This window comes from Theropithecus gelada, chromosome 8, assembly GCF_003255815.1.
Source record: "Theropithecus gelada isolate Dixy chromosome 8, Tgel_1.0, whole genome shotgun sequence".
NCBI classification, from domain to species: domain Eukaryota; kingdom Metazoa; phylum Chordata; class Mammalia; order Primates; family Cercopithecidae; genus Theropithecus; species Theropithecus gelada.
The window spans coordinates 68,554,085-68,626,173 of NC_037676.1; positions in this window are offsets into that span (position 1 = coordinate 68,554,085).

The following is a 72,089-nucleotide window of genomic DNA, read 5'->3' on the forward strand; positions in this document are numbered from 1 at the left end:
GCCCTCTTAGGCACTTGGTAAATTGTGAATGTATATTAATAGTCATAAAGCTTTTCCCTTTATCCTTCCAAGCTTCTTCTAAGGGGGAATCCAGTTCTTCCTTCTCACTGTGCATGGTGGGCTTCCAGGTCTTGAAAAGAGCATAAAGGAATTAGCCTGGTGATGACAGGAAAGTGAGGCATCCTTCCTCAATGCAGCCAGCAGCTGCTGGGAGAGACTCCAGGAGACCAGCTCGGGCTCAGAGGAAAGTGAGTGTGTTCTTCAATCAAACCATATCAAGTGCTGCAAGAGTCACTTGAAAAGGAGGTGACAGAAAAACACCAAGGGAAAACTGGTCCTAAAGTAATGTGGGCCTGAAATCGAGTCTTAAAAGAGAGCCAGTTTGGGAAAAGGTGAGGTATGAATGGAGAGAAATCAAACACTGAGCATGACCTCCCAGCAGAGAGTTGAAAACAATACAGCAGGCTTTCCAGCAGGGAAGAGTTTATTAATAACACTAACAATATAATGAAATGTACAGCTGTGAGGCACTTCTCCTTCAGAGAGGTCAAAGCATTTTCCCTTGTGGCCAAATCCCTCTGCAATCTGATTCGATGGTTACTGTGGCTGGGACGGAAGGAAGGAAACTGAGGCATGGGGAGACAGGGTGAAATTAAGCTGCCTGTACCATTCACAGCAGATCAGACCCATGTGACCGATCTGCATTCGAAGCCCAGGAGTCTTTCCACCAACACCTGCTGACATCTCATAATCACAGTGATAACACGCGAAGATCAGTAAAATCAGAAAAATAGAAAACTTGGATTAGGAGCCACTCAGACTGGCAAAGCAGCTCAGATCTCCAGGGTGGACTCCCCAAATGCCGCCCCATGAACAAACACGTCTATCTCTCAGCTCAGCCCAGGGTCAGTGGGACTGGGCAGCCAGGGGTGGTCCATCTGGTGTGACCCCTGGATCCCTATCAGGGCCTCAGCCATGGGAAGGTGGCGACACAGCCAGGTCTCTCTCAGCCCTGTCTTTGCTCCACACTTCACACAGGTGACTCTGTCCACACCAGCGAGGAGTCTGAGTAAGTCCCCTAAGTCCTTCTCATGGATCCAGGTCCCTGCAGGATATCTCTATGGAGAGGTTTCATCAGTTCCTCAAATGCATCAGGTTCCAAACACCACACGTCCTTCTCTAACTCCCCTTCCTGCCTTCCCTTTTGCAGTGAACACTGCCAGGATTCAGCTATTACAGTTCCCCAGGCCATTCAGCTCCCCTGCCCACCCTCATCACCTTCTCCTCAACAGTGCCTCCTCCTGGCCTGTCTCCCTATTCCTCAGCCACAGCCCTGATTCTGGGGCTCCTTGAGCCCAGACTGAGTAGGGTGGTAGCCTGTGCAGAACATCGGTGCCTCCCTCCCTGAGCTTCTCCCCTTGCAGCAGTCTCTGCTAGGCTGCCAAGGGGGCAAGTGGGCTGTACTGATGTTCCTTTGTACTGGCATTGCTCTTAGAATAAAACCTACACTCCTTAGTATGGCATCAGGCCGAGGTCTTCATGATTAAGCAACACCCTCCTCTCCAACCTTTGTTATAGCAGCAACTAGGAAACTAATACCTGACTCAGGGGTCATCCAGGGGTAGAGAAAGAGTGTCCTAGTCATTTCCTGCAGCAATAACAAAATACCTGAGATTGGGTAACTTATAAAGAACATAAACTTTTTACTTCTCACAGTTCTGGAGGCTGGAAAGCCCAGGACCTGGGCACTGGCAGATTCCATGTGTGTCTGGGGAGGGCTGCTCTCTGCTTCCAAGTTGGTGTCTTGTTGCTGCATCCTCCAGAGGGGAGGCGTGCTGTGTCCTCACATAGCAGATGGGACAGGAAGGATGAAGTTGCCCCTTCAAGCCCTTTTATAAGGCACTAATCCATTCATGAGGGCCAAGCCCCCATGGCCTACTCACCTCCTAAAGGCCTCACCTCACAACACAATTGCATTGGGAATTAAGTTTCAACAGGAATTTTGGAGAGGACACAAACATTTAAACCATAGCAGAAGGAAAGGGGCTCCCTTCTCTCCAGCCCCTTCAGCCTCAACTACTACCGTGGCCCCCCCTGCCTGTTCCCGTTTTTCAGTTATACCAACAAGTGCACCAGGGTCCCCGTCTCCACACCAGGGTTGGGAGTGTCTGGCCCTCTTTCTCCACCTGGATAGACCCTGAGTCCTTGTATTCATTTCCTAGTTACTTTCTAACAATATACCTCAAATTGGGTGTATTAAAGCAACAGAAATGTATGGTCTCAGTTCTGGAGACCAGAAGTCTGAAATCAAGATGCTCGCCAGGGCTATGCTCCCTCCCAAGGTGTGAGAGCCTCTCTCCTAGCCTCTGGTGGGTCCCTGGTTTGTGGTGGCATAACTCCAATTATCACCTGGCATTCCCCTTGTGTGCAGTTGTTCCTGTGCCCAAACCTTCCCCTTTTTATAAGGACACCAGTCATATTGGGTCGGAGCCCATTCTAATGACTTCATTTTAACTTGATCATCCCTGTAAAGAACCTAACTCCAAATAATGGCACATTCTGAGTTACTGGGGCTCAGGATTCCCACATATCTTTCTTGGAGGGAACACTGTTCCACTCATAATGGTCCTAAAAGCCATAATTTGAGCATCATCCCTAGGCCGGGCTGGGCTGAGTGCCCTTCCCCTGCACTTCTCTGGTGTCCTGCCTGGTCCTCATCACACCATACTATGAAGCCCACTTGTCTGTGCTACCCACTTGCCTGTGACTCTGAGAGAAGAAATGGAGGCTTCTCTCAGATCCTACTCAGGTGGGTACATTGTGGGCATCAAACATGTTCCAGTGAATGAACAAAGATGGTGATGCATCTTGCCAATAGTGGTGCTGGCTCCAATACCCGCCATCACCACAGGAGTACAGGTGGACACGTGGTCAGCAGGCTTGAATGACCTCTGTCCCGACTGCGGCCTCAAGGACAACGAGGTGACCTGGTAAATTTAGTCCATTTGTCTCATGCCAGCCTGGTCCCGAAAGCTGGAGACTTCAGCAAAGACGGGAACCCACAGGATGGCATTTCAGGAGCTCCAAACCATTGTCCTGAATGTCATCTTTCAAGCTGTGGTCATGAATGGTTGCCAAGATGAAGAGAATTTTTTTTTTCCTAGTTGTTTTTCTCCTTGATCTTTCTCAGCACCCCATGGACCCATTCTTCTAGATGGGAGCCCTTGAAGGGGAACAATAGCAGAAACTCAAAGCTACTGCTAAAATGTGCAGCTTGCTTCTGTCCCAACATGCAGAGCAGTTGCAGGGCCGCTATGCACCCATTACTTTCTCATATTCACACTGCTGCAAGTCTAAGGCCCACTCGGGGCTGGCTCAGGTCCCTGTTGTGGCTGGACCAGTCAGGACACTGCTCAGTGCTGGGTTTCTGACTGTAGCATCTGGCCTGTTCAAAGCAAGTTTTGAAATTAAAACCACTATCTTTCTATCCAGCTGCGGTAAAAATGCTGAAGATTAATTTGGAAGCATAAGTCACAGCTGTTCTTCAATAACTGGCACGTCTGTGTGGACCCTCTCATTTCTGTCTTAGTTCTTTCCTACTGCTCTAACAACATACCTTAGACTGGGTAATGTATAAATCACAGAAATTTATTGCTCACAGATCTGGGCATTGGGAAGTTCAAGATCAAGGAGCTGGCAGGTTTGGTGTCCGGTGATGGCCCATTTCTCACGATAGTGCCTTCTAGCTGTGTCCTCACATGGTGGAAGGAGTATGCAAGCTTTCTCAAGCCTCTCTTATGCGAATACTAATGCTATCTACTGGGCCTTTACCCTCATGACTTAATCACATCCTAAAGGCCCTGGCTCTTAACACTATTATATTGGAGATTAGGCTTCAACATATGAATTTGGGGAGGACACAAACATTCAAACCACAGCAAACTCCAGTTCAATGAGCTATAAGATAAAGCTGTTTTCTCCAAGCTGGGCTGCTCACTCGGCGGTAGAACATCCATGAGCGTCGCATTTTGTTTCCAGCGTGCTCTGGTGGGTTTGTGGTGGCATAACTCCAAGCTGTCTTATCTATGTCTTTTTGCTGTGCTAAGATCCTTCCCAGGGAATACAAAATACGTGAGCAGGGTGTGGCTGGAAGTGCCAGCACAGGTGGGAAGGATCCAGCCACTTCCTTTCTCCAGCAGTTCCTTCATGTTCTCAGGGATATGAGTTTCCCATCCTTAGAGTACAGCCTTTGCTTTCCATCGCTGGTTGTTACACTAATAATTAACAATAATAGCAATCATTTACTGAGCAACTTCACAGCACCCTCCGAACTAGGCCCCCTTGTCCACACTCTATTAGAGAAGAAGCCAAGGGGTTATTTGCCAAACACCGACATGGTCAGTAAGTGGCAGATCTAGGAGTCTGGCCCCAGGTGGTTCAATTGAGGGCCTATATTGTTGGCTGAGTCACCATCAATTCCTACAGGTCTTGAGAAATCAGAGTCAGAAACCAAACTTTGAATTGAATGAGATGTAACCCTGTCCTCTGCACATCCGGCACAAAGCACATGAGCTGATCTTACTGACATAACTGGACTGAATCTTCCTCAATTGTTTTTCCCATTCCTGTCCTCCAATCATTGACGCAGATGGTGGGATGAGGCAAGAAATCCACCTGAGTGGAAGCACAGACTGAAGCAGCACCAAAGAGAAGAAAATAACCTCCTTGTACCTAAGTAAGCCTCCAGCAGATTGGGCCCTGTGGGGATCCTTGCACAGCCTCATTGTAACAGCTGTGCCCTGGGTTCTTGTTTCTGCACTATCTATAGACTGTGCACAAATGACACTGGTTCCTGTATGCCTCACAGGGAAAGTAACTCAGCTCCTACCAGGCGAGCAGAGACGAAAATATGTCATAGGCTTCTATAGAAGTCATTCCTGTGCCAAGGCCAGAGGACAGGCTAGATAGAAGACCAGGCTTTGTAGGAACTCTATATATGGAGAGAGGAAGTGAGAAATGGCCTCAACTGACTCCAGAGACCAGACATGTGAATGTTCTTCATTTTAATCGACTTCTAATTCACACACATGGACCCAGGAATGTTTATAAAACCCCAATTCTGACGTGGACTTAAAGCCTCAGTGACCCTGCCGGAGGAGCTGGAAGTGCTAAGGAAGGGTGAACCCCCTCCACTGCCTAAAGCCTTCCAGTGGTTCCCATTGCCTTTGGGAGGAACTTCAAGCTCTTTGGCCAGTCATGAGGTCTGCACAGTGTGGCTTCTGCACCAGTCCAGGTCACTGCCACACCTGTGCTCTTGGGCTTCTGTAGATTCTCTAACACGTCTTTCCTCTCTCCAAAGTAGCCATTCCCTATACCAAGCACCCTCCTTGCCTGCTGACACCTGCTTATCCTTTGCATTTCTCCTGCTGAGGTTGTCTGAGCTCCCCAGAAACCCAGGTCAGTACATTTCCTAGGTTCCCTCCTAGCCCCTCTGCTCCCCTATTGAAGCACTCATCAGGATGCTGGAAACTGCTTGTTCCTCAACAGAAACCTCCCTGGAGGCAGGGTCCAGATCACTGTACCATTACTGTACACAGAGTGGACAATAGCATAGAGAAAACATTAACTGAAAAATGGATGGAGTAAATGAGCACGGGGGTAAAGCTTCTGTCCCTGAGAGGCCTCTTCCACTCACTGTTTTCTTGTTGACAGGGTCCATCCAAGAAGGGAACGCCAAGGATCCACCCAGGTTCTCTGGGTTTTGACTGTATCATATCAAAAAATATAATCTGGCTACTATAAAAAAGACAAAAGAGAACAATTTTTAGTGAGGGTGTGGAGAAAAGGGTACATTCTTGGTGGGAATGTAGATTGGTAGAGCAATTATGGAAAATAGCATGGAGGTTTCTAAAGAAACTAAAAATAGAACTACCATATGGCCTAGCAATTCCTCTTCTGAGTATATACCCAATGGAGATGAAATCTACCTTGTAAAGATATCTGCACTACCGTGTTCATTTTAACTTTATTTACAATAGCCAAGACATGGAGTCAACCTATATGTCTGTCGATGGATGAATGGATAAAGAAAATGTGGGTCTGGGGCCGGTGACTCATGCCTGTAACTCCAGCACTTTGGAAGGCCAAGGCAGGAGGATTGCCTGAGCCCAGGAATTCAAGATCAGCCTGGGCAACATAGTGAGACCTCATCTCTACTAAAAATACCAAAAAAATTGGCTGAGTGTGATGGTGCATGCCAGTAGTCCCAGCAACTCAGGAGAGGCTGCAGTGATTGCACCACTGCACTCCAGCTGGGCAACAGAGCAAGACCATGTCTCAAAAAAGAAAAGAAAAAAAAGTGACATATATACACATATATATGTGTGTGTGGGTATATATATATATATATATATATTTTACTGAGCAACTTCACAGCACAGCATTCAATGATAGACTATCATTCAGCCTTAAAACAAAAAGAGATTTTGTCATTTGCCACAACATAGATGGACCTGGTGGACATTATCCTAAGTGAAACAAATCAAACACAGAAAGAAAAATATGATCTCACTTAAAAGAGCTCAAAAACACAGAGATAGAGAATGAAACAGTGGTTACCACAGTCGGTGGAGAATAAATGGTGGAGATATAGGTCAAAGTGTACGAAATAGCAGACGTGTAGGATGAACAAGTCTAGAGATCTAATGTACAACATCCTCATGTTAATAAAATTGTAGTGCATTAGGGCTGTTTGTTAAATAAATAGATCTAAGCTACTCTTGTCACAAAAGAGTAACTATGTGAGATGACAGATCCCTTCATTTGTTTCACTACAGAAACCCATATGTCTATATGTATCCCACAACATCAAGTTGTAAACCTCAAATATACACAATAAGGTTTACTTTAAAAACAAAACATTGTTAGCAAATTAAAAAAAAGGAAAAAGAAAATACAATCCATAAATCTGGGCCCAGGCTCCATCCATCAGACACCAAAGGCCACACCTGCCATCATCAATCATGGGGCTAATCCTGCCATCAGCACCAGGAAGTGAGGACAGGGATGCAGGCCCAGCAACTCAGGGACACAAGCTTTGGCAGCTTGCCTTTGGATCCTCAAATAGAGTGTCTAAGAAACAAAGAGGGCTGGGTGTGGTGGCTCATGCCTGTAATCGCAGCACTTTAGGAGTCCGAGGCCAGAGGATTAGTTGAGCCCGGGAGTTTGAGACCAGCCTGTGCAACACAGGGAGACCTCATCTTTACAAAAATGAAAGTAAAATAGCTGGGGGTGGTGGTGTGCACCTGTAGTCCCAGCTACTCAGAGGCTAAGGGGAGAGGATCACTTGAGCCTGGGAGGTCGAAGCTGCAGTAAACTATGATTCTGCCACTGCACTCCAGACTGAGCAACAGAGCAAGACCTCCTCTCAAAAAAAAAAAGGAAAGAAAAGAAACAAAGCCGACTTCTGTATATAGTGGATGGAGAGATGATAACAAATGTTACTTTGTCATTTAGACATATATGAATTTTTCATCTGGTTTAAAGATATACTAAATTTTCTTTATGAATAAAAACATGCTGCCAATTAACATTGACCTGCTGAGAAGAAGGAAAGCCAACTCTGATTCTTTTTAACATCTGAGTAAGGTGGCAAATCGGTCTCTTTATTATTATGGCTAATGCGATCAGGCCAGAGGCTATTTCAGCATTTTCTTGCCTTTGGAGTTGTCTGATTAGGACTTTGGGGGAATAGCAGCAACATGCCTGTGAGTCCTAACTGCAGCGTCCGCCCTCATAATAACTACACTGGAGGACTCACACCCTTGACATCCTCCAGAAGACAGGCCCAGGGAAGACACCTTTGAGGCTGTCCACCCATTTCTCAACAATCTCTCTTCTCGGAAAGCTAAGTGTCCCAGACATGTTCACACTCTGTGACCACCCCTCCTGGTACTGGGCAACTAGATTGGGCTAGAGCTGGAAATTTGGAATCAGGTCTATGAGCATCCAGTCTCAATCTGGGCTGGTCCTGTGAACACAAGAGATTTAAAAATACACACACACACACACACGCATGCACAGAAGAAGAAGAACAGGGGTTCTGAGGACAGCCAGCTTCTACTGAGTGGACCAAGCAGCAGAGAAAGTCCATGTGGAGAAATGGAGCAGGAGGCAGCTGTGAAGGAAGCAACAAGGAAGGAGAGAGGGGAGGACTTCCTGGGTTCCCTCACTGCTCCCTCCCTGACAACGCTTTCCCCTCTAACCCCTGAAGCCCTATCCATGGCAAACCAATCACTCCACACCCTCAAACTCTATAGACTTCTGCCTCCTCCTGACTGACATCCCTTGACGTGATTGACAGCGGCTCATAAAGTCACTGACCTTGGTACTGCACCATGTTTATCTCCCAGATCATAACTGCACGGAAACATTGCTTTCCCAGCACCCAGCTCAGGATTTAGTGCAGCAGATGTGCTCAATAAATATTTATTGAGTGAGTATCAAAATAACTTTCCTTGAAGGCCTCTCGAGTGGAGGTTGTTCATTCACTCCCCTCCCACACACCATGAAGACAGATGGACATTCTTCCTGCTTCTAGATATCACTCCTCCCCTCTTATTAAAAAAAAAAAAGTATCAACAAAAAACCAACAACTACTCCTCTCTGAAGTTTCTGACATCACAGTCATCCACCCATCTCAACTTTATTCCCCAAATCAAGTTCTCCCCATCCTGCCAGGCACCTCACAGCCTGTGGTTTGATTCCTTCCCCAACAATTCCTCCTCAAGGTTTCACAGAACCCATTTCAGAACAACACTTGGGAATGGCCTGGTGAGAAACGATGTGCCAAGTCTCAGGGTTACTCCGCGACTGGGACTAGGTATGCCAAAGAAGAGGAGAGGTGAGTCCATTGTGTGAGTGTGGCTCATGCAAGCAGCTAAAGCGGAAAATCAGCTTTGAAAAAAGGCTCTTTCTTTTAATAATAAGTAGAGTTCTTAGTTCTCTATTAAAATTGAACTGGGTAAACATTACAGCTGTTAGCACTTCTCTAAGACAAGTACTCATTCAGCACCGTGGACCGTGGATAATACTGTGGACCGTGGATAATACCCTGGACTTTTTTTTTTTTTTAAGACAGAGTCTTGCTCTGTTGCCAGGTTGGAGTGTAGTGGCATGATCTTGGCTCACTGCAACCTCCCCCTCCCGGGTTCAAGAGATTCTCGTGCCTCAGCCACTGGAGTAACTAAATATCCTGAATTTTTATATTCCATCAAGTACCGAGACAGAACAACAGCATCTATTTATCTCCCTTTTCACACTGTACAAAACAAAGATAGGGGAGATGCCTCTGGAATGACGATAGGTGTGCTGGTTCATTGATCTAGTCTCCTTTTATAAGGCTCTGATTAGTTCTGTGTGGCTCAGTTAGTGCAGTTACATCCAAAGAGAGAAGTCCTACAAAGAAAACTACAATTAAACACAGTAGAGCTACCTTTGCCTCTCTTTGAACCTCTTGCATTTTTTGGTTTCTGCATAACTGACAGCTGTGCATATGGAGAACTTAGCACAGAGAGCAATGTTAGCAATTGCTAACTAACATTGCTAAGGAGGACTTAGCAGTGTAAGTGCCAGAGAGCTTCTTCTTGTAGAATCAGAGAGCAGGTCAGCTGTACGATCCCCTGCTTGCAGCAGAGGCTGTGAAGGAAGAAGCCTCACATGCCCAGCCTGGCAAGCAGGGTGCAACTGCACCCTCTCCCAACAAAAGACACCTGGCTATCACCAAATCACAACATCCCTGATTCCAACCAACTTGATAATTCAGACCTAAGCTATTTCTAGGAAGCTTGAGGTAAATTTATCAGACTGTTGCCAAAGTCTATGCTTTACTTATAGGCAGGAACATATGGGCTGATTGAACCATTTCCAGAAAGACAGTCTGGTCATTGGGAAATCTGACTGATAGGGCTGGATGGGAGAAGTGACATCGTTGACAGGAAAAAGGAGAAACTTAAAGGAGCAGCAAGACTCTCCTCCTCATGGAGGAGAGTGATGGATCAGAGAGAGGCATCCCAAGAGTGACTGGAAACTTTCGGGAATGTCAGTGCCTTTAGAGTCATGGGTTTGTTCTTTAATTTTTAAATGCAAATTACAATTGCGATATATTTATGGGGTACAAGGTGATGTTTTAATATATGTGTACAATGTGGAATGACTAAATCAAGCTAATTAGTATCTCCATCACATCACATCCTTATTTTTAATGGTGAGAACGTTTGAAATTTACTGTCTTAGCAATTTTGAAATATGCAATACATTATTAACTTTAGCACCACGCTGTGCAATAGATCTCAAAAACTTATTCCTCCTGTCTACCTAAAACTTTGTACTCTTTGACCATCTCCCCATGGATATAGATGCAAAAATTCTCCACAAAATACTAGCAAACCAAATTCAACAGCCATTAAAAGAATCACCCACCACAATCAAGTGGAATTTATTCTTAGGATGCAAGGATGGTGTTTTAAAGCCCTAGGCCTTGCTGAAGAGCACTTGAACTTGTTTTGATAGAAACGGTATCTTCTTAGTTTTAGATTAAAATAATCTGCACAGTGATATTCATCTTATCCTGTTTGTAACAGTGAAAAGTTGGCATTCTACATATGAGATAACATAATTAAATAAAATAAGGTAACTTCACTCAATGGAATATTATGATGTAATCAAGCCAAGGATTGGAAAAGGAACATTATACAATGGAAAATGCTTAAGATGCAATGCTAAGTCAAAACGCGGAGGGTATCAAAGTGTGCATAATGTTTATTATGATTTCACATTTTTAAATAAAATTTAAGCCAAAAAGATATGGCCTGGGACAGTTTATGGCCTGGCAGTTCACCAAAGTACCAAATGGTAGATATGTTTAGATGGTAGGATTATAGACTTTTTTCTTCCTTCTGCCTATCTGCATGTTTCAAATTTAATGAGCATGCACAGTTTTTAATGGATATATTCTATAAAAAATAATTACTTGAAAATATTAGTAAACTATCTCAATGGCCACACTATAAAAATCACAGGGAATCAAAATATGAAGGTAAGGAAACCACTCTATGAAACTAAACTATTCACCTGTTGGAAGGTGAAGGAAAGCAGAAAAGACTTACAAGTTAGCAGGGCAATTGCTCTCTGGAAGAAAAGAAAAACATGAGACTGATGCTTCAGACAGTACTCCTCTTCTGCTTTGCCATAAGGAAAAGAAGGAGCAAACAATGCTTCTCTTCTGAGAACTAGAATCAGGTGAAAAGACTGTCCTTCGCCTGGTGCATTTTTTATTTTGATTCCCCTGGACTTACAAAAGTTTTCATACCCTTCCTGTTCTGAAACTCCCAGGAACTAGAGTCGGAACCCAGGCACCATATATATCCTGAAACAACTGCAATTTCAAAAGAGGTTTGCAGTTCATTGGGAGAATGTGTTACTGCAGATGTGAGCTCTCTGAGGTCAACTTTGTCTTATTCACTATAGCAAACCCAATGCCTAGCATGATGCTTGATTCCAAAGGATGTCTCAAAGCACTTTTGTTGAATGAATGTTTTTTTTTTTTTCCAATATTTTCTCAGAATCAGGATTTGCCTAAGCAGAGACCGAAGTTCAAGGTTAGTGGAAAATTGTATTTTATCCTACTTAGGTATTTGGTTTTTTTGTTTTTGTTTTTGTTTTTTTAATATGCTATGGCAACATGTTATTTAGACAGATAATTTTACTATTTTAGTTAGTTTAAAAATTGCTCCAATTAACATGTGGTGTTACCTTCAACATAGTTATTCACCCGTAGGAGAAAGAAGTTGAAGCCCGTCAGCGCCATCCACCTAGTGCAATTTATCTGGATTATAGACAGGCTGCAAAGAAGGACATCAACAGCCTCTGGGATACTACACTTGTAAACCCCAGCCTACCTCGTGATAACAATCGTTCCATTAACCCTAACCATTTCCGGGAAAGATGCCTGTGGGACTGCTGTTTGGCACAAGGGCTGAGAGGAAAACGGGAGCCGCCATGTTTAAACCTCAGAGCCGGTAGGTGGACCAGGAGAACTGGTGCCAGACAGCATCTCCCATGATGCCCTGCTCTGGGACTCTTCCCACAGGCACCACTGGAAGCCCAATTCAGTCAAAATTGCTTTTGTGTTAAACTGCTTTTGCTATCACCAGTTTACAACACGTCACTGGTTCTTGTGCTACACAAATTCAAAGATTTCACTGGCTTTTTCCTGTCCTGTCAGCTATCCAACTGTCTACCATCTCCACAGTGAAGGGCTCTGCAGCTCCTCGGAATGACTATAATAGTAAAAATGCTTTAAGTAAGTAAGGTCCTGGCAGGGTTCAAGGGCTTCCTCATTCAGTATCAGACCTTCACGTTAACCTTCACAGGGTCAGAATTGAGAAATGAAACAGAAAAACTTCTAAGGAAATGGATTGTTGAGTTTAGCAAGAAGAGCCACGTTAACAAAGTCAAGTGTGGCTTTTACACTGTGAAGAACTAATTCTTATCTCCTCTAAACCAAGAACAAGAAGAGCCTTGTTCAAGAGCAGTGCATCATGGGAGACACTGGCTGGCACCAGTTCTCCTAGTCCAGCCACCAGCCCTGAGATTTAAACAACTGAAACAAGAAGAGTTTCAGTTGAAACTTGAGGGATTTCATGTAGATTTCACTAGCCTTTGGTTCTGTGACGTTCTTTCCCTAGGATTCTCATCTTTATGAGAAGTTTTTAAACAATTCAGTCTGAATGCAGAAGATGGAGCAGATGGCCTTTAAGGACCTTCATCTTTAATATGATGGACAATTAAAGAGCTTCAAGAGGAAACTGTATTCTGTCTTTTGATGGTCATTTCAATTCTAACAAACATTTCTAAAACACCAGGCACATATTCTCATACAGATGATGGCCTGGCAGCATTCTCAACCATTTCAACCTACTGATTGATTTCTTCTCTTCCTTATTGATTACTGTCCACTTTTCCTCCAACTGGGGCTCTGGCCCTTTCATCCTATTCAGGTGCCTGTGCACTCACACTATTTCCTCTGCAATAAAGGAGGGTCTATTCTCGTTAAATTATACAGTTCCCTTAAAAAGGAAGATTATTAACCACTATGTCTTGGTCAACTTCTAACATGGGAAATTATTTTGTCTCCCTACAATTTCCCCTGTCTTTCTAATTAGAAATTCTATTTAATATCCCACTCAAAATAAAACCTGTTACAGAGGGGGCTGCCTCAGAGGGACCTGCCTTTTCCAGCACAGGGGAGGCAACATTTCCGAGATGCACGACTAATACTCCTGGGGCAGAGGCTGAGTACATTGGGATCCTTTGGGAGCAAAGGTACCTCCAAAAGATCAAATTAGTTTTCATTTTATGCCTGAGGGAGGCAATCCCACAAGACAGACTTTTTTTCCCCTCCAGCATTTTGCAGCATCTTCTCAGATTAAGAATCAAGACAAGAACTGCTTGGTAATATTGTGTGGATGACGCATTACACGGGGCTGACTCTGTGACATCACGTCATCTTGTTCTGTTAGAGCAACTCGATGTGCCTTCCCTGTGCACCCCAGCTCTGTGAGTCATCGCGTGATATATGTCCAGGAAATGCAAAACGGTGCTGAAGACTAAAACGGTGCTAAAAACTCAGGATTAAAAAATTGAGGCTTCCGGCCTGGAAATGGAGAGTGAAAAAAGTAAACTCTGAGGCGGGGAGCAGGTCTTCATTTCCGTTTTTCTTTTCATTTGCCTCCCTCCTTATTTTTGGTGTTATTTAAGTATAGGATCCTCAAGGGATCATAGTTTATTAATAAGCACTGTAGATAGTAACTGTTTTTGAAGTTTTATTTGCCTCAAAAATGAAGTTTATTTTCACCCCACATCCTAAGAAGATTTCGTTATCATAAAATGACTGAATATCTATGTGTAGATTATAGGATGAATGCTAAATACCATTGGCTAAATAAGCTCCATTCATGCCTGGAGAGTCCTGTAATACAAAACAATCTCCATATATACAAATTTACAGCATATTTGAATGATGATAGAATGAACAAACTATCAAAAATAATCTAACAAAGACCTAATATAAATTTAGTCTTATCCGAATACTTTTAATAGAAAAAAATTGGCCGGGCGCGGTGGCTCAAGCCTGTAATCCCAGCTCTTTGGGAGGCTGAGACGGGCAGATCACAAGGTCAGGAGATCGAGACCATCCTGGCTAACCCGGTGAAACCCCGTCTCTACTAAAAAATACAAAAAACTAGCTGGGCGAGGTGGCGGGCGCCTGTAGTCCCAGCTACTCGGGAGGCTGAGGCAGGAGAATGGCGTGAGCCCGGGAGGCGGAGCTTGCAGTGAGCTGAGGTCCGGCCACTGTACTCCAGCCTGGGCGACAGAGCAAGACTCTGACTCAAAAAAAAAAAAAGAAAAAAATTATGTGCTGAACCCCAAACAGTGAAAATTCAAAGTTTAAAATCTTAGACCAAGCCAGGAGGATGACCTGAGCTCAGGAGTTTGAGACCAGCGTGGGCAACATCGTGAGACCTTGTCTCTATTTAAAAAAAAAAAAAAAAAGAGTTTACAATATTTTCTTCTTCTGCCTCTGTCTTCTAAATTTCAGTAAATAAAAGAATTGGTGAACCTAAGATCCGGTGAGCCAAACTTGCAGAAAAAGACAGAAACAGCAGAGATTAATCAAGCCAAGATGTTAACAAGGATAGAATCTCTTTCTGTCACAGTTGACCTTTCCAACCTAGTGCATAATACTTCTCACTCCAGGATCTTAAGGCACTAGGACAGCCACACAAATTAGCAGGAGCCCAGACCTGTAGGGTTGAAAAGCAATCAGACAGAGTACATGATAAATACCACCCACTCCTCAAAACCACCATCCTTCTCCTGTTCGAAATATACTTTAATGGGCAGGGCAGCATCCTTCTGGGCTTTGAATGCTACAGGCCTGATTTAGACCAAAGTCTAAATCCAAAGAGATTTGGATTTAGATTTGGATTTTGGTTAAATCCAAAGAGGTCTGCCCATTAAGCTGCCACTGTGTTCCATGGAGAGTGAATTACTCAGGGTAGTCACTTCAGCAGGCAAAATACACTGGAACCATTATCGGGTTTGCAAGTCAGCAGACCGGGCAGAACCTGAAGGATCCTCTGTACCCAAACACTCTAATACACCCCAGAGGAACTTCCATTCTCTCTGCCCCACACTCCACTAGTCTGACAACATGGAGCAATGACCGTCACTCAGGTACCCTGTACTGGGCTGGGGCTGAGGACCCAGTGGGGTTGCCAAAGAAATGTCATGTTATGAATGCACATGTGCCTTTACAACGCATTTTCTTTGGCTTGGCAGCTGAAGTGTAGTATGCACAGGTGGCAGGTGGTGGATGGCAGGTGGGAAACTAAGAACCAAATTTGCTTTTTCCCAATTTTCAGGGCCAGCCATGGGAAACATCACTAGTAGTCCCAAATGAGTTCAAAGTGAGTGCCCTGGAGGAAATAGTAACTATTACAACTATAAAATAGGTTCTCAACATTTGGGAGTTATAATGATGTTCATCCAAGAGCTTAGACATCATGGCAATGGCATGGCCTAAAATCAATGTACAAGACTAAATGATATGCGAAAAAGTCTGAGACAAGATGACTCCCAGGCCTGCAGGTTTAATTATAGCTTGATTGAAAGTAATTATTGTCTTAAAAAGCCATGTCAATCACAAAGATTGGTCAGTCATGGAAGGTATTGATGGTATTGATATTTATAAAAGGTAATTTAATCATTGCATAGATAGACATCACAGATACCTGGAAATGGAATGCCATAAACCCATGTTTTCTAAAGGACCCTTGGCTAGAAAAGGTAACTGAAACCAGAAGCAATGATTCTTCCTTAGCTATTTTTTTCTTAATTTTGAGATAACTATAGATTCACATGAAGCAGTGAGAAACAATAGAGAATAATCCCACATACCCTCTACCCAGTGTCCCCCAATAGTAACATCATGCAAAACCATGGTGCAATATCATAACCAGAATATTGACACTGACAGGGTCAAGATAATATCTTCACTACAAGGATCTCTCATGTTGCCCTCTTACAATCACATCCACTTCCTTCTCCCTTGTCCCCTCCCGTAGCCCCTCCCACCTCTGCCTCATTTACCCCTGGCAACCACACATCAGTTCTCCAGTTCTATAATTCTCTCATTTCAAAAATGTATATAAATAGAATCACACAGTATGTAATCCTTTGGATTTTTTTTCACTCACAATAATTCACTGGACATTTATCCAAGTTGCTGCCTGTACCAGTAATTTGTTCTTTTTTACTGTGTAATAGTATGGATATACCACAGTTTGTTTAACTCTCACCCATTGAAAGACATTTTTTATTATTTCCAATTTGGGGATATTATGAGTAACGCTGCTATGCACAAACATTAAGAAGTTTTCATTTCTCTGGGGTAAATGCCCAAGTGTACAATTGCTGGGTCATAGGTAATTGCATGTTTAAGAAACTGCCAAACTTTTCCATAGGTTCTGTACCAGCTTACATTTTCACCAGCAATAGAATCCAGTTCTTTTCATCTTCTCCAGCATCTGGTATTGTCACTATTTTTTATTTTAGCCATTGTGATAGGTGTGTAGCAGTATCTCATTTTGGCTTTAATTTGCATTTCCCTAATACCTAATGACGTTGAACACATTTTTATGCATTTATTTTCCATCTGTATATCACTTCAGAGAAATGTCTTTTCATGTCTTTTCTAGTAAGATTATTTGTTCTTTTATTATGCTATTGAGTTTTGACAGTTGTTTATTTATTCTAATACTAGTGTTTTGTTGGATATATGGCTTGCAAATATATTCTCTCAGTCTGTAGTTTTTCTGTTATTGGCTTAACAGGGTCTTTCACAGAACAAAAGTTTCACATTTTAATCAAGCGCAATATATCAATTTTCATTTTATGGACCATGCTTTGGTGTCCAGCCTAAGAACACTTGGCCTACCCCTAGATTCTGAAAATCTTATCCTGTGTTTTTTCTATAAAAATCCTTTCCTGTGTTTTTTTCTATAAGTTTTCTAGTTTTGCATTTTACATTTAAGTTCACAATCCATTTTGAGTTAAATTTTGTATAAGCTATGAGGTTTAGATGGGGTTAATTTTACCTTTTGTCATAAAGTGTATTCTCCCTGCATTGAATTGCTGTGGTACCTTGGTCAAAACCAGTTGGGCATATTTGAATGCGTCTTTTTCTGGGTCTTCTATTCTGTTCCATTGACCTATGGGTCTACTCCTCCCCTTCTGTTCCTCCATGAATACCAAGCAATCTTGATTACTGTTGTTACATAATTAGCCTTGAAGTTGGATAGCGATTTCTTTCACCTTATTCTTCTTTTTCAAAATTGTTTCAGCTATTCTAGTTCCTTTGTCTTTCCATATAAAGTTTAGAATAATCTTGTCTATATATTTTATGAAAAGTCTTGTAAGGATTTTGATAGGAACTGCATTAAACATGCACAGCAAATTGGAGAAGATTGACATGCTTTCCATGCTGAATTTTCTAATTCATGAACATGATATGTCCATTTATTTTGAGCTTTGATTTATCAGTGTTTTGTTTGTAGTTTGTGGAATAAAGTCCTGTTTATGTTTTGTTATATTTATGCTATTTTTTATTTGAGCAGTTGTAAATGACATTTTTCTTTTAATTTCAGCATACTTTTAGTGTTCATTACTAATATATAGAAAAATAATTAACTTTTCTATGTTGATCTTGTATCCTGTGACCTTGCTGAATTCAATTAATTGTTCTGTTCTATGAGTTGAGGCCTCCTCCTCCTCTTCTTCCTCCTCCTCCTCCTCCTTCTTCTTCTTCTCCTTCTCCTCCTCCTCCTGCTTCTTATGTAGGTTCATTGGGATTTTCCACATAAACTTTCATGTCATCTGCAAATAGGGACAGACATATTTCCTCATTTCCAGTATGTGTGTCTATTATTTCTTTTTCTTGCTTTGTTGCACCAGCTAGAACTTCCAACACTATGCTAAATAAGTGGTTAGAGCAAACATCTTTGCCTTGTTCCCATTTTTAAAGGGAGGCTTGTAGTCTTTTACCATTAAGCATGATATTAACTTTAGGATTTTGGTCAATTTACTTTATCAAGTTGAAGTTCTTTATTCTTATTTTTCTGAGAGATTTTTTGAACAAAAAATGGGTGCTGAATTTTTTCAAAAAACCTTTTGCATTGATTGATATGATTATGTGATTTTTCTTCTTTAGCCTGATTCTATGGTGGATTACATTGTTTGACTTTCAAATGTTGAACCAGGTACGCATTCTTGAAATAGACCTTATTTGGTCATAGAGTATGATAATTCTTTTTACAGAATTCCAAATTATATTTGCCAATACTTTGTTAAGATTTTTGTGTCTATATCCACAAGGGATGTTGTATTCATCTGCAGTTTTTTCTTTTTTGTACTGTCTTTATCTGGTTTTGGTATCAAAGCAATATTGGTTTTTCATAAAATGTTAGAAGTGTTCCCTTCTCTTCTATTTTCTTGAAAAGATTGTGTAAAATGGTGTTAGTTCTTCTTTAAACACTTGTTAGTAGTCTCTGATGAAAATTTCTAAGTCTAGAGATTTACTTCGGACTTTTTAAATGAATTTGAATTCCTGAATAATTACAGGGATACTCAAATTGTCTATTTAATTTGGGTGAGTTATGGTAGTTTGTGTTTTTCAAGGAATCGATCCATTTAATCTAAATTGTCAAATCATGCAGAGTTGCTCATAATATTCCCTTATTACCTATTTGATACCTGCAGGGTCTTTAGTGATATCCCCTGTTTCATTCCTTATGTTGGTAATTTGCATATTATCTGTTTTTTTCTTCATCACAGTTGCTAGAAATTTGTCAATTTTGTTGAGCTTTTCAAAGAACTTTCTTTTTGTTCAATTGGTTTTCTCTATTTTTATTTTTAATTTCATTGATTTCTGCTCTTTATTATTTATTCTATTTTGTTTGTTTTGGATTTATTTTGCTCTTCATTTTCTAGACCCTTGAGGTGATAGCTTAGATTACTGATTTCAGACTTTTTCTCTTTTCTAATGAAAGCATTTAGTGCTATAAATTTCCCTCTCAACACTAATTTTTATGTCCCACAAATTTTTATACATTGTACATTAATTTTCATGCAGTTCAATTGTTTTACTTCAATATAATCTTTGACCCATGGATTATTTAGAAGTGTGTTATTTAGTTTCCAAGTGTTTAGAGATTTTGCTGTTGTCTTTCTTTTGGTGATTTCTGGTTTAATTTTATTGTGGTCAGAGAACACATACTATAGAAGTTCTATTCTTTTGAATTTGTAAGTTCGTTTTATGGCCTAGCATATGGTCTATCTTGGTATATGTTTCAGATGCATTTAAAAAAATGTGTGTACTCCTGTGGTTGGGTGGAGATTTCTGTAAATACCAATTAGATTCTGTTGGCCAATGATACTGTTGAGTTCTTCTATGTCCTTGCTAATTTTTTGTCTAGTTGTTCTATCAATGTTAATAGAGAAATATTGAAATCTTCAACTATAACTATGAATTTATCTATTTCTCTTTTCAGTTCTATCAGTTTTCACTTCACATATTTTGCAGTTCTGCTGCTTGGTGTCTACACCTTCAGGATTACTATCTTTTCTTGGTAGATTGACCTTTTGTTATTATGTAATGTTCCTTCTCTGTAATTTTCTTTGCTCTGAAATCTACTTTATATGCTCTTAATATAGCCACTCCTGATTTATGTTGGTTAACATTTGCATGACATTATCTTTTTCCATCTTTTTACTTTCAACCTTTCTATATTATATGTGAGGTGTATTTCTTATAGACAGCATATAGTTGGGTTGTTTCTTAATATACTCTGCCAATCTCTGTCTTTTAGTTGGTATATTTAAATGATTTACATTTAATGCAATTATTGATATGTTATGGTTTAAGTCTGCCATTCTATTTTTTGTTTTCATTTCAGTTTTTCATTTCTCTTTCTTTTTCCCATTTTCCTGTGGGTTACTTGAACATTTTTTAGAATTCCATTTAGATGTATCTATATATATATTATCTCTCTGTGTGTGTGTGTGTGTGTGTGTGTATAGTTAAATGTATCTTTTTGTATAGTTTTTTTTAGTGGTTGATTAGGTTTTACATTATATATTCATAATATATACCTCTACTGACACCATGGGGTTCAGAGATGTGGTCTCATCACCACTGAGGGTGATGAAAGTCCTGACTGTCTTCTAGGTTTCTCCTGACACCTGCCCAGGTGAAGTGCTCCTTGTTACAATCTGGTGAGGATGAGAGTCTTTGTCATTGTTTCTCTGTGGTGTTTAACTGGAATAGAGTAGTTTCCTAAAAGTTTTTTGTCTTGCTAAGATGCCCTGTTCCTGGTCCTTTGGCTACAGAAAGCAGTTTTGTGTGTTGGGGCGTGTGTGTGTGTGTGTGTGTGTGTCAGAGAGAGAGAGAGAGAGTGCACGCATGTGCACATGGTGTTTCCAGGTTGCCAGCTTGTTAAAGTCTGAGACTTAGACCAAAAAAAAAAAAAAAAAAATCCAAAGAACCCACCACTATGTTGTTTCTTGGGTTCTGAGGTCTCTAACTGATCTACCTTCTTCTTCCATATTTCAGAATCTTCTTATGTTAATTTTATGAACACTGTCTAGGGTTTTTCAGTTGTATTTAGCAGAAAGAATAGGGAAAAGTATGTCAACTCCATCTTCCCAGAAGAAGAAATGCTTCTCCTTTAGCTACTTCATGAAGAATATTTAAAGAAATAGAAAGACGATTGGCACAGGTGTTTTAAAAAGACAAAGCACCACTTAGTCATTATATTGGCAGGTGAATAATATACTAATTATCATAAAATTCAAGTTTAATCTGTATTTATTCTGATATGTAGCATCAGGAAATTGGGTTTCTTTTTAAGGCAAAGACAAGCTTTCTTGTTGAATAGTTTGTTTCAATATTTAAAAACTTGTTGAATTCTAATCCTGACATCATAAATATTGTTATATGAAAGTCCATTTGCACTAGCTTGCTAGTAAATGCTTATATTTGTGGCAAGTTACAGATAATACAAGTCTCAGATTAAATTTTGCCACAAATATAAGCATTTATTAGCAGCTAGCACAAAGCGATTGTTTTTTAGCTGGAAGAAGTCCTAGGCTCCGTCTTTTTAAGTGTTCCGACTATACCTTGCAATTTTTAAAATGTCAATAAAAACATGAATTCCAGAAGCAAAATTTGGTTAACCTCTCAGTCAGTATCAAGTGACCAGAATCTTCTAAATGTGGGAATTTAAGAGTATGTCATATTCAAATCTCAAGCACCAACGCCATATGTAAAGGGAGATGGGCTTCCTAGCTTCTTACTCTCTTTTGTGCAGAGTGGGAAAGCATCTTTAAAATATTTTGGTCAGTCCATATATCTTAAACACCAATAATTTTAGGGAAAGATAAACAATTTCTAAAAGCCATTGTACAAAATAGCAAACCACTAATTATTACCCCATTTACAATGTTAACAAAATGTCTGGTCCCAGAAGTAAGTTCAAGAGATCTGTTGTACACGATGATGACTACAGTTAACAACATGAATATTGTTTACGTGGCAATTTCTGAAAGTAGATTTTAAGTGTTCTGACTACATAAAGTGTTATGTAAGGCAATACATATGTTAATTAGCATAATTTAGCCATTCTACAATATCTACATATGTCAAAATATCATGTTATACATAGTAAACATATACCATTTTTCTTTTCAATGAAAAAAATTAAAAATAATAAGATAAAATAAAAATGTCTGTAGAGTATGTTGTCTGGTTAAATATAAACTAACCATCCCTGGAAACACACATTTTACTTGGGGCGAATGACTGCCCAAATTTGAGTGGAGTCCAAACGATTCAAATGCATGTACATATATAACATGTATATGTTGAGGTATTTAAAGCATAATTATTGACCCCCTAATTCAACATTGTTTTAAATAACTTATTATTCTTGTTTTCAACAACCCACTTGGAAGAAGCAACATATTCACATGAGGAATGATCCATACGACTCCTCCACACCAAAAATTGTGAAGCACATTACTATCATATTTGTATGCTATTGAAAATCTTTCTGCCCTCTCTCTCTCTCTCTCCCCTACACACCCCATTTTTGTTTTGTTTTGTTTTAAGACACGGTCTCGCTCTGTTGCCCAGGCTGGTAACAATCATAGTTGCCCAGGTGGCACAATCATAGCTCAAGGTAATTTCAAACTCCTGAGCTCAAGTGATGAGCCTGCCTCAGTAGCTGGGACTACAAGTAGTGAGGACTACAGGTGCATGCCATCATACATGGCTAATTTTTGCATATTTTGCAGTGACGGGGTTTCACCATGTTGCCCAGGCTGGTCTCGAACTCCTGGTCTCCAGCAATCCTCCTGTCTCAGTCTCCCAAAGTACTGGGATTACAGGCGTGAGCCACTGCACCCTGCACTCAGTCCCTTTTCTCATTTTTTCATAAAAACATCCAGTAGCGTCACTCTAAGCGCTAAACTGACTCATAGACTGCAGAGTCAATCTCAGAGGTGGGCAAGGACAAGAGGAAGGTAGTAGTGGACAAAGCATTTTACCCTTTCCAGCAACGCAGTAGCTGGTGGCCACCTTGTGTTATAGAGTCACCTCTTATAAGCCCCTGGTTCTCTGTAAGCTTCTGAAAGTCAGTGCTTTTCTGAAGCTTATGTTAGGGTGGAATACACAGAGCATTCTTTAGAATGGCTATTTTCAGACTTAAAAAAAATTCTATTCTAATAGAATAGAGAAAGGGGTTGTTAAAGCCCACCCATAAGCCTACCACTACCCAGGCCCCTCCCCATGTGCTATAGGCTAAACAGTTGTATTTCCCCCAAATTCATAAGTTGAAACCTAATCACACAATGTGACGCTATTTGGAGGTGGGGCTTTCGGGGGTTGAGTAGGGCATGATGGTAGAGCCCTTGTCAATGGGATTAGTGCCCTTATGATAAAGAGATCCCAGAGAGCTCTCTCACCTCTTCCACCACATGAAGTTAAAGCGAGATGACAGCCATCTATGAACCAGAGCAGGCCCTCCCCAGACACTGAAAATGCACCTTGATCATAGATATCCCAGCCTTCAGAACTGTGAAAAATAAATTTCTGCTATTTATAAGCCACTCAGTTTATGGTATTCTGTTATAGGAGCCCAAATGCACTAAGACACCAGGAAAGTGGTCCTTAAAATGTGGGTGCTGTCACACATTTATCAAGTTAAAATCTCTAGATTTAGGATCTAGAGCCAGCATATTTGTCAAGTTTCCAGGTCACTTGAGAAACCTCACCCTTCAGGTCTGTGGATCATGGTTTGAAAATCACTGTTACAAAATTAGTTTAATAATTAATACAACACAGAGAAAAAAATCAAATCTTTATGGGAAATATTAAATAGAAGCAGAACAACCAAAAGTTCCAGTCACAGTGAACAATTAAAGGGCAGCCACCACAGACAGCATCCTTGGAGCCCAGAGCAGCCCCAAGCCCAGCCCCAGGTGCCTTCCTGACACTTGCTTCGCTGAGTTAAGAAGTGAATAGTAATACAGGAAATGGTAGGAGTATTTGTCCTTTCAAACTCCTTTCTTTACGAAATAACCTTTTTTTAAAAAAAAAGTAACTAACAAAGTCTTATTGAAATATTTTATTATGGATACTTGGCATTTAAAGGGAAATCTATTAGTCAAGCAATGGCATTAATAAAAGGCATTCCTTCTGAAGTTGACAACAATTATTCAATGGATCAGCACCATCAGCTAACATCGATCACTGCCAGGACATGGATAGCATTCCAATCAGAGCACAGAAAGGGGGGTGTTTGGAGGAGTGTACTGTGTAAACCAAATACAAGTAAACAATTGCCTATGTTCTCGCACCTGTAATCCCTGCACTTTGGGAGGCTGAGGTGGGCAGATCATGAAGTCAGGAGATCGAGACCATCCTGGCCAAGATGCTGAAACCCTGTCCCTACTAAAAATACAAAAATTAGCTGGGTATGGTGGTGCACACTGTAATCTCAGCTACTCGGGAGGCAGGAGAATGGCTTGAACTTAGGAGGCGGAGGTTGCAGTGAGCCGAGATGGGGCCACTGCACTCCAACCTGACGAAAGAGCGAGACTCCATCTAAAACAAACAAAAACAAAGCAGTGTGTCACCTCCATTTTACAGATGAGTAAAGCACCGTACAGGGAAGTTAATGCTAAAGTATTGTCAACAGGTAATGTTAACGTTAAGTCGATTTTACATAAACTAGCCATGTCTTCAATAAGTTTTCCTCCTTTTTGCATCACTTTGCTTGTATGCAGGGATTTCACAATTTGACATATAAAAACATAGGAATATTTAATCATACACTTGATTCTAAAAATAAACCAGAATGTCCAGGAAAGGAATAAATTTTAAAATATACATTTTCAAAGAATATTTAGTGGAATGAGGAAATTTCTTGACACAAGCATAAGTAACAAAAAAGCAAAGATTATAAAACTATATTTTCAATTTCAGCATAATTCATTTGATCCCAATTTTGTAAAAATGAGCACATGTTTATGTAGCAACATGTTGAAAAAAGACTGGTAGGAAATATACCAAAACTGTTAACAGTACTTGATTTGGGGTATTGAGAGTAGGGTTTTTTCTTCACACATTTTTTGTTTCAAAATTATCTATAATAAATGGATATTCATTGTATAATTAGAAAAAATGTAATGTGTTTTAAATGACCAAACTTCTATTCGTTGAAATAATTCTAGTATCCTTTCCACTTATTTATACATGATTCATGTCCCATGCCGCAATAAAACTACCCCCAACCCATTTCAAAATTTCCTCCAAGCACAAGGACATTAACCCCAAAATTAAACAAATTGAAGCTTCAAAATTCTATAATCCTTGGCCTCTATATGTATTGCCACATTTACTTCATACATAGTGAAGATACAGAAAAATATGGAGTTTTACCACAGACTGGTGTATCTGCCATGTTGTCATTCACATTCTGTTGTATTAACTTTAGGCTTTATAAAGGAATATTTCAAATATTGACTATTGAGATTTCACCTGTTAGAGAGGCATTACTTGGGGATATAAATCATACATACATCCTGTTCCTAATTAAGGAGGAAGACTGTCACATGTCATTGGAGACAACAGAATGAACAGCTGCTTCTGCAATGTCAGCTCTTGTATCAGTCAAAACGTTGCTTAGAAACGCTTGTGAGGATTAAGATGAAGTTATATATACTGTTATATATACCTCAGTCTCTGGGGCTGAGGACAGCCACCAGACATACCTGTACAAGACAAGGAAGTTTGTGACATTAACTCTTTATTTCAATGGCACACTGTCCATGGAGGATAGATATATGCAAACCTACCCCCAAAGTCCAAGAAAACTGAGAGGCTGAAGAAAGAAGCTGATAAGTCCAGTTTCTCCAAAAGAAACTTTTAATAAGGACTTACAAACAGAAGCCCTGTCTGTGTCTTCAGCAGTCGCAAGACAAGAGGGTGGTTTGTTTTTTGTTGTTTTTGTTTTTTGTTTTTGTTTTTGTTTTTGTTTTTTTTGAGACTGAGTTTCACACCTGTTGCCCAGGCTGGAGTGCAATGGCATGATCTCAGCTCACTGCAACCTCCACCTCCCAGGTTCAAGCGATTCTGTTGCCTCAGCCTCCCAAGTAGCTGGGATTACAGGCATGTGCCACTACGCCCAGCTAATTTTGTATTTTTAGTAGAGATGGGGTTTCACCATATTGGTCAGTCTGATCTCGAACTCCTGACCTCAGGTGATCCCCCTGCCTCAGCCTCCCAAAGTGCTAGGATTACAGGTGTGAGCCACTGCGCCCGGCAAGAGGATGGATTCCAGTGCCATTACCTCCCAGACACAGAGCTTATATACCACAGGGAAAGGGTGCATATGATTCAGAAGGGATGTGTCGGACAACTGAAGTATGATAATCTCAAGGTTGTTTAGACTTAAGGACAGGATTCGTGGCAAGTACGTGCTCTTACACAAGGGACAATAGATAAACCGGAAATCTTAGAGGGCTTCCTAGAACAGGGTTAATCAGGGTTAATCAGGTGGGTTAGCAACCAAGATGGAATTGTTATAGCTTCCACAAATATATAGCAAAGAGAGGGCTTGGACTTCGTGAAGGGAAATGAAAAAGTAATTCAAGTTCCAGAATTGCTGTATAGGAGAGGTTTGTGGGTGGGAATCTCATCAGGACCAAAAGCACCTTGTCCTGAAGCTACGGTCAAACAGTCCTGGTTTAAGTTCCAATTATCGCACTACTTACCTCTGTAACTATTGATGAACCATGTAACTTCTTTGATCCTTGTTTTCTTCATTTGTGGAAGGAGAATTGAAATATCCAAATAAATAGGATGAGTATGGATTTATGTCATTATTGCAGGAGTGGGTTTGTTTAAAAAGTGAGTTTGGCCCCTTTTTGTCCTCTCACACATTCTCTCACCATGTAATGTCTTCTGCCATGTTACGACACAGTACAAAGGCCAGATGTAGCCCCTCGATCTTGGACTTCCCAGCCTCCAGAACCATAAATCATGTACTTTTTTTTTTTCCTGTGGAATATCACAACATACCAGTCTGTGATATTCTGTTACAACAGCACAAAATGGATCAAGACAACTGATTAGTGGGATGCATATCAATTTAGTGTGTTGTGATTAGCATTTTTAAAGTGAAAAGTATTGGACTAATTGGAGTTCATCAAATGCAGTAAAGGTAAATTTCATGAAATTCTTGTTTCAATGTTATACATAGGCATACATTGGTATATGTATACTGGATTGTGATGTAAAATGTGTTTCTTCCTGAGTCAAGGTCAAAAAACTATGAAAACTTCTTTAGAGAAAACTAGATTTCAAAGTCCCCATCCAAAGGCTCACATCACAATGATTCAGAGTTTGAAGGGAATAGAATAAGAACTCATTAGAAATAGTAAGGACAGGATCTCAAGTGATTGCTGGGCCAGCCTTGAGTGTGTCCACACTCCGCTGGACCTGCTGATAATTTGTAGTGAGCCAGGTTGGCTTATCACTGGCAAAACAAGCCCTCAGATTGAAGATATTTGGTTTCCAGGAATCTGGGTGATAGTGGCTTCCTTCATATTTTCCAGGAAAACCACTAGCCCCCTCAACTGGGGTGCCCCACATTTTGTTCACCTCTTGCTCTGTGGCACTCTTCACCTGGGACCTGATTTCTTACCTCCCTCCTGCCATAACACACCCGGTGTTGGGCCTTGTTCTCACTCTTCCCTGCCTGAGCTCACTCAGTTCTGTGGACTTGGCTGCTCTGCCTCCAGCTTCCCCATAATTTCTACTCTGTGCCTCCAAGTCCCCAACCCCATTACATTCTCTGGCCCAGGCCCAACACTTTGCCACCCCCTCACATCCCATAATCTGCCCCAAAATGAAATTGATTTTCCCAGCTCAACTCACGGAATGAGAAAAGATGAAACTCCTCTCCAACATGAAAACCTTTCAATAGTTTCCTCATGTTTACATTTAACTTACCTTGTGTGTCTTCACTTATCACCAGAACAGACCAACAAGATGGAGCATTACCAGAAACCCCCTTCTTGTGGCACTGGCCTTCTAATATTGCCACCAGCAGCAGACCAGGAGTTCCACTCTTTGTAGTACCTCCCAGCTTATCTGCGCCCACCAGAATCTTAGGCATGATTGGGCAGGGCCTTGCTGAGGTCCCAACAGCCTGTGTCTACCACTGTCATGTGGGAAATTATCTGGATGTATTATAGGCTCCAAATATACTACCAGGATATCATGGGATTGTTTATGAAAATTAATTTATAACACACAGTGAGAAAGAAGGCGAAAGAGACCACAATAAGTTAACACACTCAGGGATGGGTATTAGAGAGGATAGGATGACCTTACTGCTTGAATCCTGGAGGTTAGCAGTGTTCATTTGTTGTCTCTCTCTCTGTCTCTCCTCTCTCTCTCACACACACACACACACACACACACACACACACACACCCCACATATACATCATTAGCCTTTCCTACTGATGGCATGGTTACAAGGACTAGAATGGAGATTTGAGCAGGAGGACTCATGGATAGAAGTTTCCCTGGGCCAATGACACACAATTGGCTGCATTAAAGAGATTCAGCTGCTGCTCACCATTTAGCTGATGAACCAACCTAGGTTTATTTGTGTTTCTCGGGCAAATGGCACATGGGCAGACTGGGTGCTAAGAATTAGGACGTCATGAATATTATGTGTTCATCAACTGTAACCTGAATACATGTGCTTTTTTATATTTAGAATCTCATATGTCACACATATGTAGTGTATAATGAATATTTAGTCTGTAGCCTCATGAATATTAGGGATCTTTTGGTCTTTTTAGCCCTTCTTATCTCTGTTTAGCCCACACATGCTCTACCGACTGACTGCTAATCTATGTCTAACATCCCGTAAAATGTGTCACCTATGGTTTATAAACATATTCTTTTACAATAGAATTGAATATTCTCAAAAGCAAACACACATTGTAACCACATTGCCCCTAATTGCCACCTAGTAATTCTGATCAAAGAAAGAAATGAGTTTAAGCCAACAGAATTTATCTGCATAGACACAGTGAACTGGCCTGGCATCCAGGGCAAGTCAGCTGGGTTTAAACCTCTATGAGCTATGTGACATAAGTCAAGTCACTTAACCTCCATATGTTTCAGTTTTCTCACTCATAAAATGAAGATAAGAATGCTATCTACCACCTAGGGCTGTTATGAAAATTAAATGAAATAATCTTGGTGAAGTACTTAAAATAGTGCCCACAACATAGTAAATGTCATTTAAGGGATACTATTATTGTTTTCCATAGATCCCTCACATAGTCACCTGAGAATATCCCTTCACCTAAGCCATCATCTCGACTTGATGTCATCTCTAGGTCTGGAATCTACTTCCATCCCCTTTAAGAAAGTTAGGATGGTGCTTGTCTTATCTCGGGTTGTGTTTATAAGGCAAGATAAATGTAAATACGACACAATTGTAGTACAATGAGGTCAGCCAATGAAAGGACAATGCAGTGTTATAATTTCCAGATTCCTCCCCTATTGTTTCTCCTGTGACACACTACAAATTTCCACAACTTTACCCTTCTCTATAGAACTCACAATTTCCATTTTCTATAGAACTGATTTCACTGATTTCTCTGTAGTTTTCTGTTCTTTTCCTTTCCCTATTCAGTTTAAAGCTGTTAGCTAGCTTCTGAGCAAATGAAATTCACCCCTCCATCCACTCTCTACTCTCAGGCAAAAATGCATCATCCTGGTGTCTTAAACTAGGGTTCACACATCCAAACCCCACTTGTCAACACTACCTGCATAGCCAGTCACTTCCCTCTGAGATCTTCCTCTATCATCCAAGTCTCTTCCAAAGGTAAAAAGGATGACTAATTATAGTAGTCACTATCTTAGTCCATTTTGTGCTGCTATAACAGAATACCACAGACTGGGTAATTTACAAGCAGTAGAAATGTATTTCTTATTATTCTAGAGGCTGGGAAGTCCAATAACATGGTGCTGACATCTGGCGAGGTCTTCTTGCTGCATCATAACATGGCAGGAGGCATCACACAGTGGAAGGGCAAAGAGGGCAAGAGGGAGCAAGAGATAGAATTTGCAGCCTCATGCCCCTTTATAATTGCTATTAATCCACTAATCAGGATGGAGCCATCATGACCTAATTGCCTGTTAATGGTCTCACCTCTTAATACTGTTACAATGACAATTAAATTTCAACATGAGTTTTGGAGGGGACATTTAAACCATAGCAGTAACTATTTGCTGAATGCTTGCTATGTGACAGAGAATATGTTCAGGACTTTCCACTCTTGATCTCTGATCCTGGCACCACAGGCATTATTGTTAGCCCCTATGGGCTTTCTCAATAAGTGTCCCTCATAAACTCAGAGACAGGAAAAATTAAAATATATTCAGAATTGAACTGTAAAATCAATACATAATAAATCAGAGATATGCTGTCACCTTCAAAACCCAGAAAGTGAGGAGTCTTGCATTAATTGATTAAAATCATATAAAATATGCAAAGTTATCTAATGAAAGAATGTGGCACAAAAGTTGTAGTAAAAAGAAGTCAGCCTCTGTTGATTGTCTCAACTCCCTACTCCCTTGTCACTTTTCACTATATGGGATAGAAACGCCAAACACTTGCCTTCCCAGCCTTCCTTGCAGCTGGTGGAGGGGATATAAGGAGCCATATAAGAGGGTCGCTAAGGGGTCCTCGTAATACAATTCTGGTCAGTGGGAAACAAGCGGAAGTCTGCCGGGGTTGTCCAAGGTAGTTTTTTCTTTTCTCATAAAGGGGACAGATAAGTATGGTGCTACTCCCATCTTTTACTGCCTTGAATGAGGGATGTAAAGGCTGCAGCCAAAAGAATATGACATTCAGATTCAAACTAATCTTAGTTCAAATCTCAGTTCCCCCAGTTACTGGATATATGATATTGGGCAAATTCCCTAATATGCTTCATGTGTCAAACGGGTTTAAAAATACCTATAGGTGTCCCAATGAGTAGGGAATAGTACATCACATGTTCATATGCTTGAGTCCTCAGCTGACACAGTAACTTCAAGTGGCACTTCCTTTCCCTTTATGTCTGTTGATGACCTATAAATTACCAAGAAAGTGCCCTAGTCTCCCTCTGGAACATCATCTGTCTGCCTCAGGGACAGGTAGTCCCACCTGTCCCACCCCCATCCATCCCAACCTAAAAAAGAAAAGGAAGGAGCATCCAGGCAGGGTTGATAGCTGCATTAAACTGTCAAAGGAGTAAGGAAAGAGCAGAAAAAGCCTGAAACAAGTTAAATTCCATCTAATATCATGTTATAGGCCTAAAGCCTAGGATAGTGCAGTCACTGGGCTCAATAAACATTTGTTCAATAAATCAATCAATCATACATGGAAAGGACTTCTTCTGTACACATTTTCACACCAGCCCAGGAGAAGAGGAAAATCAGAAGTGAAGAAGAAAGTTCTCCCTTAAAACTGTGCTGGAGAGAAGAAGGATGGGCCAATAATTATTAAGTAATCCTAATATTCTGGAATAATCTTCTGTTACATGTCAGCATGCATGCCCTTCACTAATTTTTATCAGTTTACCAAAATCTTGATTTTCCTTATTTCCATTTGATATTACTCCCCTTATTTTATCTTGTATTTCTTCAGAATTCTGACACACTGAGCTACTAAGAAGCAACTTTCCTCAAGGTTGGTGGCATCCATTCAACTTTTAACAAGAAGATTAATGCAGCAGAGTCCCAGTGTCTGCTGGAATCATGCTCTCTGTTTCCCTACCTCTTAGTGGCCTTGGGTTTCCAAGTGAGGTTTTCCTTCTGGGCTCCCCTTGCCAAGTGGCTTGTTAGGCTGCCTTGGCAATCTGGGCTTCTCATCCAGGCATCCCAGCACCACTTACAGCTTTCCATCCCTGCTTCTGCTATCTTGGGATATGCCATTGCTGCTGCCAGGACAGCCAGTTGCTATTGCCAGCAATTTACCAGCAATCAGCAGCAATTAGCAGCAGTGTAAGTTAGCACTTACATTAGAAACCACTCCACAAACTCAGAGAGAAAAACGTCTGAGATTTAGAGAATGGCTTACCTCTTCCCATCCTCCAGTAGCAGAGAAAAACCTCACACCTACCTCCCCAGAATAAAGAGCCTGCCTGTGTATGCTAGATCTTGCAAACTCACAAGGAGTGATACCTTCTTGGGGGCTTGCAATATATCTTTCTGGAGCTCCCTTCTTTATACGTGGTTTAGCATATTAGGTATAGCCAGGTGGCAAGTGGCTAGTTTCATGCTGTCCTCGGTGGTGAAGGCTCAGAAGCCATTCCCTCTGAGCTCTTTCCATTAGGAAAGTAGCACTCAGGGGCTTTCCAGGAGCTGTGAAAGAAAAGACAGTGTCATCTTTTGGAAATAACTAATCAGCAATCTATCTACATATCATTAAACAAACATCTATTGAGCCTCTTCTATGTTTCAGGTACAGTGCAGGCACTGGTATTCAGAGTTGAGGAGCTCACAGCCTGGAAAAAGAGAGATCTTAGTAGACAGTTACAATACAGTGCAATAAACACTGTGATAGCAGGAGGCATTGGGTGCTGGGGAAGCTTATAAGACAGCATCCAAGAAAATCTTCAGAAGTTGATGCTCAAATTGAGCCTTAAAAATAATAGGATTTATCAGGGTAAAGAGAGCAGGGGGCACATCATGTGCAGATGATCTCAGACAAAAAAAAAAAAAAAAAAGAACCTGGGGTATTTGGGGAATTGTGCTTTCAGTTCAGCCAGTAGGTCAGGAAATAGGATGGGCAGAAAGAGGCAAGAGGTGACACAAAAGGAGAGTCAATGGAAGCAAAGGACGAGGATTTTGGTGAATTCTAAGGTTCTTTCAACCACTATCTCTATTATCTTGAAAATGAGCTATGGAAGAGTAAGTAAGCTAAAGCCCAGGGAGATCAAATGACTAGGTCAATGTCACACTAATAGTAAGTTAGGATAAGAGACAGCACAATGAGATGATGGGATGATAGTAGTTCATATATGTGTAATATTTTACAGTCACCAAGCTCCTTCACTCATCACATTTCAACAACATAGAGGAATGTAAACAAATCAAAAGACCTAGGTTGTAAACATGTCGGAACCACTGCCTGACTGTAAGTCCTTCACGGCTCTGGCTCTCACTTCTATCAGTATATGATGAAGAGGCTGGCTCACTAATTCTCCTTCTGGTGCTAACAGTTCATATTTTTAGAATCTGATACTAAAGAGCTTTTCCTGCCACGTTCCTGCCACCTATCAAAAGGTGACTTCTCCTACAAGGACCTAAAGTTATGATTTTCTGAAGGTTTTCAGGACAAAGCTAACTCACATTTCTAATCATAATCCATTTCCCACTTAAACCCACCGGTCACAATCTAACATCATTGTGATGGCTAATTTTAATGTGTCGACTTGACTAGGCCAGAGGGTGCCCAGATATTTGGTTTGGCATTATTCTGGATGTGTCTGTGAGGGTGTTTCTGGATGAGATTGACATTTAAACTGGTAGACGGAGTAAAGCAGACTGCCTTCCCCGGTGTGGATGGGCCTTACCCAGTTTGTTGGAGGCCTGAATGGAACAAAGTTGAAGGAAGAGAGAATTTTTGTCTCTATTCCTGTCTCCCAGCAGGGATATTTGTCTTCTCCTGACTTCAGACTCAGACTCAGACTAGAACTTACACCATTGACTCTACTGGTTCTCAGGCCTTCAGACTCAAACTGGAACCCAGGTTATCCTGGGTTTCCAGCTTGCAAGCTGTAGATCTTTGAACTTCTCCACCTCCATAACCACATGAGCCAATTCCTTATAAGAGACAGACAGATCAAGAGATGGAGATGAAGATAATAGAGACAGAGATTAGACATAGAGACAGAGTTATATTGCCTATTATTTCTATGTCTCTGGAAAGCTCTTGCTAATACAATCACCCTTATCAAAACTTTCTGCAATTAAGCCAAAAAACAAGGTGCATTCATAATTTCCAGAAACTCCTCTGATCCCAAAGGAAGCATTATCTCACTCCAAACAAATTACTTCATGATATGAAACCAAAGGCCCAAAATGATGCTTTTCTTTTTTAGTTTAAATTTGGGCACTGAACATCTACAAGGACTTTCCATAATAAAGAAATAAAAACATTGTGCTTTTGCCTTTCTTATCATTTATTATTAAAAACATTTACAAGAGAGCAGGCTCACATTCCTTAGGAATCCATCCAGTCCTGCTGGTAATTCTCATTATGAGGTCAGGAGCACGATACTAGAGGCCCTTTATCTTGCCCTGAATGGAACAAAGGCTGTCACCTCCGTAGGATTAAAGATGCAGGCAGGAACTACTCAGCAGGAGCAAAAGGATTCCTCAGCAGCCGAGACTATGTTTCATGCAAATGTTTTGAGACACAGGGGAAAAGAAAAACAGAAAATGTAACTAGCTAAGTTTTCAACACTGGTATTCATTTTAAAAATAAGGGTTCTGTGCTTCAAGGGACTGTGCTCCAGGGTGGGATCTAAACATGAAAAAACTCAGCCCTTGTCCTCAAGGAGGGTATTAGTCCATTTTCACAGTGCTATAAAGAACTGCCCAAGATTGGATAATATATAAAGGAAAGAGGTTTCATTGACTCACAGTTCAGCATGACTGGGGAGGCCTTAGAAAACTTACAATCATGGTGGAAGGCGAAGGGGAAGCAAGGCACTTTCTTCACAAGGCAGCAGGAAGGAGAATGAATGCAGGACGAACTACCAAACACTTATAAAACCACCGGATCTCGTGAGATCTCACTCACTAGCATGAGAACAGCATGGGGGAAACTACCCCCATGATCCAATTACCTCCACCTGGTCTCTCCCTTGACACATGGGGATTATGGGGATTATAAATCAAGATGAGATTTGGGTGGGGACACAAAGCCTAACCATATCAAGGAACTTGCAGTTGAACAGGGAAGATTAACAACAAAAATAGAAGCCAGAAGGAGAGAGGTGCCACAAAATCAGAGTGAGCTGAGTTCAGAGAGGAGAGAAATCCCATCAGCCTGTGTGATCAGTGACAGCTGCTGCAAATGGGGCAGGGCAGGACTTCAGCAGGAGGTGAGGGTACAGCATCTGCTCTCCAGGTTGCCTGTTCCCTCCACCACAGCCATCAATTATATAACTCTCACACCAAACTCTCCTCGACTTCGTTATTTCTATCATAGCACTTACAGGCACACCTCGTTTTACTGTGCTTTGCTTTCATGCATTTTGCAGTTAACTGTGTTTTTTGCAAATTGAAGGTTTGTACCAACCCTGTATTGAGCAAGTCTACAGGCACCATTTCTCCAACAACATGTGCTCATCTGTTAGTATTTTTTAGCAAGAATATATTTTTTAAATTAAGGATTTTTTTTGTCATAACACTATTGCACACTTAATAGACTACAATACAGTATAGTGTAAACATAACTTTTATATGCACTGGCAAACCAAAAAATTCATGTGACTCACTTTATTGTGATATTCATTTTTTTGTAGTTATCTGGAACAGAACCCATCATCTCTTCAAGGTATGCCTGTATTACCCTCTAGACTTTCTTTTTTCCTTTCTTCCCTCCTTCATTCCTCTCCTACTTTCTTTGTTTATTGTATGTCTCCTCCACTAGAATGCAAGCTCTATGACAGCAGGACTTTGCCTTGTTCTCCTCAGCACCTAGAACAGTGTCTGGCACAGAATAGGTGCTCAATAAATGTGGAAAGGCAGAAAGACAAGTTAGACACACAGGAAAGAAGTAAGAGAGCGTAGGCAGGAGATAATCCACGGAAATTGATTCACGTCCCTACTCATCTTTAACTTAGATTCTCTTGTCTTGCCATTCCAAAATTTGATGTGTATTACTTCCACTGAGGGATCTGCCCTGTCTTCAGCTCACCTAATTCTGGACCTGGCCCTAAATTCTTTTACCTCTTTATGTCTGGCCATTCCCCACCAAAATACACAATTGCTTGCATGTCATTCCAGATCTCCATGCCTGTGCTCCTGGTGCTCCCTGTGCCTGGAATATCATCCGTCTTCACACCTGTCCCTGCCAAATAAACTCCAGCTCATTCTTCAAATTCTAGAACAGTGTCTCTGACACAGAATAGGTGCTCAATAAATGTGGAAAGGCAGGAAGACAAGTTAGACATTGCTCTACAACGTAGCAACTTGACAGGATCTAACAAAATGTGAAACATGCATTCCCTTAGACCCAGCAGCATCTCCACTTCTATAAATGTATCCTTTGCATTTTCTCCTGGCACAGAGCAAATGTTACCGCCCCAGGGAAGTCCTCTCTGCTCTCTGAAGCACACAGAGCCTCCCTTTTGGGTGTCATTTATAAAGTAAGTATTTCATTTGTTTAGAAGGTCCACTTTTCATATTGAACCTGAAATCTCATGGAACTTACATTCTTGTGGGGAGACAGACGAGAATGTAAGTAAGAGCAAATAAATATTTAAATGTACACTTAGAGCTATGAGGAAAATAAAAGAGGGTAATGCCATCTCTAAGGAAGGAATAAGAATCTCTCTTTCCTAACTTATTGTGTGTTTACTGTGGGTGGATCATGGTTGCTGTCTTTTAAAATCTGAACTCTCCTCTAAGTGTCTGCACAACGCACTTTGATATTCTGTAGTATCTTGCAATAACCTGTCTGCCGAAGTACACTGTGAGATTTCAGAGGGCAGAATGCATATCCTCCACATCTTTGATCTGCTCCCATGTCACCCAGAACAGGTCACACAGCAGGATTTCAATTACTATCTGGTTGACAGGTCATAAAAATAACTTAGAGCACATGCGCTACTGACAACCAGTCAGAAGCATCGTCTGTGAATAAAAAGATCACACAGAGAGAGTGATGAATCCAAAAATAAAAATGCTGACTATCAAATTTAACAGAGATCTGTGCCTGGCCCTTGAGTGGTTCAAATAAAAACCTATGAGGCTATAGAGCAGTATCATTCTTATATGTAATTTGAATGTATTGTCTTTAAAGTACACATGTGACTTAATAAGAATCTTAATTTTCAAAGACTATGGAAACCTATAGAAAGTGAATTATGTACAACCTCTGATTTTATAACTTTCATTTTCTGTTTCATTATGGCCTTATATAAGGGAGATAATAATTGCTATCATTAGAAAAAGTATATTTTTAAAAATAAAATGTTAATAAATTCCCTTATAATACTAGAAAAGGTATTTTTAAAATATTAATTTAGGTCATCTTTGATTTTTCTTTTTTCATCAGCATTTTATAATTTTCAGTATACAGATGTGACTATGTTTTGTTAGATTTATACGTAAGTATTTCATTTTCTCTGGAATAATTATAAATGGTATTTTATAAGAACTTTCAGTTTTACATAGTGTTACGGTATATAGAAATACAAGTTATTAAAATAACAATAGACAGATTATGTTACTACATGTTTTGTATTAATATTACAGGTTAAGATTAGGACAATAATTTTTCTTTTTTAAGAGACTTTGTTAGCCATGCATGGTGGCTCAATCATGTAATCCCAACACCTGGGAAGACCAAAGGTGAGAGGATCACTTGAGGGCAGGAGTTTGAGATCAGCCAGGGCAACATAGTGAGACTTTGTCCCTACACAAGGTAAAATAAAATAAAATAATAATTTTAAAAAGAGATTTGTTAGTGCACAAGATGGGCCAAATCTTACTCATTTAGTAACATCAATTTCCTGCATTATTCACAACTAGCATTCTGGAAGAAGCCAGTCACAAAAGTCTACATATAGAGGGAATAGCTAAGGGTACAAAGTTTTTCTGGGTTGATGAAGATGTTCTATAGTTGACCGTGGTGATGGTTGCACATATGTGCGGATGTATGAAAAACCATTAAATTGTACATTTTAAATAAGTGAACCATGTGGTATGTGAACTGAATCTTAATAAAGCTATTTTTTTTAAGTTTGCTCTGTAAAAGACCCTGTAAAGAGGACTGAAAACGCACAGACTGGGAGAAAATATTTGCAAACCACGTAACCAACAAAGGACTTGTACCTAGAGTACATAAGAGCTCTCAAAAGTCAACAGCTTTTTAAAAAGCCAGTTTGAAAAGACATTAAGAGACATATTTCACCAAAGAGAATATTCAGATGGCAAATAAGCACAGGAAAAATGTTCAACATCATTAGGCCCTAGGCAAATACAAGTTAAACTACATGAGATGTCACTACACATCTACCAGAATTCATTTTTAACAGTGATAATCCTAAGTGATAGCAAGAATGCAGAGAAGCGGGATCACTGATACACTGCTGATAGGAAGGTAAAATGGTACAGCTGCTCTGAAAAACAGTTTGGTAGCTGCTTACATAACCAAACAAGTGCCTACCATATGACTCAGCAGTTTCACTCTTGGACATTTATTCCAGAGAGATGAAAGCTAATGTTCACATAAAAATCTGTACACATCTTCAAAAAGCTAAATATGGAATTACCATATGACCTAGAAATTCCACTTCGAGGTATACACCCAAAAGAATTGAAAACAGGAATTTAAACAGATACTTGTACAACAATATTCATTGGAACATTATTCATAATAACCAAAAGGTGAAAACCTACATTTCCATCAACAGATGAATAGCTAAACAAAATGTGGAATGTACATAAATGGAATTTTAGTCATCAAAAGGAATAAAGTTCTGATAAATGCTACAACATGGGTGAATCTTGAAAATATGCTAAGTGAAATAAGCTAGACACAAAAGAACAAACATTGTATGATTTCACTTACATGAAATATCTAGAATAGACAAATTCAAAAAGACAGCAAGATTAGAAGTTACCAGGTACAGTGGGAAGGGAAAAGTAGAGAGTTATTGCTTAATAATTACAGAGTTTGTATTGGGGTGACGAAAAAGTTTTGAAATAGATAGTGGCGGTGGTCGCATAGATTATAATTAGTGCCATTAAATTGTACACTTTAAAATGGTTTAAATGGGCTGGGCGTGGTGGCTCACGCCTGTAATCCTAGCAATTTGGGAGGTTGAGGCAGGCAGATCACAAGGTCAGGAGTTCGAGACCAGTCTGGCCAACATGGTGAAACCCCCCCCCCCCGTCCCTACTCAAAATACAAAAAAAGTTAGCTGGGCATGGTAGCAGGTGCCTGTAATCCCAGCTACTTGGGAGGCTGATACAAGGAGAATTGCCTGAACCTGGGAGGCGGAGGTCGCAGTGAGCCGAGATAGCGCCACTGCACTCCAGCCCGGAAGACAATGCCAGACTCCACCTCAAAAAAAAAAAAAGGTTTAAATGGCAAATGTAATATTTTATCATAATACAAAAACGTAAAACAAAGCAAACAAACACACAAAACTAAATATCTCCCTACCATATGACCTATCAATTTAACACTTGGGTATTTATCCCAGAGAAATGAAGACTTACATTCACACAAAAAAGTGTATATGACTATACATTGCAGCTCTACTCAATAGCCCCAAACTGGAAACAACCGAAGTGTCTTTCAAAGGGTGAGCTGTTTAAACAAAGTAGAACAAACACACCATGGAATACTACTCAGCAATAAAGAACTACTGATACACACAACGTCCTGGAATAACCTCTAGAGAATTATGCTGAGTGAGAAAAGCCAGTCCCAGAAGGTTACATTCTGTATGATCTCATTTACATAACATTCTCAAACAGCAGAATTATAGAGATGGAGAAAAGATTCATGGTTGCCAAGGGTTGTGGGGGAAGGAGGGAAGTGGCTATGTCTATAAAAGGGTAGTACAGGCCAGGTGCAGTGGCTCAGCTCTGTAATCCCAGCACTTTGGGAGGCCGATGCAGGCAGATCACCTGAGGTCAGAAGTTCATGACCAGCCTGGCCAATATGGTGAAACCCCGTCTCCACTAAAAATTCTAAAGTTAGCCAGGCATGGTGGTGGCAGGCGCCTGTAATTCCAGCTATTTGGGAGGCTGAGGCGGGAGAATCACTTGAACCTAGGAGGCAGAGGTTGCAGTGAGCAGAGACTGCGCCATTGCACTCCAGCCTGGGCGACAAGAGAGAAACTTCGTCTCAAAAAATAATAATAATTCTTAAAAAAGAGTCCTTGTGGTGGAAGTATGCTGTATCTTGACTGGTGCTGATCACATGAATCTACATATGTGATTAAATTGCCTAGAACTAAACAGAGACACACACAAACACATGCAAATTAGTGCATGTAAAACTAGTAGAATCTGAATAAAGTGGGTGGATTCTATCAGCATCAATTTCCTGGTTGTGATAGTGTACAATAGTTAGGTGGGATGAAAACATTGGGGAAAACTGGCTGAAAGGTGTACTGAATCTCTCTATTATTTCTTACAACTATGAATCTACAATTATTCTAAAATAAAAAGTGTCTTCAAAAAGCATACATACAGTATGAGTTCACTTGTGTAAGATTCTTGAAAGGGCAAAACTAATCTATGGGAAAAACACAGAATAGTGGCTGTCTCTGAGGGGGTCACAGGAAATGGCTGAGAAGGAGCCCGAGAGAAATGTCTAAGGTGATGGTTAATGCTCTTCTGTTGATACAGATGGGGTGCATACGTTAATCAAAAGTCATTGCATGTTACATTGAAATTTTGTGAATGTCAAAGAATATAAAATTTACCTCAAGAATGACTAAGAAATATGGAATCTACAGTGAGAAATAACTGAATAAATATTGAACTCTAATGATAGGCATACTGAATGAAGTACTTAGGGGAGAACTGCACTACTGTCTGCAATTTACTCTGAAATGCATAAAAAATTACAATGAATATACAGACAGGTAAATGGTTAGGTGGTAAAGCAAATTTTAAAATACTAAATATGGAATCTAGGTAGTGGGTATATTAGTATTTGCTATAAAATTCCTTCCATCTTTATGCATCTATATGCAATTTTGTATGATACAGTGATGGGGGAGGTTAGCTGATACTCAATAAACGTTAGTTAAATTGGATAATAAAAATGGCATGGTATCAGAGACGTCTGGTGGTAATTAATTAAGTTTTTCCAGCTCCCCGCCAAAAAAGTTATTTTCATCTACTGGAAACTTTTCTGACACTGACAAGCACCTTAAAACAATGACTTGTCTATATTGCTTTTATTTATAATAGAATGCTTCAGGAATGTTCAGGCAATAGCCAGAAGACAGTGAGGCAGTGATTATTCTTAATTCCACCAGGAAATAATGATTTTTGACTAAAATTTTTCCAAAAATGAGACATAGTAATAATTATTGGACAAGGCCCAGGATAAGAATGAATTCCCATACTAAGGGCCATAAATTTTAGCCGGATAATTGACACTTAGGCCTAGAAATAATTTATCAACCTTTTTGAAAGTGCAGAACCATATTCTCTCAAATTACAGAATAGTATACTTAATAAGTAGTCAGCTCAAACATAAAGCCAATCTTAGTTTTTCTTTTGGAGCAGGTGGACTTTGACTATTTTACCTCATTTGGTAACTGTACTTAACATTCTACAAGTCAGGAAATTTTATTCTATTAGATTTATGAATCAGGCACCTAGCAAAAGCAAAAATAAATCTTCTCCAGAGAAATATAACTTTATCTTATACCTCAAAGAATTATTTTAAAAAATAAATATATTCATACTTATATACATATATACATATACAGATTACAATCAAAAAACACAAAGCACAGAGGGAAAAAATAATCAAAATTCACCAGAAAATGTAGACATTAAAAAACAGATCTATAAACACTTCAGCTAAAGGAATTATCTGAAGAATTTTTTTAAAAACTCTGCTTGTTTTGTTTAAAGAAATGAAAGTCAAACTTGAAAACATTTACAAGAAATAGGAAAATGTGTTAAAAGGTACCAAGCAAATGTGAAAAAGAACAGAATGAAACTTCTAGAAAATTGTAGCAATTGAACTTCAAAACAAAAGGGATGGGTTTAAAATTAAGAGTACAGAGAGCTGAAGAATAATTAGTAAACTGGAAGACAGAGCAGAAGAAATTACCCAGAATGCAGAATGAGGAGAGAAACAAGAAAAATAAGAAAGACTAAAAGACATAGAAGCTATAGTGGGAAAGTCCAGCAAACATTTAGTCAGAGTCCCAGAAGAACAAAACTGTCATTTTTGGATGATATAATTGGTTTTGTGGAAAATCCACAATAACCTAAATTAGATTTATAATAATCAGAGAATTAATAGCAGGGTTGCTGGATATAAAATAAATAAGCAATTACATTTCTACATTCCAACCAAAAAAATTACAAAAAGTAAGCATAGAAACATCATGTACAATAGCATCAAATGTATGAGGTAATTAAGTCTGTCACAAGTTATACAAGACCTTTATAAAGGAAATTACACATTTTATTGAAGAACACTAAAGAAGATCCATATAAATAAGGCATATACCATGGATTTGAAAACTAAGTAAAGATTTCAACTACTCTTGATTTTAATCTGAAATCCACAAGTGAAATCACAATCACAATCCCAAGAGTTTATTTTTGTGAAAATCTATAAAGAGATCTAAAATTTTTGTAGAAATGCAAAGGTGCAAAGGACCCAAAATAGCCAAATTAATTTTTCAGAAAAAGAACAAAGTTGGAAGTCTTACATACAATACTTATTATAAAGCTACAGTAATTAAGATGATGTGGTATCAGGGCAAGGATAGACAAATAGACCAATGGGGTACAATAGAGTCCCAAAACAAGCCAAAACACATATGGACATTTGATTTATGACAAAGGTAACACTGTACAACAGTAAGGGAAATAGTCTTTTCAATAAATGGTTCTGTGTCAACTGATTACTCATATGGGTGCAAGGGGAGGGGAGAATCTTGATCTTAAACAAAAATCAGTCCCTGATGAATTGTCGATCTAAATAGGAAAGGTAAAGTGTAGAAAAATATCTTCATAGTATTTTGATAGGAAAGAATTTCTTAAACAAGACAGAATAAGCATGAACATAAAGAGAATGATCAATAAATTCTATTAAATTAAACGACAAGTTGAAAATCTATACTTACCAAAAGCCACCATAAAGAAAGTGAAAAAAAAAAATCATGAGGGGCGGACAAAGATGGCCAAAGGAGCGGCTCCAGTCTCCAACTCCCAGCATGAGCAACACAGAAGACAGGTGATTTCTGCATTTTCAACTGAGGTACTGGGTTCATCTCACTAGAGAGTGCGGGACAATCGGTGCTGATCAGCTGCTGCAGCCCGTCCAGCGAGAGCTGAAGCAGGGCAAGGCATTGCCTCACCTGGGAAACTCAAGGGGGAAGGGAATCCCTTTTCCTAGCCAGGGGAACTGAGACACACAACACCTGGAAAATCGGGTAACTCCCACCCCAATACTGCACTTTACAAAGGATCTTAGCAAATGGGCACACCAGAAGATTATATCCCACACCTGGCCGGGAGGGTCCCACACCCACAGAGCCTCCCTCATTGCTAGCACAGCAGTCTGCGATCTAACGCCAGGGCAGCAGCGAGGCTGGTTGCTGAGGCTTAAGTAGGTAAACAAAGCCGCTGGGAAGCTGGAACTGGGTGGAGCTCACAGCAGCTCAAGGAGTCCTGCCTGTCTCTGTAGACTCCACCTCTGGGGACAGGGCACAGCTAAACAACAACAACAAAAAAAAAGCAGCTGAAACCTCCGCAGACACAAACAACTCTGTCTGACAGCTTTGAAGAGAGCAGTGGATCTCCCAACACGGAGGTTGAGATCTGAGAATGGACAGACTGCCTGCTCAAGTGGGTCCCTGACCCCTGAGTAGCCTAACTGGGAGACATCCCCCACTAGGGGCAGACCGACACCCCACACCTCACACAGTGGAGTACACTCCTGAGAGGAAGCTTCCAAAGCAAGAATCACACAGGTACACTTGCAGTTCAGCAATATTCTATCTTCTGCAGCCTCTGCTGCTGATACCCAGGCAAACAGGGTCTGGAGTGGACTTCAAGCAATCTCCAACAGACCTACAGCTGAGGGTCCTGACTGTTAGAAGGAAAACTAACAAACAGGAAGGACACCCACACCAAAACCCCATCAGTACGTCACCATCACCAAAGACCAGAGGCAGATAAAACTACAAAGATGGGGAAAAAGCAGGGCAGAAAAGCTAGAAATTCAAAAAATAAGAGTGCATCTCCCCCTGCAAAGGAACGCAGCTCATCAGCAGCAACGGATCAAAGCTGGATGGAGAATGACTTTGAGGAGATGAGAGAAGAAGCCTCCAGTCCATCAAACTTCTCAGAGCTAAAGGAGGAATTACGTACCCAGCACAAAGAAACTAAAAATCTTGAATAAAGAGTAGAAGAATTGATAACTAGAATAATTAATGCAGAAAAGGCCATAAACGACTGACAGAGATGAAAACCATGACACGAGAAATAAGTGACAAATGCACAAGCTTCAGTAACCAACTCGATCAACTGGAAGAAAGAGTATCAGCGATTGAGGATCAAATGAATGAAATGAAGCAAGAAGAGAAATCTAAAGAAAAAAGAAGAAAAAGAAATGAACAAAGCCTGCAAGAGGTATGGGATTATGTAAAAAGACCAAATCTACGTCTGATTGGGGTGCCTGAAAGTGAGGGGGAAAATGGAACCAAGTTGGAAAACACTCTTCAGGATATCATCCAGGAGAACTTCCCCAACCTAGTAGGGCAGGCCAACATTCAAATCCAGGAAATACAGAGAACGCCACAAAGATACTCCTCGAGAAGAGCAACTCCAAGACACATAATTGCCAGATTCACCAAAGTTGAAATGAAGGAAAAAATCTTAAGGGCAGCCAGAGAGAAAGGTCGGGTTACCCACAAAGGGAAGCCCATCAGACTCACAGCAGATCTCTCGGCAGAAACTCTCCAAGCCAGAAGAGAGTGGGGGCCAATATTCAACATTCTTAAAGAAAAGAATTTTAAACCCAGAATTTCATATCCAGCCAAACTAAGTTTCATAAGTGAAGGAGAAATAAAATCCTTTACAGATAAGCAAATGCTTAGAGATTTTGTCACCACTAGGCCTGCCTTACAAGAGACCCTGAAGGAAGCACTCAACATGGAAAGGAACAACCGGTACCAGCCATCTCAAAAACATGCCAAAATGTAAAGACCATCGAGGCTAGGAAGAAACTGCATCAACTAATGAGCAAAATAACCAGTTAATATCATAATGGCAGGATCAAGTTCACACATAACAATCTTAACCTTAAATGTAAATGGACTAAATGCTCCAATTAAGAGACACAGACTGGCAAACTGGATAAAGAGTCAAGACCCATCAGTCTGCTGTATTCAGGAGACCCATCTCACACGCAGAGACATACATAGGCTCAAAATAAAGGGATGGAGGAAGATTTACCAAGCAAATGGAGAACAAAAAAAAGCGGGGGTTGCAATACTAGTCTCTGATAAAACAGACTTTAAACCATCAAAGATCAAAAGAGACAAAGAAGGCCATTACATAATGGTAAAGGGATCAATTCAACAGGAAGAGCTAACTATCCTAAATATATATGCACCCAATACAGGAGCACCCAGATTCATAAAGCAAGTCCTTAGAGACTTACAAAGAGACTTAGACTCCCATACAATAATAATGGGAGACTTCAACACCCCACTGTCAACATTAGACAGATCAACGAGACAGAAAGTTAACAAGGATATCCAGGAATTGAACTCATCTCTGCAGCAAGCAGACCTAATAGACATCTATAGAACTCTCCACCCCAAATCAACAGAATATACATTCTTCTCAGCACCACATCGTACTTATTCCAAAATTGACCACGTAATTGGAAGTAAAGCACTCCTCAGCAAATGTACAAGAACAGAAATTATAACAAACTGTCTCTCAGACCACAGTGCAATCAAACTAGAACTCAGGACTAAGAAACGCAATCAAAACCGCTCAACTACATGGAAACTGAATAACCTGCTCCTGAATGACTACTGGGTACATAACGAAATGAAGGCAGAAATAAAGATGTTCTTTGAAACCAATGAGAACAAAGATACAACATACCAGAATCTCTGGGACACATTTAAAGCAGTGTGTAGAGGGAAATTTATAGCACTAAATGCTCACAAGAGAAAGCTGGAAAGATCTAAAATTGACACTCTAACATCACAATTAAAAGAACTAGAGAAGCAAGAGCAAACACATTCAAAAGCTAGCAGAAGACAAGAAATAACTAAGATCAGAGCAGAACTGAAGGAGATAGAGACACAAAAAACCTTCCAAAAAATCAATGAATCCAGGAGTTGGTTTTTTGAAAAGATCAACAAAATTGATAGACCGCTAGCAAGACTAATAAAGAAGAAAAGAGAGAAGAATCAAATAGACGCAATAAAAAATGATAAAGGGGATATCACCACCGATCCCACAGAAATACAAACTACCATCAGAGAATACTATAAACACCTCTATGCAAACAAACTAGAAAATCTAGAAGAAATGGATAATTTCCTGGACACTTACACTCTCCCAAGACTAAACCAGGAAGAAGTTGAATCCTGGAATAGACCAATAGCAGGCTCTGAAATTGAGGCAATAATTAATAGCCTACCAACCAAAAAAGTCCAGGACCAGATGGATTCACAGCCGAATTCTACCAGAGGTACAAGGAGGAGCTGGTACCATTCCTTCTGAAACTATTCCAGTCAATAGAAAAAGGGAATCCTCCCTAACTCATTTTATGAGGCCAACATCATCCTGATACCAAAGCCTGGCAGAGACACAACAAAAAAAGAGAATTTTAGACCAATATCCCTGATGAACATCGATGCAAAAATCCTCAATAAAATACTGCCAAACCGGATCCAGCAGCACATCAAAAAGCTTATCCACCATGATCAAGTGGACTTCATCCCTGGGATGCAAGGCTGGTTCAACATACGGAAATCAATAAACGTAATCCAGCATATAAACAGAACCAAAGACAAAAACCACATGATTATCTCAATAGATGCAGAAATGGCCTTTGACAAAATTCAACAGCCCTTCATGCTAAAAACTCTCAATAAATTTGGTATTGATGGAACGTATCTCAAAATAATAAGAGCTATTTATGACAGACCCACAGCCAATATCATACTGAATGGACAAAAACTGGAAAAATTCCCTTTGAAAACTGGCACAAGACAGGGATGCCCTCTCTCACCACTCCTATTCAACATAGTGTTGGAAGTTCTGGCTAGGGCAATCAGGCAAGAGAAAGAAATAAAGGGTATTCAGTTAGGAAAAGAAGAAGTCAAACTGTCCCTGTTTGCAGATGACATGATTGTATATTTAGAAAACCCCATTGTCTCAGCCCAAAATCTCCTTCAGCTGATAAGCAACTTCAGCAAAGTCTCAGGATACAAAATCAATGTGCAAATATCACAAGCATTCTTATACACCAGTAACAGACAAACAGAGAGCCAAATCATGAATGAACTTCCATTCACAATTGCTTCAAAGAGAATAAAATACTTAGGAATCCAACTTACAAGGGATGTAAAGGACCTCTTCAAGGAGAACTACAAACCACTGCTCAGTGAAATAAAAGAGGACACAAACAAATGGAAGAACATACCATGCTCATGGATAGGAAGAATCAATATCATGAAAATGGCCATACTGCCCAAGGTTATTTATAGATTCAATGTCATCCCCATCAAGCTACCAATGAGTTTCTTCACAGAATTGGAAAAAACTGCTTTAAAGTTCATATGGAACCAAAAAAGAGCCCGCATCTCCAAGACAATCCTAAGTCAAAAGAACAAAGCTGGAGGCATCACGCTACCTGACTTCAAACTATACTACAAGGCTACAGTAACCAAAACAGTATGGTACTGGTACCAAAACAGAGATATAGACCAATGGAACAGAACAGAGCCCTCAGAAATAATACCACACATCTACAGCCATCTGATCTTTGACAAACCTGAGAGAAACAAGAAATGGGGAAAGGATTCCCTATTTAATAAATGGTGCTGGGAAAATTGGCTAGCCATAAGTGGAAAGCTGAAACTGGATCCTTTCCTTACTCCTTATATGAAAATTAATTCAAGATGGATTAGAGACTTAAATGTTAGACCTAATACCATAAAAACCCTAGAAGAAAACCTAGGTAATACCATTCAGGACATAGGCATGGGCAAGGACTTCATGTCTAAAACACCAAAAGCAACAGCAACAAAAGCCAAAATTGACAAATGGGATCTCATTAAACTAAAGAGCTTCTGCACAGCAAAAGAAACTACCATCAGAGTGAACAGGCAACCTACAGAATGGGAGAAAATTTTTGCAATCTTCTCATCTGACAAAGGGCTAATATTCAGAACCTACAAAGAACTCAAACAAATTTACAAGAAAAAAAACAAACAACTCCATCAAAAAGTGGGCAAATGATATGAACAGACATTTCTCAAAAGAAGACATTCATACAGCCAACAGACACATGAAAAAATGCTCATCATCACTGGCCATCAGAGAAATGCAAATCATAACCACAATGAGATACCATCTCACACCAGTTAGAATGGCAATCATTAAAAAGTCAGGAAACAGGCCGGGCGCGGTGGCTCAAGCCTGTAATCCCAGCACTTTGGGAGGCTGAGACGGGTGGATCACGAGGTCAGGAGATCGAGACCATCCTGGTTAACACGGTGAAACCCCGTCTCTACTAAAAAAATACAAAAAACTAGCCGGGCAAGGTGGCGGGCGCCTGTAGTCCCAGCTACTCGGGAGGCTGAGGCAGGAGAATGGCGTAAACCCAGGAGGCGGAGCTTGCAGTGAGCTGAGATCCGGCCACTGCACTCCAGCCCGGGCGGCAGAACGAGACTCCGTCTCAAAAAAAAAAAAAAAAAAAAAAGTCAGGAAACAACAGGTGCTGGAGAGGATGTGGAGAAATAGGAACACTTTTACACTGTTGGTGGGATTGTAAACTAGTTCAACCATTATGGAAAACAGTATGGCGATTCCTCAAGGATCTAGAACTAGAAGTACATCTGACCCAGCCATCCCATTACTGGGTATATACCCAAAGGATTATAAACCATGCTGCTATAAAGACACATGCACACGTATGTTTATTGTGGCACTATTCACAATAGCAAAGACTTGGAATCAACCCAAATGTCCATCAGTGACAGACTGGATTAAGAAAATGTGGCACATATACACCATGGAATACTATGCAGCCATAAAAAAGGATGAGTTTGTGTCCTTTGTAGGGACATGGATGCAGCTGGAAACCATCATTCTCAGCAAACTATCGCAAGAACAGAAAACCAAGCACCACATGTTCTCACTCATAGGTGGGAACTGAACAATGAGATCACCTGGACACAGGAAGGGGAACATCACACACCAGGGCCTATCATGGGGAAGGGGGAGGGGGGAGGGAATTCATTGGGAGTTATACCTGATGTAAACGACGAGTTGATGGGTGCTGACGAGTTGATGGGTGCAGCACACCAACATGGCACAAGTATACATATGTAACAAACCTGCACATTATGCACATGTACCCTAGAACTTAAAGTATAATAATAATAATAATAATAATAATAAAATCACAAAGAGAAGGTATCTAGAACACATATAATTGACAAAGGACTACTATCTAAATTGCAATTTTTTAACTTCTGAAAATCACTTAAAAAGGCAATCTGTTGAAAATGTCCCAAAGACTTCGAGTGGGCAATTTAAAAGAATATTCAAATAGCCAATAAACCTATGAATATATTCTATTTTCTTATTATTCAATTTCATTAGTAATAAGAAAATGCAAATTAAAGCAATTATGGAATTTTTTCTGCACATCCACCATCAAAATCTGACATTATATGGGTTTTTCAGGAATATGTTTCATTAGGAAATTTCCTACATTGTTCTTAGGCATATAAATCTCCAACTACAGTTCATTCTTTTTATTTACAATTGTTATATTCTATGAAGTTGCCACAAACACTGAATTAACCAATATTAAACCACTGCTGTTAGGGGGAACACAGGGTTAGATTTCTCAGAGGCTCTAATCACATTTTCATCAATCAATCAACTTATACGCTTGTTTTATGTGATTTTCTGTTTAAAGACACCTTATTTAATATATATTCTTGATTTCTAAACCTTGAACTCATGTCCAACCGCAGTAAAACTCATCCATGAATGAAGCTTAACTAATAAGACATTTATTTTCTTCTAAGACACCTCACAGTTTCTTGCACTTAGAAACTCTAGACTGCACTTCAGCACTATACTTGAGGGCCATTTTAAAAATTATTATTATACTTTAAGTTCTGGGGTACATGAGCAGAATGTGCAGTTTCGTTACGTAGGTATACACGTGCCATGGTTGTTTGCTGCACCCATCAACCCGTCATCTACATTAGGTATTTCTCCTAACGCTATCCCTCCTCTAGCCCCCACCCCTGACAGGCCCCAGTGTGTGATGTTTCCCTCCCTACGTCCATGTGTTCTCATTGTTCAGCTCCCACTTATGAGTGAGAACATGTGATGCTTGTTTTTCTGTTCTTGTGTTAGTTTGCTAAGAATGATGGTTTCCAGCTTCATCCATGTCCCTGCAAAGGACATGAACTCATCCTTCTTTATGGCTGCATAGAATTCCATGGTGTATACGTGCCACATTGTCTATCACTGATGGACATTTGGGTTGATTCCAAGTCTTTGCTATTGTGAATAGTGCCACAATAAACATATGTGTTCATGTGTCTTTATAGCAGAAAGATTTATAATCCCCTGGGCATATACCCAGTAATGGGATTGCTGAGTCAAATGGTATTTCTTGTTCTAGATCCCTGAGGAATTGCCACACTGTCTTCCATAATAGTTGAATTAATTTACACTCCCACCAACAGTGTAAAAGCGTTCCTATTTCTCCACATCCTCTCCAGCATGTTGTTTCCGAAGCCATTGTAAACAGTGTAACAGCCAACAAAAGCACCACAAAGCAGAAAAAGTGGCACTAATAGACATGTAACAACACTTGTTTACAGTAAGAAAATTAAAACAAGAAGGCAAAGTTTTGCCTCGCTCTATCTCAGCCAGGAATGTGTAAATCATGCAACTCAAATTTTTTTTCACTCTGCACGCATAATCTCCAGATGACCACAAAAGCACAGTCAGTGTTAATTTGGGGGTTGCAAATTAATTCTATCAAGTAGGAGAATTTGCAGATACATAATTCACAAATAATGAGGATAGACTGTACTTTGAAAAACTGGCATTTAGAATAATTATTGTAGTAAATTTGAAAGAGAGCATATTCTGTGACCCAGCATTTCCTTCCTAGGTGTAAACTCTACAGAAATTTTTCCACATAGTGGTTGAAGTCATGTACAAGTTTATTTATAGATGATTCATGATAGTAATAGTCCTAATCTGGAAACAAACTAAATAGACATCCATGAGAATAGGTAAATGTATTGTAGAATTTTTACATAATTGGAATACTATACAGCAACAAGAGATTTTAAAACTCCCACTGCATGGAGCAATATGAATTTCACTATGAATTCAACAGTGTTGAATAAAATATGATATCCATAATGTAGTGTTGAAAGAAAGAATACTCACTATATTGTCTCATCTTATAAAACATTATAAAGTAAGTGGAGCTGGAGGCTATTACCCTTGGCAAACTAATGCAGGAACAGAAAACCAAATACTGCATGTTTGCACTTATAAGTGGGAGTTAAATGATAAGAACTTATGAGTACAAAGAAGGAAACAACAGACACTGGGGTCTACTTGAGGAGAACGGTGGGAGGAGGGAGAGGAGCAGAAAAGATAACTCTTGGGTACTGGGCTTAATACGTGGATGATGAAATAATCTGTACAACAAACCCCCATGACACAAGTTTACCTGTGTAACAAACCTTCACCTGTACCCCCAAACCTAAAATAAAAGTTTAAAAACTAAAAAAAAAATAAAACATTTTAAAGTACTTTACTTTTTATTGAAGAATAAATAATAATAATAAATAATATACTGGTGGTAACACTATAAAGAAAAGCGAGGGAGTTATTACAATAATTATTTAAAATGTGCCTACAGGTTTCATATACTTTTCTGTGTGTAAGGTACACTTTACAATAAAAAGAAAACGTAAATATTTTTTAAAGAGTAATAATGCTCCCCAAGTAAAATTAATGAGTCACCACCCCCAGCCTCTGGCAGTTGGGCCCCCTTCGTCAACCTCACACATTACCTCGTAAATCAGTCACACTTCCCTCTTTCTTCCAACTGTTAAATTTGTTTGTCCACATCAATCCAGCAGTTCACAGCTCTTCCTGTCAACCTGGCCACATAAACCTGGTCCAAAATATACTTGCATCTCACCTACTCAACCAATCCACTCCCAAAACCTGTTTATAATCTCGCTCAACTAAACACCATTCCCCCAATTCATTGACCCCACCCACACCATCACACCCAGGGGTGTCACCCTCCTTCACCTCATGGCCTCTAAAACTAAACATGTTACAAGCCCAATTCCATGAAACACCTCTTACCAACCCCTCCCCTCTCTGCCAGCGCTGCTCACCATGTATCCAACTCAAGGGCACACCCTAGAAAAAAAGGCACATGTATTAGTCAGGGTTCTCTAGAGAGACAGAATTAATAGGAGATACATATATATATATATATATATATATATATATATATGGGAGTTTATTAAGTTTTAACTTACGTGATCACAAGGTCCCACAGTGGGCTGTCTGCAAGCTTGAGGAGCAAGGATAGTCAGTCCGAGTCCCAAAACAAGAATTTGGAGTCTGATGTTCGACGGCAGGAAGCATCCAACACACGAGAAAGATGTAGGCTGGGAGGCTGGGCCCATCTCTCCTTTTCACGTTTTTCGCTGGCAGCTGATCAGATGGTGCCCACCAGATTAAGGGGTGGATCTGCCTTCCCCAGCCCACTGACTCAAATGTTAATCTCTTTTGGCAACACCCTCACAGACACACCCAGGATCAAGACTTTGTATCCTTCAATCCAATCAAGTTGGCACTCAGTATTAACCATCACAGCACACAATTCCCTCAACTGCAACCTTTATCCCTCTGCCCTGTCAGGACTGCAATGGCTATCAGTTAACAAAAACCTATTTTCTTCTCTCTCCAAAACCAAACACCTTTTGCCTCCTCCCTCACCAACATTCCCTATCAGGCCCTCCCAGGGGCTACCCTTGCTAGCAGCTGTTCAATTTGGAAAAACAAAAAGTTGGAACAAAAAGGCTGTCCAGGATTCCACCCCCATCTTCTCATGGCTTGCTACCTTCAGTTACAACTTTTGCCTGTCAAACTCCAGTCTTATCTGTGTGAAACAAACGCTTATCTTTGCCTGCCGGCAGGTGGGTCAAAAACATACACCCTGGTGTTTCAATCTCTAAACATTAGACCATTCAGGGTCCTTTAGTAATCCCTATTTCCCCCTTCTCCACACACACCAAGCAACCTATACACTTCATTCCCCTGTTGGCAGGACTAAACATCTCTGCTGCACTCAGCATTGGGATAGCAGGTTGCCCCGTTCTTAGAGCCCCCAATATTCCTCCTCCTAATACTAATAATTAGCCAATGTATACACACCTTCATATCCTGCTTTATCTCCCAAAGGCTGAACTCCCTTGTCCAGACAGCCACCCAGAAACACAGTGATACCATCCTTCTCCTCCACCAAGTCCAGTATCAGCGCCTCCAGGAAAACAACTCTGAAGTCGGACACCCACTGCTTCAAAACCCAAACCCTGATTACAGAGCCCCTATTCAGCAGAAAGCAGCCAGATAATCAACAATGCCCCTCTTCCTTTTATGCTAAAGTAGAAGGCTAGAATGTTAGTCCAAATATACCATTTTGTAAGCCCCCTGCCATTCCTCAGACCTTGGTCAAAGTGAAACATCCCACAGGGGTTCGGGCCGTGAGAAACACCCTGCCTAACCACCTGACCACAAGCCAGACAAAGACCCAGCTGAAGAAACATTCTTATCAGACCCTACCGGGCAAAGGTCCAAGGAACATCCCATCACATCCCACCTGAAAAGGGGCCAAACCACCTGATCATAGGAACGTCTTATCAATATCTTGCCGGGCAGCAAGCCATACTGCCTAGACCCCTCCTGCCCATACCGATAAATACCCTAGCCTGTAAGCGGCGGTGGACTCTGGCATTAACCTGGTCCCCCACTCCGTAGGTGTCTGCAATATACCTGTGTTATTGTTGAGCCGCCGTGTGTGTGTGTGTGTGTGTGTGTGTGTGTCTTTCTTTAACCCTCGCCTTCCCTTCAAAACCTAATAGATGGGACAAGATCTTCCTACAGAGAGACTTAAAAAGCCTTTCCTAATGTTTAAAAGATTACCACCTAAGAGCATACATCAATTCACTAGACTTTTCCTAATATTATACTTGGGTTAGGAGGGCTTTATCACATCGCTAGAAGAAAATACTTGATGAATAGAGCATATTTACACCTATTCATGAAAATGGAAGTTACCAAATAAGGTTATATTGGTCAATCTAATGACGGATCCTGAGCCTTTTGGCTTAAGCTCACACATGGGAATTACAGCAGTCATTAAACTAACCAAAACCGTAATCGCAGCTCCAAAAGTTAATGCATGAAATTGCATCTGACGGAATTATCTAGAACCTTTTATCCAGAAGCATACTACTGAGAGCTCTAAGCACCCTGGAAAACAAACATCCAAAGTAGAGCTGTCTGAACAACAATGTCAAAGCTCCAAATGGTAAAACAAAATAATCCTCACAGTAACCAACTTGTCCTTAAGGTAAGGGACAGGAGTCTGACTTGGTTTTTGCTCATCATATTCAGTGGTGAGGACTTTCGTCTATTCATCCAGAAGTTCGCCTCTGCCCCTCTAGAGATGAGTGTCCTTGAGCTAAATATGTAACTTCCCTTGTCTCTAGTTTTCTCATATATGATGCTGAGAAACAATAAAATCCTAAATCGCCCAACCCTCTTGAATGAATGAATGAATCCCCCAACCCTATTGGCCAAGAAGACCCCAGATGATCTTAAAACTGATTTCCTAGCCCTGAGAAAATGAGAGATTGAATACACTTCTTATATACCCCTCTCGCTAATGGCCCTTAGGCTTTCTTCCCTAAAAGTTAAGTAGAAAGCAGCCTTTTTGAAAGACTCTTTCCACTGTTGATATCAACCAACTTCCTGATGCTGCCCCTTCCTCTTGCATTTGCCACACTGCAATCCACCAGCATTCCTTCCTGATGAGAAACCACCAACCACACTGTTTCTGGGCAGTTTACAGAGGACGTGCAATGAGGGTTTTTGTGTCCTCTGCTTCACCCTTTGATGTCAGAGCACCAAAAACTCCATCTCTGGATCATACTAAGGCCGTAATTTTTTTTTAACCTAGAACCCACAGAAAGGCATGAAGTTCCATTGTGCATGTGTTTGTTTCTCCCTTCATAAATATTAATGACTCCTTGGCTCACGCCTGTAATCCCAACGTTTTGGGAGGCCAAAGGGAGCAGATCACCTGAGGTCAGGAGTTTGAGACCAGCCTGGCCAACATGGTGAAACCCCGTCTCTGCTAAAAATACAAAAATTAGCCAGGCATGGAGGTACATGCCTGTAATCCCAGCTACTTGGGTGGCTGAGGCAGGAGAATCCCTGCAACTCGAGAGGCGGAGGTTGTGGTGAGCCAAGATTGTGCCACTGTACTCCAATCTGGGCAACAGAGCAATACTCTGTCTCAAAAATAAATAAAAATAAATATTTGAGACTCTTCTTACAGCTTATTGAATATGTATATTTGGCTACCCTGTCCTGCATAAATCCCTGTTTTACTCTTCCAACCCCCAAGGTGTCTGTTTCCGGCTGGAGACTGGAGGTTAAGCTTCCTAGCCTGTCAGAATGGCTGCCCTGCAGGCTGCAACCCTTTATAAGAAATAAAGCTTTCCTTTCTAAATTTGAATTTCATCTTTTTTCAGTTGACATGATAGAGGGTTCAGGCCAGCAGATCTCTACATTCTTTTCCAGTGCTGAGATTCTCTGAAACCTAGACCCATGTGTTTTTAAAGAAGGAGATCTCTTCTCCTTAACTCTCCACCTGCAGATGCATCTGCATTTAAGTGATACATGACCTGACAATCAAAGGAAATTTTAGGATCAAAAAGCAATCAGAATCTCAAAGGAATTACTCTAATTATATATAATATCACCTTATATAAATTGACTTTAAATGGAGGTTGTTATCCATATATCCCTCGGCATGGAAAGCAGAAACCCAGACCTCAGGGGACCAAAAGGCAGATATGATTAAGTTGAAAGAAAACCTCACATTTGATGTATAATCACTTTTCATAAAGTTTCTGAAGGGTCTTTTTTCCAACCTGCTTCTCGATGTCCCTTCTGACACTTGGCAGAGGAGCTCATTTGGCTTCCAGAAGTACAGGTTGACATTTGTAATCTATGTTTCTGATTATAATGCTAAATGTGAAGAAATAAAATCAATGACCTTTGATTTAAGTAGATCCATAATCATATCCAGTTGCCTGATCTGCTTACCGCAACAGCTACAGATTACAAGTTTCACTGCACACCTTCAAAAGCATTAGTAGAGTGATTAGGTCAGAAGCCTCAACAGTTAATGGCTTACTGCATCACTTTCCTGTTAGCACTGGCCTGTGGGTTCTGTGCCTCAACATTGGGTCTAGGTGAAGAGAAAATGACCCTGAAACGGAATCTCCGAACTTCACAGCCTAGTGGAACTAGCAAGTGCAGAAGTGATTTTTTAAGGGCCTATGTGGAGATCGATGTTAAATCTACTTTGCTGTTTTAATAAACTGTTAGAATTGAGGATCAAATGATCCATGAATGCTTTGGACTTGTTTAGATCATATCTCCTCAAATTTGAAATTCTCCATCACACTAAGCCCTACTCCCTTCCAGAAGTTACCTATCCTAAGAAAGTCCTGATGGGATTCTTTATTTTACTAAAGAGAAAAGATATTCTAGATGGAAATTCCTTAGCTTTGATTGCAAGACTGATGCTAACTGACAACCACTGAGTGCTTACAATGCCAGGCACTGTGTTTAGTGTTTCACATGCGTTCTCTCATGTAAAACTTGTAACAAGTCCAAGTAGTTGATACTATTGTGAATCCTCACTTTGCAGATAAGGACACTAAAGCACAAAGAGATTAAGTTGTCTTCCCAGGATCACACAGGAAGGAAGTGTTGAGTCTGGGACTCGAGCCCTGGCATCCAGACACCATGTCACAGTGCACATCTTTTCAAAACATCTCTACACATAGTGTAACATTCTTGTTTCCAGTCCTGTATTATAGCAAATATGATTTGGGTTACCATCTCAACCTTTAGAAATTCCCTTTCTCCAAGAACTGCCTCCTTACCACCCACAACGGGGGTAAGGAGTACCCCCATTGACTGTGTACCTCCCATTGACTCTACCCTTCTGATCATAACTGAGTGGGTCATGAGTGAACACCCAACTAAGCCGGGTCAATCAGAACCTCTCTCAACAATTTAAACAGAGAGCCAAAGTCCCAGAGCATTGAGAACTGATTCACATTAAAGGCCAAGTTCTGGAGTGAGGATGGAGTTGCTGAGGTTCCCAGAGCCGCCTTACTTAGCCCCTTCCTGCATTCTGGTTATTCGGGTTTTCTCCCCATGAGTTTTCTTCTCATTAATCTAAGTTCAAGAGTCCTAACTAAAACATAGTCATTTATTCATTGAACAAACATTTTGAGCATCTATTATGTGCCAGGCACATAGTTGAAAATATAGTGAGTAGAGGCAAACATTAAAACAAGTAACCACATAAATGGTTATGTAGTTACCAGTTGTGAAAAGTGCTATAGCAGATAAGCATGGCTGCTATAAAAGGCTCCTGGAAGGGGAATTACTTTTGTCATAAATGAGATCCTGAATGTAAAGTACTTAGCCCAGGGCTTGGCTCTTGAAAGGCTTTCAGTGTACATTCTTTGTTCAAATTACTTCTAAATAATAGTTCTGGCACAATGCCTTCCTGGTTGAGGCCAATATCATACCAAACTACTCTAATTGGCTGCTAATTTACTCCCTGCCTTTAGTTTCTACTGCTATATTATTATTCCCAAAATATCTCTTTCATTATGCTGCCTATTTGTTTCCCATGCCAAAGAATTTGGACTGTTTTCTGTAAGCCAACCTCAGGTCTCAGATGGAAGAAGCATAGACAGGCAAGACGGGTGGTCACCTGCACCCCTACTCCAGGGGAAAATAAAGATGCTTGTACCACCAGGGGAAGGGGGAATGGAGGCCAGGAAGGTCACTACAGCAATCATTATTTCCATTGAGTTAATTAAGGAATTCTGTAGTCCAAGCTGCCCAGATGGGTAGGGGAGGTGAGGAAGGAAGGGGAGAGGACAGGTAAGTCCATTCATCTTCAGCACTGAAAAGACAGCTTTGATCACTCAAGCAAATTTTTACAGAGATGGTCATTCAATGAAAATGCTCTGCCATCTCCTCCATCTCCCTCCCCAGAGCTCCAACAGGTATGTGCTGTGTTGAGACATTCTTTGTTGGGGGGCCCACCAGATGTCACTCTGCCATTTTCTTTCCTCTTGCTTTCTTTCTTGTCTTTCATCTCTCACTCTAAAGTATTTTGTAACATTTAGTGTGGCTAGACAAGACAACAATCAATGATACAAGGACCTAGCTGGTTTACAATAGGAATCATTGCTACAGGAAATCGGGTTTATTCCTGGAAAGGATAATTAAGGCATAATAGCTTTATTTTATGAATCATACCATCCTGGGTGAAAGTAAAGCACACCTTATTAAAAACACATTACTGTTCATAAAACCAAATCCAAGTCTGCCCCTGAAGAAGTAGTAAGTTTGGTGGAAAAACACTCCTCTCCTCTCTGGAGAAATACTATTAAATGACCCAGGATCGAGAAAATGTGCTTATAAGCTAACACTTAGGTGTCAGCTTCCCTGGTGATCAGCTTTTCTTTCCCCTCCAATTTTTAAATATAAGTTAAAAGCAATCCTTTGAGAAAGTTCACCAGATATGGTAGAATTAAGGCAACATTCCCCGCCTCCATTCTGGCCTGTCCACCCAGCTCATTCATTTTGTGTTGGGCACCTCTCATCCTAAGTCCAAAAGCCTCTGCTGTCTTCCTTATCACCAATCTGAATTCTGGCAGGTAGAGAGGACGTTTGTTCATGGGTTCATGGCATTTGTATTCCAGCTGCACGCCCCCCCGTCCTCCCATCACTGACCCTTACATTCTGGCATCCCTTCTTCAGGATGCCGAGTGAAAAGGATTTAGATATTCTCAAAGACTTTCTCTGGTGAATGACAGTTTCAAAAGCTATGATGCATTTTTTTTTTTTTCATCCTTGAAGCCCTGGGGAGCCTGACAGAATAAAGTGCAGACACTTTAGAAAGGATAAATGCCACTCAAGATAGACCTCAAAATAAACCCATAGCTTTAAGACTAAGGGCAGGAATGCCTCACTTCACATTTATTGAGCCAAGCGCTTGCCTCGGACCTAAGGATTCAAAGATTAATACCACACAATACTTGCCCTTAAGGAACTCACAGTCTAGTAGAAAGACAGGCACCTTAAATATCTTTAGGAACAATATGGGTCTACAAAACTTGAAAAGTATACTTGCTGTTTTGATGCCCAGTGTTCATTTCAAATTTTGACTTCCCCAATGAATTCAATCTGGGTAGAATGACTAACTCATGGTATTCTACCCAAGACCCAAACTCAGTCAACTAGATGCCAGTCACAGAGAATCACGTACAAGGTACTACGGAAATACAGGCGAGGGATTCATAACTGTCAGGAAATGCCAGGGGTGGCCTCCTAGAAGAAGCAATGCTAGAACTGAGTCATGATAGCCAATTAACAGTTAGAGAAACAGGGTCAAACTCAAGGACATTCTATGAAAAGCATGCACAAAATAAAAGACAGAAAACTTTTAAAACAGCACATTTGGAGACTAGCCAGTAGCAGGAGTGAAGGGAGTAGAAGTTGAACATGAACGTATATTACATCTCAAGAAAAAGTTTAAAAACAATTCTAGTGCTCAGGCCTATTGAATCTCACACCTATTGAATCAGAAGTTCCCCCAGGTAATTTTTTTTTTTTTTTTTTTTTTTTTTTTGAGACAGGGTCTTTCTCTGTTGCCCAAGCTAGAGTGCAAAGGCCTGATCTCGGCTCACTGCAAACTCCGCCTCCCAGGCTCAGGTGATCCTCCCACCTCAGCCTCCCAAGTAGCTGGAACTACAGTTGTGTGCCATTACACCCAGCTAATTTTGTATTTTTAGTAGAGATGGGATTTCACTATGTCGCCCAGGCTGGTCTTGAACTCCTGGACTTGAGCGATTTGCCCACCTCAGTCTCCCAAAGTGCTGGGATTACAGGCACGAGACACTGCATTCCCCAGGTAATTCTAATTGCAGTCTAAAAATCCCAGCACCCCAGGCAATAAAAGGCAAACGCCTTTGCTTGCACAGCAGATCCTTCAGTCTGGTACTTCACTTTACTTTCCACTTCTTTTTTCATCTCTTGTTTCTTTTGCTTTTTCGTGCCAACAATACTAAAGTTCTTATAGATCCACAAACTTACCATGTGAGCTTGTCCATTTACAGCAGCTCATCCTTCCAGAAGGGCTGGCCTCCTCCTGGTTGGCCATCAGGAAAGTTGTCATTCTTTAGGGCACAACCAGAAGCCCAGCTTCTCTGGAAAGCCTTGCCTGACTCCACCGCACATAAAGGAGTTTCTTCTTCCCATACCCCCAGCACCTTCTCCCTCTCTCCACTGGAGTGACCGTCTTACTGTTTCGTAACAATTTCCACAAGTCCCTCCAGAATAGACTCTGAGCGAGGACCTTGTCTTCTTTGTATCTCTAGCCTAGTGCACGTGATCAATACACAGCAAGTATTTGTGAAAATATGGCAAGGAGGAAGAAATCCACCCACCCCTTGTCCTGAAAGTACCAGATGTACTGGTCATCATTTCTTTCGCTCAAGTAAAAAACCTTAAGGTTATTAGAACTTCTTTCGGGAACAGTCAGGGAAGAGGAATCCTTGCTTAAATTTGGTTAAGAACTATCTAATTAATCCAAAGCTAAGGAGGTGGGACAGACTGCCCCAAATCAGGTATTTTCAATGTTTCATATAACAACTTCTTGGCCTTTGCCGGTGTTGGAGAATACACAGTTCAATAGTTCTGTCTTCTCAACTAGACCACAGGCTGCCTGGGGCCAAAACTGCATCCTGCTCACTTCGAATTCACACGTGACACACAATGTCTGGTTCGGAAGAGGAACTCACTAAGTGTTTAGGAAGCAAAATAGTTAATGAATTTTAGTCCTAGTCCTATTGCCCAGATAGGCAACATATCTTAAGAATTCAATCTGCTCTCATGTCCTCCTTACAGCTGTCACCATCTTATATATCTCTTGGAATTTCTTCTTTCCTTCAACAACTTTGTACTAAGAACCTATTTTTTCCAAGTGCTGAGATGCAGCAGTAAATTTTTTAAAATGAAAATAATAATCTCTACCCTCAAAGAGCTATATTCTAGTGTGGGAAACAGACAGTAAAAAAGAAAATCAATACATAACTATTACTTCAAATAACAAGTACAATGAAAGAAATAATGAGGATGTTGGGATATAACATCTCTGGGTTGAGCAAGCCCAGTAGAACCAGCAAGAAGAATCCATCTGTGCTATGCTGACAATAAGTGGCCAAGGAAGGGCTTTCCTAAAAAGGCCTAAGAACCCTCTCTGAAACACAACTGGCACCGCAGACATGGCCCTAGAGGTGTCCTTTGTCCTAGAGGTGGCCCTAGAGGTGTCCTTTGTCTCTACCAGGCCTGAGACCTCTCCTTCACCTAGAGCCACCAGCTCGTCATGCAGACCTGGAGAAGCTACTTCCACCACCTCAGGCAGCACCACCAGAGATCAGCTAAAGCCACAAGGGCACCAGATAATCCAAGCAGACAAAAATGGCACCACAAAGTCTCTGCAAATTAAGTTGCTATTAAAATCATAGGCCATCCATAACGATTGCTTGGTCACAAAATGAAAGAAAAAAAAAAAAACTGTAGCCCACAAAAGTAGACCAGGACTTGCATGCTAAACCTAAACAGGGTGACTGCCTGTCAAAATAAAATATTTAAATAAGATCCAGTACTTCCTGATAAAATAGCCAAGATATCCAGGATACAGCCAAAATCACCCATCATACCAAAAAACAAACAAAAATTCACAACTTGAATGAGGAAAAGACGATCAACTGATACTGACATCTGGATAAATCAGATGTTGGAATTATCTGACAAGAATTTTAGAAGAGCCATCATAAAAACACAGAGAAAAAGGAAAAAAACAGAGCATCTGGCACTTGTGGGGCAACAACAAAAGATGCAACATCAGTATCATTGGAATCTTAAAATAAGAGAAAGAGGTGGCTAAAAGGGTATTCCAAGAAATAATGGCTTAAAACTTTACTAATTAGGTTAAGATAACATGAAACTGTATATTCAAGAAGCTTAGTGAATTCTAAGAATTGGGTTTCTGGGTTTCCAAATAAATTCACACCAAGAAATATCACACCTAAACTTCTGAAACCTAAAGACAGAAAATTTTTGAAAGCAGCCAGAGAGAAAGGACACATTACCTATAAGAAGCACCAATTTAAATGACAGCATAGTTCTCAGATTTCTCTTCTGAAACTATAGAGACAAAAAGGAAATGGAACATTTTTCAAGTGCTGAGAAGAAAAATACTGTCAACCATGAATTTTGTATCCACAGAACTATCCTTCAGGGATGAAGGAGAAATTAAGACATTCTCAGATAAATGAAAACTAAAAGAATTTGTTGCTGGCTGACCTACCATTAAAGAATGGCTAAAGGAATTTCTTCAAACAGAAAGGAAATGATTTTTTTAAAGGAAATCTTGTAGCATCAGGCAGGAAAAAAGAATAACAGCAGAAATATTAGCAAATATAATAGATTATCTTCCTTGTAAGTTTTCTAAATTATACACGATTATCAAAACAAAAATTATAGCACTATCTAATACTTAAGACAATGTACTTTTAAAATGGAAAAAGGCCCAGAGCAGTGGCTCACGCCTGTAATCCTAACACTTTGGGAGGCCAAGGTGGGCGGATCACTTGAGGTCGGGAGTTTAAAGCCAGCCTGGCTAACATGGTGAAACCCCATCTCTACCAAGAATATTTAAAAATTACCTAGACATGGTGGGGGGCACCCATAATCCCAGCTACTTGGGAGGCTGAGACAGGAGAATCGCTTGAACCCAGGAGGTAGATGTTGCAGTGAGCCAAGATCATGCCACTGCACTCCAGCCTGGGCGACAGAGCAAGACTCCATCTCAAAAAAATAAAAAATAAAAAACCAAAAATAAACAAACTAAAATAGAATCAAATGGAAAAGGTAAATGGACCTAATGGAAGTGAGGTTTCCACACGTCACTCAAAGTGGTAAAATGCTGATATCATTAGACTATGATAAGTCATGTGTATATTGAAATACCCAGAGCAACCATTATGAAAATGATATAAAATGATACACACGGTAACGCTATAAACTGACAAGCTTATCATTTTTCCAAGTCACTGAGTCTGCTTCTAAGAAACACAGTGTTAATGTCTAAAACCTGACTGTGTTAATTTGTGAAAAACACGCTAATGGCAAAATGTTTGTATGTTTGACTCAAACCAGAAATTGCTTTATAATCTATATATAATCTGACAGTATATAAATTACCCAATGGCCCACTTGATGTGTTTCTCCTGAATAGTATTTAAGAGGATTTTCTTTATCTCAGGATTGACTTTATGTTACTCATTTTTTTACTAACATAGGTTAAATTATTTTATATCATACACACAAGATAACATTTTTCTTGAAAATACATAAAAATAAAATTTAAAAAAAAACCTTTGTCCCTTTATTGGAATAAAATTAACCAGTGAGCTTAAAAATATAAGCTTCTGGGTGAGGTGATTACTGTAGAGAGAGGAGTTAGTAAGGTCTCTCCTTGAAGGTGGTGTCTGAGAAGATCATAAGAAAATGATTTCAAGGTAGAATGAGTAACCTATGCGGAGATCTTGAGGCGGAAAAGAGCTTGGTTGGTTCAAGTCTTCTGCCAAGTCTAACTCATTCATATATGCACCTTTCCTCATAGCTTTTGCCCCCTAAAACACAGATTCTTTTTTCCATATGAGTTTTACTAACACTTGCTATATTGAGAAATACCCATGCAATAACAAAATCAGCAAAATATGGGGAAGTTACTGAGAACCCAGTAAACCCAAAGAAGTCTCAGAATAAATGGGGCATGGATGCATCTTGTGCCTCTTCTCTGCATCTCTTTGTAAATAACTCCATAGAGGGTCCTACCTTTCTACCCTACCCCTCTACAAGGCATGTGCAATGCACGTGCACACACACACACACACACACACACACAAATTCAGTCTTCCAGCTCACTCTCCTGTCTTGACACTTTTCATTTGGAAAATGATTGTCAATTTGTGAACTTTTTAAGTGACCTTAAATTAGTGGTCCTCAACCAGAGTAATTTTGTCCCCCGAGGAACATTTGGCAATGCGTGGACACATATAAATTGTCACAAGCTGGAGGTGGGTGCTACTGGCATCTGGTGGATAGAAGCATCTAGTGGTGCTGTCAAATGCCCTACAATGCACAGAACAGACTTCCACAACAAGGAATCATCTGGTCCAAAATATTACCGGCCTTATTGATTAGTATAATTTCTACCTCAAGAGAATTCTAAGACCTGTCTCCCAGTCCAGCATCTGATCCCAATTTCTCCTTGAAAAATCATCTTAGTCATTCCCAGGAGATCTAAAATACTGCGAGCAGTAATTCCCAAAAGCTGCTCTGTGTGTCATATGACAAAATTGTTCTGAGGTCAAATAAGTTTTAGAAATGTTTGGTCAAACAGGGATAGGTTTCTTTTGTACAGGACTTCTTTGAAACTGGCTAGTAAGGCCACAGGTCAGAATGAAAATGAGCACCCAATGTTATAGCAAAGCTCTTTAATGACTACTGAAAAGGAAGACAAGAAGACAAGTCTAGAAATTCTGCTGATGGAGGCTGGAACAAAACATCGCTTTTTTTTACCCACACCCATTATCTTCACCTAGGAAACTAACTGAGGAAAGTCAGGGAGACACATGGTAACAGTGGTAACAGGGGCAATAGACACCTAAGTAGGAATCTAAATCTAAGGTGCATTAATTTCCTAGGGCTAACAAAGTTAGCAAACTGTAACAAAGTTCTACAAACCGAGTGGCTTAAACAACAGAAATGTGTTGTTTCAAAGTTCTGGAGGATAGAAGTCTAAGATCAAGGTATGGGCAGAGTTGGTTTCTTCTGAAGGTTGAGAGGGGAAGATATTTTAGGGCTCTCTCATTGGCTTACATATGGCCATCTTCTTCCTGTATCTCTTCACATAGCATTCCCTCTATGTCTGTCTCTGTGTCCAAATTTCCCCTTTCATAAGTACATCAGTCATATTGGATGAAGGCCAATTCTAATAAGCTCATTTTAATTTGATTACATTTTAAAAGACCCTCTCTTCAAATAAGGTCCCATTTCAAAGTGCTGAGGGTTGGGACTCCAGCATATCTTTTTGGGGGATGACAAAGATTCTCGGCTTGACTAAATTTTAATCAGTCTCCTGAACCTTCCCCTAGGCCCATCTGTGCACTTCCTTGTAGAATCCAGTTTTAGCAAGAACTCTAAGTCAGTTTAGTAACAGCTCCCTACCCTCAATATCTGGTCGCCCTATCATAGCTCTACCATACCTCTGTTGACCACCCTGGCCTGATCTTCAGCAAGAATCCTATTAGGTTGGTTTAGGCAGAATCCCCCCTTACCCTTGATGTTTCCTCTTAGTAATTTTTTATTCACCAACTCCAACCCTGCTCTTGGCTATAAATTCCCACTTGCCCATGCTGTATTCAGAGCTGAGCCCAATCTCTCTCCAAATATTGCAGTGGTCCCTATGCCTATCTCATTGGTTCTAAATAGAGTCTTGTTTACCATGCTTTAACAAGTATCATTGAATATTTTTTTTCTTTAGCAGGGGACACAATTCAACATATAACACAAGTCTAGTCCAAACTCTGTATCACCCCGTGGTTGTAGTTTCATGGCCTAAAATCCTTTCTTCAGGCTATTAGTGAGTAGTGAAGGAACATATCTGATTTTGGCTACTCGGTGTAGGGGCTGTCAAAAGCTATACAGTAGGAGAGAGGAAGGAAGAGAAGCCACATGTTGAATAATTGAGGGCTAATTATGGACTTTTGTGCCTTACAAGGTAAACGAACTGAGCTATCACAAATATGTCAGCTTTTACCTTCAGAGTTAGTGTAACAAGAGTTTAGGAAAAGGCAGCCTGTTCTTCCCACTGTCACAAAAAATTCCAGAGTCTGTCAGGCCTCAGACATGAGGCTCACATCTGCTGGGAGCCCACCTTCAGTGGCCCCTTCAAATCTCTTCTGTTCCCTACACCTGCTGACATTTATTCATGTGAAATGGCACTGCAAAATGTAGCCAGTGTGTGGATTCCGACCTGAAAGTTGTCAGTACTCATACACCTCCCTCACAGACACCGCATTTCCCTAGAGAACAGGCTGCATTCCTTAGGAAATTTGTGTCTCAGAAACTATTTGGTGGCAGGTGTGGACAGATAATAAATAAGCTACTGAAGCTGATCTGCTCTGGAGTTTGACTGGAGCCATGACCCAGGGAGAAGCCATTCCATATCAACTGTCACTGATAACCACATGGTGTCATTCACTTCTGCACATTTACTTCTCTCTGAATTTTTTATTTTATTTAAAAACCATTTACAATGTCCTTACTATGTGCCAGGGACATAACAACTCTATGATAGATACAACTTCTAATCCCATTTTACAGATGGGCAAGCTAGAAGGCACTGAGCAGTTAAATAATTTGCCCAAGGTCACACAGCCAGTAAGTGGAAGAATCCACCTTTGAACCAGGCAGCCTGGTTTCAGAATCCATGTTTTAACCATGTGGCGCTGCTGCCTCTGCATTGACTTTGAGGTGGGAGAGCTGGGGTGGGAGGTTTCCAAAGATACATGACAAAATTTGTTTAGAGATGATTATTGAGGCAACCCCTGAGTGTTCCATTCTAAATTCCAAATGTATGGACACCATTCACAGAAACTCCATGAGATAATAGAAATATTATTTATATTCCCATTTTATAATTTGGTAAACTGAAAGAAACAAGGATATGAAATTACCTGCCCAAAGCAGGATACTTAATAATGGTTCCAAAAATAGTGCTACATATTGGAGATATAACCATGGTCAGTGGGGTCCAGTAAAAGAGGTGACCAGGGATCCTGCCCTAACTGAGTTTTCACCACATTCAGGGACACAGATGAGTAAACAGGCAACTGCAACACAGCATAGAAAGAGCCAAGGTAGAGTTCTGTGTAATAGGCAAGCATGGGGAGGCAGCCTTTCACTTTCCCTTGGGATCTTGAAATGATTTCCTTGAGGTCTGATATTTTGGCTTAAACCTGAAGATTGACTTAGATAGACACAGAGGTAGAGAAGAGAGGACACTGTTCCAAGGGAGGAAACTGACTTGTAAAATCAGGAAGCAAGATTAAGAAAAATGTTCATTCTAGGAGCTGAACGACTTTTGATATGGCTTGCTGTATGGAATGCAAGGAAATGGAATGGCAAGGTGTGAGGTGAAAAAATAGTGTTACACACTAAGAACAATGAGGACCACCGAGTTAGGAGGTAAAGTAATATGAGTAGACCTACAGTTCAGAAAGACAAGGCTGTAGAGCATGGGTTGGTGGGAGGAAGATTGAAGACAGAGAGATTCTTCCTGCTCTTGAGAGTCACTGCTGTAAACAGCTTAATAGAATAGTGGCCAGCATTGAAATCACTGATTGATGGTCTAGAGCGGGTGAAAGAGAGAGAAATGTCCAATGTGATTCCTGAGTCTCTGGTTGGAACAATTAGGTAAATAATGGTGCCATTTGCTAGCTGAGGAACACCGAAAGAGAAACAAGCTGGGGCACAGCAGTAAAAATGAGTTCCATTTTCGATGTGTTTGGTTTCAAGAGCCTGTAGGACCTCCAAAAGGCAAATGGATAGATGGGTCTGAGCTAGACATAAATCTGGAACTGAGATGAATATTTAGAGTTACCAGCAAACAGGTGGATATAGAAGCCAAGAAAGTGGATTCATGACCAGGAAGAGTGAACTAAGGAAAGAGAAGGGGGTCTCAGGGGACATATCATTTAAGGGCTGGCCAAGAAGAGGCGCCTACAGAGTGGATTGAGCAGGGTCATTTAGAGAGGTAGGAAGGAGCCCAGGCAAGTGGGTATCATGGACCTAAAGGCAAGTGAAAGGAATGTTTTCACTTTCGCTCTAGACAGGTCAATTAAGACAATAACTGGAAAGTATCCACCAGAGTAAGCCATATTGGTACAGAAAAATTCTTGTTTCTGAGGGTTTAGGAAAACAAGAGAAAGCCATCTGAAGAGAAATGAAAAACTCAGTAAGCAATGGCTTCTAGTCTTCACTGTTCTGGACCTGGCTGGTAATTGGATGGATGAGTCACTCGAGACCTCTGGGTGACACTTGCAGCACAGGAACACATCTTCAACTTTATTTGGGGGCATTCACATAATAGTTTCTAATGTTGAACTAATTTTCTATCTTTGGGTTCTTTGTCAGCAATTTCTGAAGAAACCACATTATAGTCAGGAACAGAGTTGAACAAAATTGCAAAGGAGAAAATTTGACTTACGGATCCTTAACTTCCACCTCCTGCCAACACTCTAGTGTCCTACATTTCATCTCCCGAGTCACCACGATCCCTAAAGGCAATAGTTTCAACAGCTGTGTGGGCTGACAGCCGCATTAAAACTTTTCCCAATATACCTTCCTCCCTCTGCGGCATATCAGATACATCTTTCCTCTGACTCTCTTCTTTAGAGCCCCGTGAGCATGAGGTAAACCACCCAGAGGCATAGTAATGTAATAAACAAAGTGATGGCATTAGAATCAGAAAAACCTGCATTTCACCACTTATCAAAACTATACAACATTTGGCAAGTCATTTGTCCGTTAATCTCTCTGAGCTTCAGAATACCTACCTCTCAAAGGTATACAGATTAGTTGAAAGAATATGTGTAAAAACTTTTTTTTAATGCAGTATAGATTATATGCAATTTCCCAAACTGTATCTCATAGAATTCTATGTAGAACAACAGAAGTTTGTCTTGCATGGAGCCAGATTTGTTTCGGTATTTGGTGAAATTATGGACCCTTTTCACGCAAATGTCTGTGAAAATGTGATTTCTGTCTGAAATTCTTGGAAGAAAGAAACATCTCATTTCTGGGTGGGAATAGTTCTGGGTCTGAGTCTGAGAGGTGATGAGCCTCAGGAGGAATTTCCTGTTACTTCATGTTTTAGCAGCCCTTATAGAAACAACAAACACCTAGCATTTTGATGGTGCTTTATTTTGTCCAAAGTACTTTCATGCCCATGATTTGAAATTACCCCAGGGTATCTGTTCCAAAGTGTGATAGCACAAAAGATTGAAGACAGAAGTAAATATGAAAAACCCAACTGTCTTCTATTAAGCTAAAGGGGAGAAAGCAATAATTTTCGCAAAACTTGTAAGTCTGTAGTGGGCGAAACTGCCTTTGCAAAGATTATGACAGTGAAGAGAGTTTAGCATGGCTGACCCCGTCCTGCTTCTAGCCTCACAGGCTGGCTGTCCTTACTCATTCCAATAACCCAAGATAACCATGGAAGGAATTTAGTTTATAGTTTAACTTTCAATCAAGGACAACAATAGTCCCTCCCCAAAACCAACCCCTTCCTTGCTCAGGAAATTGTAAAACTAGTGAAAGTCCACAAGATTAGGATTATGGGGGTTCTGCTAAAATCTATGCATGGTTAAATGATAATTAGTCATTGTTTGCTGCTGTAACTTTCCTAATCGCCCCAATAGAAAACACTGTCATTGTAAAACCTAAGATTAGGATTTGAGATATTTTTCAGACTTTTGCATTTAGGCAGACCAACTGATGCCACCCAAACCCTCCAAGACCTGTGACTCAATTGGTCACATAATCTCCCCCCAGAAACTGACTCAGAGCATGAAAATAGTTCCAACACTCCTATGATTTTATCCCCAACCCATCAGCAGTGCCCATTTCCTAGACCCCGCCCACTAGATTATCCTTAAAAAGCCTAGCCTCCAAGCTTTTGAGCTTTCAGGGAGGCTGATTTGAGTAATAAACCCTCATCCTCCTGTTTGGCAGGCCCTGTGATAAACTCTTTCTCTACTGCAATACTGTTTTCTCGGTACATTGGCTTTGTCTGTGCAGCAGGCAAGAAGAACCCATCGGGCAATTACACTAGGACAGATTCCTGTTAATAAACAGCAGAATAACAAGAAAAAAAAGCATTTCTATTTACATGTGCTGTGCTCATAACACAGGAGAAACTTCAGTTCAAAAGTATCTCACACAATGGTGAGTCAGGGTCCCAGCTTACATAGCATCTCTAACAAACAACAATACATCTAGAAGTGAGAAGACAAAGGCATAAACAGCTTCAGGCTCCCAAAAGGTGGGAAAACAATGGGAATGTGGTAAAGTCTGCTCCCAGATTTTTCTGCCCCGAGTGACATCAGTCTCTGAGCTAATCAGGCAGAAAGGGGAGAAAGAAGCATCCCCTGCATATTTTTCACAGGAATTTTTATGGCCTGACACATGTGAGAAAGGAAAGTTCAGAGAGTCCTTTTTTATAACTGCTGCTTCCAAATTGTCTCTAGCTCAAAAATGTTTATGTCAAAGAGGCATATTTGGCAATGAAGTACTCTGGTTTCCTTCAATGCCAGACATAAAGCTGAGAAATAAAAATAAAATCCTAAGCCCCCCAACCAACTCTTCTTGGCCCAGAGTAACCTTGAAAACTGAGTTCTTGGCCATGATAGGATAGGAGGTCAGAGAAGCCTCTTGTTATACCCCCTCCCTCACTAACTAGAATTATGCTTTCTTTCCCAAGGGCTAAACAGAAGCCAACCCTTTCAAAAGATTCCACTGGCATGGTGGCACACATCTGTAACCCCAGAACTTTGGGAGGCCAAGGAGGGAGGATTGCTTGAGCCCAGGAGTTCAACTCCAGCCTGGGTGATATGGCGAAACCTGTCTCTACAAAAACTTAGCTAGGCATGGTGGTACACACCTGTAGTCCCAGCTACTCAGGAGGCTGATGTAGGAGGATAACTTCAGCCCAGGAGGCAGAGGCTGCAGGGAGCTATGATCATGCCACTGCACTCCAGCCTGGTGACAGAACAAGATCCTGTCTCCAAAAAAAATAAAAAAGGACTCCACCACTGCTTTAACCAACCTTCCTTTTGTTGTTCTGGCACAACAACCAACAGCATTTCTTCCTGCTAAGAGACCACTGACCATGGAACAATTCTGGCCAGCCTACAAAGAATGCATAGTAAAGGTTTTTGTGTCCTCTGCCTTGCCTTTTGACATCAGAGGGCCAAAAATTCCACCATCAGATCATCCTAACACTGCCATTTTTTTGTACATGGGACCCATGAATGAGGCATGAAGCTCAATTGCACATGTGCACATTTCTCCTTTCATAAATATTCATGACTCCTCCTCTGTCTCATATATGTTATATATATCAAACCATTCCCATCAGCATAAGTTTCTGCTTCCTTTGTTCCTCCCTTGAAGTGTCTGTCCAGCTTCTTACTGAAGGCTATGCTTCCCAGCCTGTCAGAATGGCCCCCCTGCAGGTTGCAACCCTTTATGAGAAATAAGGATCTCCTTTTCAAATTTATGACTCTTATTCTTCAGCTGACAAAGCAAATTGGCAAAAATGTAAAACAAGGTGACTCCTCTCACAAATTTGTATTTGGACAAATATAGTTCGATTTCATAGAAATGGGTTAATTATATTAACACAAAATGAGTTTTTTTATTATTAAGATTAATTAATGTGTAACTTTTTAAATTTCTCAGTTTTAAATTTCAATATCATAAATATCAATAGATATAACTCACATCAACAAAAGCAGAGAGACTCAATAGTTTGTAAGAGTGGACTACGGTCTTAAGAGAAAAAGTTTGAAGACTGCTGCCCTAGTGTA